The following is a 67,036-nucleotide window of genomic DNA, read 5'->3' on the forward strand; positions in this document are numbered from 1 at the left end:
TTTATTGCAGAAGGTATATCTGGATACAGAATTGTATCTTTCTGTTTACTGGAGAAACCTTTGGTATTTGTCATGCAGAAGTAACAGTCAGTATGGCGGTCTCTTTGTTCTCGCTGTTCCATCGGAATGGTGAATGGCATTCTACTCTTGCCTTTCAGTTTCCGTGTGAGATGAGAGTTACAGGACAAACAGATGATGTGCGGCGCCACTTCTTATCTTGGTCACCAAGCTTTATTCCGAAATACTTGTGATAGGCCTACTTTACCAAGGATGTTATTTTCCTCTGCTGCGTCTTTGTTGTAAACTGTCTGTAGACATAGCAGAAATTGTCTGGGTTGTTCAGACATCCGTGGCGCTCAGCCATATTGTTATTACATTTTTAAAAATAGTCCTAGTCTAACCAATGACCTGTAAAAACACAGTTCACCAATTACAACATACTAGTGGATGATTAGCAGTGTTTCCGCCATGTGGAAACATACCTATATGTTACATAAACCTACCCTTAGGGCTCCCGCACACCTGTGTTTTTCTTGCGCGTTTTTTTCACATGATATTGCTACGTTTTTTTAACGTGAATGTCAGAGGGATTTTCTAATGTGAAAAACGCATCACACAAAATTAACAAAGCACAAACTTGTGATTTTTGTGCACTGCGTTAATAACATTAGAAAATCCCATTGACTTCTGCGTGAAAAAAAAACGCACAAGAAAAACGCAAGTGTGAAAGAGCCCTTATAGTGTTCAGTAAGAGCGTGGTGTTTAACAGCGATTGCGAAATAGTTGCACAATCGCTTTTGTTATTCTTTTTATTAAGCAAGGTTAATGACGAGCCGACTGGATAATTGTATAGGCATATTGCCAAAAAATAAAGTACAGCGGCAATTGGATTACATTATTCCCCATAAGTGCAAAACCTTACGTGGCAGAAAAAAACCGGATATCATATTTGAATTCAGCGCACTGAAGTTACTATAAGCCACCTATCTGTTTAACTGTCACAAAAATTGTGTTGCACAGCATTATCGTTCAGAATCATTCAAATTCCTACGTGGAAAATCGTCCCATGAAAATGCATGCAGAAACTGAGTGAGAGTTGTTCAATAGAGATGAGCGAGCATACTCGTTAGGGGCAGATACTCGAGTGAGTATCGTGCTTTTCGAGTACCTGCCTGCTCGTCAGAAAAGATTCAGGTGCCGATGGGGAGGCGGCAGGGGAGAGCGGGGGGAACGGGAGAAAGATCTCTCCCCCCCCCCCTGCTCATTCCCGCAACCCACCACTCATCCACGCCGGCACCCGAATCTTTTCTGACGAGCAGGCAGGTACTCGAAAAGGACGATACTTGCTCGAGTATCTGCCCTTAACGAGTATGCTTGCTCATTTCTATTGTTCAGTGTAAACGGCAGTCATTCACTTCTGAACAACTGTCTGCTTACTATGGATGGAGGTGGACGGCCTCACTTCCGGCGGCGCTGTGAGCAATGCCAGTGATACTTTGTCCTGTGTAACAACACAGAAGCAAGCATCACTGGGATGATTTGTTGGACATCGTTTGCCTGACAGCTGCTCCCATGTAAATGGACCATAACTCACATGCTATGGAGATGTGGAGAGTGCCCTCTACAGTCAGGCCTGTTATCTCTGTCATTCACATAGAGATAACATGCACTTAGAGCACACTGACAACCCTGCTAAGTGTTTACTGAGCTGATGAGCAGAGAAGCTCTGCTGACCTCTATAGAAAGTCTTGTGAGCTACGGAGCATGACTTGAGGCCCTCCTATTGGGATGCATTGCAGAGCAGTGGCCAGGAGGTGGTCAGTGTCCTTGACTACCAGCTGTACACAGTGAGATTAGAAAGGATATCCAGGTTCGGACTGTCCCACAGGGTAACAGGTAAACCCTCCGGTGGGCCCCGAGTGGGCCCCCAGGACAAGCAGCACACGGCACAGTATACCCACTGCACTACATATGGAGAGGCAGCATGCAGCATCTCACACAAGTAATATTTGCATGTAGCTGTTCAGTGGGCCCCCAGAATTAGTTTAACTGGTGGGCTCTAAGCACCCCACTCCTTCACTAAAGATATCTGTGCAGTCTGCAATTGGACTCAGGCAACAAATTGGTAAAATGTTCCTTTTTACTTACTAGACTCAAAGAACATTGATTAATGAGATGGAAATACAGCTTTAATGTTTCCTACATCTGTTCAGTAAATTTTTAATCTACCTCTATGGCCACTGTGGGCAACCAGTTTTTTTCCTTCTGCAGGCGCAATGAACACAATGTGGCTGCTATCAGCTTCTTCTAGGTTCAGATGATAAGTATAGCCTTATTTATTTTGCACCATTCAATGGCTTGCAAAAAATGGCCGATCAGGCCATTCACTTGGAATGTCAACCATGTTGATCAGACATTTTCTGAGGTGATAGACCAGATTTTTGGCCATTGGCCCTCATAATGATCGCTCAAGTTAAAATGCCCAAAATTGCCTATCTAGGCAACTTTCATCTTAGAGGGGTTGCCCGAGTTAAGAAAACCCCTGTCACAGGGGTCCCACATGCCCCAAAGTAAGTAATCCACAGATACTCACCTCCTGGCTCCCCCTCTTGTCCTCCCCACCAGCTCCAGTCTCCCTGTTACGTCACTTTGCAGGCTGAACCCGTTTTCAAACAAGCTGCAGCAGCCAATGACAGCGCTCAGCAATCATGGCTGAGTGCTGTCATTGGCTGCTACAGCAGGTTTATGGGATGTCCCAGCAGCCTGTAAACAGAGACAGCAGAGAACAGAGTAGGCAGAGGGGGATGAGTGAGGAGTGGAGAGAGGTGGGTAACCTGTGATTTGTTATTTTAACGCATAGGGAACCCAGTGACAGGGGTTTTCTTAACTCAGGCAAACCTTTTAAGTGTATGCCTCAGGATAGGTCATCAATAGTTGATTGGCTGGGGTCCGCCGCTAGGGACTCCAACCAATCAGCTGATCTGGTGCCCACTATCAGCACCAGGATATACTGCTGCTCTGTCATGGCTGGCACTTGTCACTGCAGGCATAGCTCTCAATAAAATCTGTGGGAGCTGTGCTTGCAGTTACAAGCCCCAGCCACAGTACAAAGGTCAGAGCAGTTCTGTTCTCACCTTTGTGTATGATGGCGCCTGATCAGCTGTTCGGCTGGGGTCCTGAGAGGTGGACCCCAGCTGATCAACTATTGATAACCTATCCTAAGGATAGGTCATCAATAGTATTTTCTACATGCAGATCCCCTTTAAGGGTAGCTGCAACACAAACTTCAAGCAACTGCTCTGGCTGCAATAACGACCAGGCAAGCTAAGTCCTGCCCCTTTAGCTGAGCCCCACCCACTCATCCATTCCTCAGTTAAAATAGCTTGAATGGACCCCATTTTCTTGCAGAAAGTCTGATCATAGGTAAGTGGTTGTTCTTGTGTTTCTCACTCATTTCTAGTGTCCCTTTAAATGGGCTGACCATTATCCCAATATGTCCTGAATTAATACAATTATTCAGATTGAAGAGATTAAAGATCATTGTACAAAGGGAAAATTCTGTATAGCTATGACCGTGAATAACTGGACTGGGGAACACGCCAGGGAGTCAGCCCTGCCAGATACGATTATAGACTCCAATATCAGCCTCGTAATGATCTCACACAGGCTGTACATCAAATTTATGCAGCATAAAAGTCTTAAACCTCTCTGTAATGCGCAGCCTTTGTTCCCGCAATATGCAAATTGCACAAGTTAACAGAAAATGTTCCCTAAGGTCGGAACAGGCAGTGGTAGCTTGGTGCTTCAGATCATTTACAGCTACCTCCATAGCCTCATGCATGTGCTGGTCAATTGCTTAAATTCAATGGAGCCTGGATGCATATTTTTTTTATCTTACATTTTAATTTGTGCTCCATGTAGAAGAATCTCCTCCTGCTAAGATGAAAGTCAATCTGGCTGCATAACTCGCCATTATTTGAACATCCATTGTCCTTTTTCCGCAAATCACAATTCTTTGACTGTTCTGTAAAGGTGTGCAAATTCCTTTAGACAGCTATGGAGGGCAGGAGCTAGTAATTGCACTAGGGCCCTGGTGGCTGAGGGGCCCCATAACACATCATTAGTTATTTAAAGGGTAACTAACCTTTTTAAAAACCTCTGACATGTTCTAGTGACAGGTCAGAAGTTTTGACCAGTGGGGGTCCATTGCCCATTCAGCTGTTTCCATCACTGCTCGGACTGGAGAACAGGCTCCATAGAAAGTCATTTTAGCGATCGGTAGGGGTCTCAGCACCCAGACCCCCACCAATCAAAACGTCTAAAATGTCACTGTGACTGCAAAGAGTTAAAATGTAACTGTGAATACCATATAGTTCCCTTTGTGCATAATTAAAAGGATCTTGTGGTTTAACCCTTGTCTGATACTATGGGTTCTATTTCATTGCAGTCCTGCACTTCTAAACTAGTACCACAGGAGGGTTATCAGAGGCTCTCAGCTCCAGAGAACCACCAGTGCCCATTAAAGTCATTAGACCATTAGTGATTTCAATGATGTGATCCTTCATTTCACTGTACCTCCTCCAGGGATGTACATGAAAAGAGGAGGGCCCCATAGCAAAGATAAAAATGGCCCCTTATTAAGATGCTGGATTTTGGCACCCAGGACAGAAGGGTCTGGTACTTTCTTTACCCTGGGCTCCCTTTGCTTAACCCTTAAAGAGGTTTTCCGGGCACAAAATGAAAATTTTGAAAATGCTGAAATCTAGGAGGTGCAGCTAAGTAGCGGCAACCTGCACCTTTTATCTGCCGCTCTGGCCCCTCTTCTTCATCCCGTGCAGCTGCCATTCTGCCGCTGTGTTTGCATATATTACTTCCGCAGTAAACACAACAGACTTACCTACAAGTACAACTCCCAGCATGCCTAGAGCTTGTCTACCGGCCAGCACTGTAGCTCCGCCCACAGCTCACCGGTCCTACAACTTACCGGCACCAACCTCACTCTCAGAGTGCCTCCAGCACTCTGAACTGCACAGGAGCAGTACAGCACAGCGCTTTGTGTCCTCCCATCATGCACTGCTCACGGGATGTTGGAGGCTATGGACAGGGGAGGAAGTAGCAAATGTGGACAACATGTCAGAGGAAGTGGAAACATTTTCCAGGTGGAGAGCCATGTGACAGATTGGAAATGAAGAAAGTATCTAGATCAGGTACAGGGAACCTAATACAAGATGACTTATTGTGATGATGGGCATTAGACTTTAAAGTGTTTGTCTTTGCCCAGAATACCCATTAAAAGGGGTTATACCAATAATCCCCTATCCTCATTTCAATGTGACTGCTGGAGATAGCCAAGCTGCAAACACTCGGGTATTTCTGGCAGCCCCACTGAAATAAATAGAGCATCCACCATGCATGCCCGACCAGCGCTCCATTCATTCTGATGTCACTGCGAGGGAGAAGCAACCCCTGCAGTGACAGCAGAGGGGAATATAGGTCCCCCATTCTCAAGATAACCTGCAATTCTGGTACAACCCTTGTAAGGTCCTATTCACATCATCACCATTCAGACCCTCTGTTGCTGGTTTAATAGAGGATGAAAAAGTACTGCATGCAGGGCTACTTCATCCTGTAAAATGCTAGATGGAAACTGAATGCACCCCAAAATAGTCAAAGGGTCTGTTCTGCATCATGCATACAATCATCATTCATACAATGGATCCATTCAGCAAGTGATTTTTGTTTTCTTGCTCTCATAAAAGAAGCAACCAGACCCCCTGTATAATAGAAATTTAGTTTCTTTGGAGAGGGAAGTCTTACACTGGCAGAAAAGTGTCTGAGACCAAACTTTGCTGGCCGCCTCTGTCTCCATGGGCCCCATAGCAGCCTCATGGTCTGTCTCTGTGGTACATACGCCCTTGACGCCCTCCCCCACAATAACTGCTTATCAAGGAAGTTCTCAACAGCAGGACCCTAATGATAAACTTTTGGGGGACTTCTAGTTAGTTATTTGTCCAGAGCACCATAGTGTACATTCCTATATATACGCACTGTGTATAAGCCACAGCTTTCTGAGCATGCAGTAATATTCCTCATACTATACCACCACCTGCTGGTCATCTGATAGAAATGCAGAGAAATCCTCAACATGCAAAACAAGAAACAATAATATTTCCATATATTTCTCTCTTCCTCTGCTGGATCTCTTATTAATTATTAGAGAAATGGTTAAGTGTATTTATCATTTAAGCCCTTCCCGACATCTGGCGTACATGTACAGCGAATGCTGGGTGTCATTTTATAGAGCAGGCTCTAGCAGTGGACAGTGGAAAGCTCCGATCCCAGTACTTAGGCCTTTGGCTGCTGCTATCAGTTTTGAGATTTAAATGGACCGACAAAGGGAGACAGCTTAATAGGATGTCTGTAAAAGTATGATATGCTGCAATATTGAAGTATAGCAATATATTGTATATGCAATCAGAGAATCGTTAGTTCAGGTTCCCAATGGAACAAAATAAAAATAAGATTGCTAAAGATTTTTCTAATTATCAGTACATTTTAAAAAATAATAAAGATAAAACAAACATACGTTTCCAAGTCGTTGCATCTAAACAAACAAACAAAATAGTATTGCCGCATCCATAAAGGTGCAATTTATTAAAATATCACAAGATTAATCCTGCAAGTTGAATGGCTTGAGAAAAACTAACTATTCCATGCTAGTACTGCGCTTTTTTCTAGTCATTCCATCTAAAAAAAACTGAATAAAAAGTGATCAAAAAGTCATATGTGCCCCAACATGGTACTAATAAAAACAAAAGGTTGACTCACGCAAAACAAACCTCCTCAACACACAAAACGTATGCGATGAATGCACCCTCAGGGCTTAGTCAGACAGGCGTTTTCTCGCGCGATTTGCGCATGCGTCCGGCGATTTTATAAAACCATTGCTTTGCAATGGTATCAGACACATGAGCGCTTTTTATGCGCTCGTCCGATAAATTATAGAACAGAAATCGCAGATCGCACCTATCTGCGATCTGCAATTCCTGTTCTCTTCTCTATATGCGCTCAATGGGGCCAGTGGCAGCAGCGCCGACCCCAATGAGAACATATAGTAGACAAATCCTTCTTCTCTGCCACAGCTGTAACAGCTGTGGCAGAGAAGAATGATGTTTGCCCATTGAATTCAATGGAGCTGGCAATACAGCCGGCTCCATTGAAAGCAATGGGCTGCCGGCGAGCGCGGGATGAATTGTCGGGAAGGGCTTAAATATATAAGCCCTTCCCTGCAATTCATCCAGAAATGTGTAAAAATAAAAAAAAAATATATATATACTCACTTTGTCCCGGCAGACGGAGTTCAGCCGCGGCCGACGGCAGTTCTCCTGAACTGCTCTCTGTAGTATTCAGCAGCCGGGGATTTAAAATCCCCGCCTGCTGAATGAGCTGCCTCTGATTGGTCACAGCCTGACCAATCAGAGGCAGCTCTCACTCACACCCATTCATGAATTCATGAATGGGTGTGAGTGAGAGCTGCCTCTGATTGGCTCAGCGCAGGGACCAATCAGGGGCAGCTCTCACTCACACCCATCCATGAATTCATGAATGGGTGTGAGTGAGAGCTGCCTCTGATTGGTCAGGCTGTGACCAATCAGAGGCAGTTCATTCAGCAGGCGGGGATTTTAAATCCCCGGCTGCTGAATACTACAGAGAGCAGTTCAGGAGAACTGCCGGTGGCCGCGGCTGAACTCCATCTGCCGGGACCAGGTGAGTATATATATATATTTTTTTTTTTTACACATTTCTGGATGAATTGCCGGGAAGGGCTTATATATTTAAGCCCTTCCCGACAATTCATTGTGAGATCGCCCGCAGCGCATTGCTTTCAATGGAGCCGGCTGTATTGCCGGCTCCATTGAATTCAATGCGCTGGACAGCTCCGGCCCGTTTCTATTTAAACGCGGCTAGGAGCAGTCACGCCCGGTCACGCGATTTGCGGATGCGCATCCGTCATTCGATCCGCAAATCGCGGGAAAAAATGCCTGTGTGACTAAGGCCTAACTGAGGCCTTTAGAGTCTGAGATGTAGAAGTTGGATTTTTTGTAATTCCTTGGAGCATTGCATGTTCTAATCTTGGGGTGAATATGCTGAGATGTTCACTCCTGGGAAGACTGTCAACTGTCTGGAAAGTTTTCCACTTTTAAATAGTCTTTCTCACTGTACAATGATGAACTCCAAATTGTTTGGAAATGGCCTTATAACAAGAGATGAGCGAGCCTACTCACTAAGGCAAATTACTCGAGCGAGTATTGCCATTTTCGAGTACATGCCTGCTCGTGCCAAAAGATTCGGGGGCCGGCGGGGGAGAGCGGGGAGGAACAGGGGGGAGATCTCTCTGTCCCCACTCCCCCATGCTCACTCCGGAAACTCACCGCTCACCCCTGCCGACCCCGAATCTTTTGGCACAAGCAGGCATGTACTCGAAAATAGCAATACTCGCTCGAGTAACTTGCCTTAGCGAGTACGCTCGCTCATCTCTACTTAGAACCCTTCCAAGGGTGTTGGGCAGCAACAATTGCTTACTTAGGCTTCTTTCACACAGGCTACAAAATCATCACTAAAAAACGCATGGATGGGAAGCCCATGGTTTCCAATGGGTTCTTTCAGGCTACAAAACATCTTTCATGTGAAAGAACCCATTGGAAACCACAGGCTTCACATACATACAATTTGTAGCGATAATTTTGTAGCTCGTGTGAAATAGGCCTTAAGATAATTGCTGATATCATTCCTCCTTGGCATTGTGTTAACACATGCCTGAATGCTCCAGGCCAGCAAACTGCCAAAATGTCTGGTTTTTTTACAGTTGTTCACGCTTGCTGATGATCAATTAATCAAGGGCATTTGATTAGTATCATCTAGCTGCTATTTAATCTGTTAATTCCTATGGAAGGAGTAAGGCTGTATTTACTTTTTCACATACTGCTTCTGTATTTTGTCCTAGGTTTAGTTAAATTATGCCACAGTATAATTTGTCTTGTGTAGCTGTTCATCTGAGGTTGTATTTACATAATTTTGAGATCTTCTCAGACCAGATGTTTTTTTATCGAATGTTGCTAATGAAAAGAACCATTAAAGAAAAGACTCCAAGTCCAGAGACCAAATGCAACAGAGAAAAAAAGGGCAACAAGAAGAACCCCAAAACTCCACTCTTCCCTAACAACACAGTGAGACTCTTAAAAGAGAAGAACCGGCTTAAAAGACAGGTCGGGCGGGTGCCCCCGACTTATGTCGCCTCAAAAGATGGTATACCTAATTTTTCTCATGACTATATAAGTTTTTAATATATAAAAATGTAAAAATACAAAACAAGAGGGAATAAGGGTGGGAAAACACTGTCCAGTAGGGTTCATATAAAAAGAAAGAGAGATAAGCACAATGTTTAATAACACAGTTTCTTAGCTGGAGCAGCTCAATTGTAGTATACCTTTAATGCAATGGTACTGGTGTATCTTGTCTCCACCGGAAGTATGAGTGGAGACAAGGGTTAGCCTGCTTGACAGCCAGGTGATGCCTACAGTTGGTGTTTGGCTGCTAGAGGCTGACACGTTACCCAATGGGCTGCCATTCGCGCTCCTGACACTGTAGATTAGAGGCCCGAGCTGTGAGTGTCTGGCCGACCATCTTCCCTGACTGCGAAACTGCTGCTGTTACTGTCTCGCTCCTCTTCCGACATTGCATTTACTAGTGAAGAGCTGCATGTGTTACCCCTAAATGCCATTGTGGGCTGCCGCAGACAGCATGTAAGCATCAGGCTGTTCTTCGTCAGAGATGCTGCTCCTGCGGCCCTCTGCCTCCTCTGCCATCAGTTACCCTCTCGCCTCCTGTCACTCAGGCGGGCACCGTTGGCACTCCTGTGCTGTGAGTTTCCCCACTGCTGTGCTCCAGCGCTGTGCAGCGCCACTCTCCCTCCTATGGCGTCCTGTCTTGTCGTCTCCCAAAAAACAGGTGGGGCAACTTCAGCATCAGCCTCCCTGCATCCCGCTGCACCCAGTCATGCTGCTCCTCAGTCGGCTCCATCGTACCGCACACAGCAACCCTAGCCAATCAGGAGCTTGGGGGCATAAACAGGGCGGATACTGCCCTTCACTAGGTCTCCACCCATACTGCTGGTGGAGACAAGATACACTAGCAACTAATTCAGTCACCATATAATAGTTAGATGCGCCTCACAAAGTAATAGTGTCTGTTTTGTGCCCCAAACAATGTAATAGTGCCCCTTTGTGCCACTTTTGTGCCCCATGAGGTAATAGGGCCCCCTTAGTGCTTACCTCTCTTCCTTTTCCTATGGAACCCTACTAGGACTGGGTTATCCTTTTATGCAATGGACCTGAGGGGAAAGGAAATTGACCACGTCAATGGAGATGTGCGGGGGAGCGCAGGGAGAGAAATCTCTTGCAGCTGCCCCACTGTGAGACAGCGATACTAGTATGTTCGGGGACGAGTGTCAGGCATCGTTTGGCCGACATTTGTCCCGTCTAAATGGAGCTTAAGAGTCAAGCTAAAGAAAAATGCACCTGTAGAACACTAGAATAGAATGAGAAGGCGAAGGGAAATCACTCAGTCCTACATTTAGGTTCAAGGGCTTCGGGGACCCCTCATAGGTGATGGGCCCAGGGGCATAAATAGTAAAGGGTGGGACCTAGGACTGGGTGATTAATCAAATTAATTAGATTAATTTGCCTTTTAAGCCCTCCACGATTCTGCATTTAGTTAAAGTCTCAGAATCAAATTTACCCCCACCCCCACTGCATCGTCTTCTTATCTTTGTGTGGGAGAGGGAGTTCCAGGAAGATGCAACAGGCAGCAGGGCTGAAAGAGCAGGCAGAGGCTACAGACTGCCCCGAAAAGATGTGCTCAGTGAGATCCCTGACTGGGGGCTGCTGTGATGTACTTGGGGGTGGGGGGGTGGGGGGCTGTGCTGACTTGGAGGTTGCTGTGATGTTCTTGGGGGGCTGTGCTGACTGGGGGCTGCTGTGATGTACTTGGGGGCCATGCTGACTGGGGGAGCTGCCCTGATTATTTTGGGGGACTGTGCAGACTGGGGGCCTGTACTAATGTTCTTGGGGGACTGTGCTGACTGGGGGGCTGCTGTGATGTACTTTTGGACTATGCTGACTGGGGAAGCTACCCTGATGTTCTTGGGGGACTGTGCTGACTGGGGGCCTGAGCTGTCTTGGTGGTTGCTGTGATGTTCTTGTGGGGGCTGTGCTGACTGGGGGAGTGGAGCCCCATGTTTTATGTGTATATTATTTTGCCATTCATACCCACTCTTACGTAAGTCTAATGCATGCACAGCATTTCCTTAGGCCCTCTGCACACTGCAGAGTCAGATTTCACAAACAGAATCCAGCCCTGCCAGCAGTGGTGTCCGCACGTAGCTGCTCTGTCGGCAGAGAATCTGTACTGCGGATGGATCTGATGGCTCACCATCGCACATGCACAATACATAATTTTCTTAATTTTTTTTTTCCGCACCGTTACTATGCGACAAAGCAGAATCCACGACCTGCCCACAATGTTCATTGCGGACGGCCCGCAGATCGGACAGCTTCCATTGACTTTAATGGAAGCCGTCCATACGGAATCCGCACAAAAATGGAGCATGCTGCGATTTCTCCTCCACGAGCGGACATTGCAAGTGATTTCTGCTCGTGTGGTGTAAGCATCGGATCTCCATGTTAAGTAACGGCCAGTATTTGCTGTGGGTTTGCGGTGCGGACGCCGACCGCAGATTCCGCAGCAAATATCCGCCTGTGAGCAGGAGCCCTTAATCAGTACTGCTATCAGAATTGTCCAATATAATTCTGATAATCAGTATATATTCAGGAATTGCTGCATAAGCATTTGCTTTATGTAAGAAGAAAAAAAAAAGTGTCCTGTTATTCCTTTAGGCTCGGTTCACACCTGTGCTATTATTTCCATTGTTCAGTTCCATCATAGGAGGCAAACGACGTTCCAGCACATGAGCCCCAGGCACAGTGCCCCATGGACCCCATTGACTATAATGGGGTTCATTGGGTTTCTGTTATGCTGTACAGCATTCTTCTGGATGAAGAAGCATGGTATGCTGCTCCATTTTGTGCCAGAGACTTTGAATGGAGCCTTTGATGCGGATGAGAACAAAACCTTAGCTTGTTCAGCAATAAAAAAGAAAATTGAGAAATGTTCAGGGGGAAAAAAAATTGAGCTTTTAAGTTTAGCAAAATCAGACAGCTCTAGTGGGCCCCATAGCAAACTTTTCAGTAGGGTCTCCCACATAACCACCAAGATGCTGAAGTCTCTATTGATTGCGACACCTAGGTAAACAGGAATGCTTATACAGGGATCCATTGCAGCAGGGTGTTAGCTGTGCATTGCATGCAGAGCCCTTTTCTGATTGGCCGGTGCAGCTCCGATGACTGCCATCTACTAAATGTAATTGTACATCCATTTGTGGGAAGGGGTTAATGCGTCTTAAAGGGAATTTGTCCTGTTTATTTTGCCCTACTTAAGGGCAGCACAAAGTAGTAACAGAGACCCTAACTTCAGCATTATGTCCTATTATCCCTGAAAATACCACAAATGTATTAAAGGTGTTGTTTCAGAATGTCAAGTTATCCCCTATTCCCTGCAGTTTTGTCGCAATGAATGGATTGCTTGCGAGCATGCATGGTCAGCGCTCATTCATCTCAATGGGTCTGCTGCTTGGATACTCGGCAGTCCCACTGAAAGTGCATGGATCGATCGCTGAGCTCTGTTATTGGCTGCAGCTCCTGTGACGTCCCAGAAAGCGAGCAGGACTACAGCTGTAAACACAGAACGGAGCGGGGGACTGGGCACCGGCCTGGGACACAGTGGTAGTTGGGAGAGGTGAGGATATCCCTACTTGTTATTTTGCTGCATGGGGCAAGGGGTAGCCTGAACTCTTACAACTAGACAATCCCTTTAGCTTTTAATTGATAATGAAAATAAAAATGTGAAGTCAAAAATCCTATTAACAAAAAAAGAATCAACTGGAGTGGCTAAAACCTCTTCGTGGGAGCTCAGCAATGAGTATCAAAAACAGTGGAAAGGTTCCATCCAAGAGAAGATCCATCCAGCTAAGCTGGTCTATTCTTCGTAAGTCTAGGGGAGTCTTTCCCAAACTCCAGTCCTCATGACCTTGTAGCATGCCTGTTTACACAGACCGACAGTCGCTTGTTTTTTAGGCGAGCTGAAAACTGAGTGACTCCAACAAGTGAGCGATTACTTGAGCGAGTGTCGGCCGTGTAAAAGTACCCTAACTCTGGGGGGAAATGTGTTAAATCCTATTATTTCTGTTGTATAATAAAGCTCAGGTTAGATTACAGATGTAGAAATCCTGCTGCTTCATAGACCGCTCCCTGCATAGGATCTTACAATATTCATCATTAACATAAAACAAAGGTTTGTGACACACGGTGAAATATTTTAATCTGTAAGACTGCAAATGCTAAAAGAGATTTCTAAAAACAGATGAAGCAAAGACTTATAAATGACTGATAATAATGGTACTGTAGCCCCTGAGGTGCCAAAACAGTGAAAGACCTACTTGGAGACCAAGGACAATGATAATTTACTTTGGAGTCTTTTAGGTCCAGACCAGAATCCCTGGGGTCTAAGAACAATTATGGCTACATGGCAATGACACTTTGGGCCCAATACTTGGATGTTTGCAAGTCTTAGAATGAAAGTTTGGGTCACAGAAGACTAAAATTAACTACAGACATGTTAAATAGAACATGTAGGGATTTGAGGTCTGTGGCCCACCAAAATTAGCATGTATTTCTTTTTCATTGGTCAGCTTTATGGTTCCAAAATATGCCATGGGGTCTCAGATCAACAAGAGTGACAATCAGAAGAATGACAATGACAATGAGTTTCAGGAAAATACCTGCTGGTATTGCAGGACAACGACACTGAAAGATGCTAGATAATGGTGCAGTGGTACCTTGGGGTTCAATTTGATACTTGGGGTTCTAAAATAATTATATAATGACAAACACAAAGTTTACAAGATGTCACTTGGAGGTCTCAGAACAATCTGGGCTGAATCATCACATTGGTTTGGGACCCAAACCAATGGAAGTGACAGTGAAGTATTAAATGAAGGATGCAATGACACTTGAGGAACCAGAACAATGCTGATACTTGGAGTATCAGAAGGATGCAATGGTACTTATAATCCAAGAACCACAGTGTAATGTAGTGTGTCAAAGTAATCATAATGATGATTTCAAAATACCCAAGTTAGAGCATGGCCACATATTTGGGCCCTAGAAACTTCATGGTGCTTAAGGGAATCCTGGAGACTCCATAAGCTGATGGGACCACCACCCAACCATTCATTCCTCCACCCATCTCCCAAAGAGCATTTTAAAGTGCCGGGGAACCTCTTAACTGAAAATGAATCCTAAAAATATCCCACATACCAACCATTGTTGATCAGAGAAGCAGTAGTGTGAGCACGGAGAAACCCATCTCTGCACATTAGATTGGGGTGATGCTGCTGCATGCTGCCTATAGCTGTCAGATTGACTAGAGCTGCCCTGGCACTTACATGGTACTAGCTAATGGCCCTTGAGATACCCCTATATCTGTTTCTCATAGACACATATATAGTATGCTGCAATGTCTGGCCTGATAAATCTCCCGTGTAGCCCCAGCCTTGCGCCCATCACTTTATTAGTCCTCACAGAAACAGAAAGAACCAATCATGTGACACAGGCATAGCATTTCCATTAATCTTCCATTTCTAGCCTTCGATCGTCACGCTGCTGTTGGTCATCCGGACTCCAAACCAGCCCTTCCAGTAAACGGAGTCTTGTCCACTGTGTGTGAATTGGATAAAACGCACTCCTTGTCCGTAGTCCGAGAAGGTATGACTGATCTGCAGGATAATCAATTAGTCAGTGACCACAGTGTCTGGCCATGTGTGAGAGATAGCTAAAGTTCGACTGATATTCCTCCTTCCCTCTCCCAACATGCATCTCAAAGGCAGAGAGAAAAATTCAGCTGCATCCCCCTCCTCCCAGTCTTATCAGTGTCTAGTATATACTGTTATAGTCTAGATCAGTGTTTCTCAACCTAAGTCTTCAGGAACCCCAACAGGTCATGTTTTCAGGATCTCCTGTAGTAAGAACACCTGTGGCAATGTCTGAGGCACCGACAATAATTACATCACCTGTGCAATACTGAGGAGATCCACAAAACATGACCTGTTGGGGTCCCTGAGGACTGCAGTTGGGAAACACTGGTCTAGATGGATTTCTTAGTGATTGGGGAGGTTTTTGAATACTTACAGAGATCTTGCAGATAGTAAAAAGGGGACTACATTCTGCTGGAAGGTGGGGAGGATGTCATTTTTCCTAACGACACATGTTACAAAGTTTTATGTAGTCACAAAATGTTGTTACGATAGGTATGCTCTTCACAGATTATACACAATTAGAAAAAGATGGCTGCCTTCTTCCAAAAACAGCGCCACCCCTGTGCACAGATCTTGTGTGATATTGCAGTACAGCCCCATTTATTCAATCGATCTCAAATGCAATACAGCCACAACCCATGAACATGTGTAACACTGTTCTCCTGCTGGAAGAAAGCAGCCATGTTTATCCAGTAATGTACAACCCTTTTAAAAAGGGTTGTGGGGGTTAAAAGTTCTTTTACAAATAGTGCCCCACGGTGGAACACAACAAAGGGGCTGATACCACTTCCCGTGTGTCCTCCACTGCCAATCCGGGTCTCCGCTGTGCTTTTTTGTCTACAGGCTGCAGTCAGTTTGTCATGTCCCATAAACCTGCTGCTGCAGCCAATGACAGAGCTCTGCGATCATCACTGACCTCTGTCATTGGCTGCAGCAGCCTACTTATAGGACGTCACAGCCTGGAAACATGACGCCAGTGAGGAGAGCCAAAGCCACCGGCAGGGGACATGTGGGGAGAGGTGTGAATCAGCTCCTTTTTATGCTCCGCCATGGGGAACTGTTTGTAAAAGGATATTTTATCTCAGCCAACCCCTTTAAGCAGTATATAATGTTCTGCACATTTCTAAGATATATTATGCTTCAATTTCTCAACATTTTAAAGATCTCTGCTTGCTGTTAATTAGGTTGTTTGAAGACTGCCAATGCTGCCATGAAGGCTATAGGGGGCTATTAGTTTGCTGGGAATGTCACATTTGGTATAACAATAGCTGCACAGTCATAAAACACCATAAATAATATACAGGGCATGAATATTTTATCCACCTGAGCAGGATGCTGCACCCCCCAGGCTAACTCTTCTCTGCTCTGTGCCTCCTCAGACCCCATGGACTCTGGTAACCCGCTATCAATTCTGTGGCTGTCACGCAGACCAGGTCTGAGGTTGCTACAAGTGGCAATATCCGAGATCTCAGGTGCTCAGAGTATCTCATTCCAGTGTAATACTGTCTGCTAAGCCAGTGTATCTAAATATATAATGGGTGATGCTCTGCTAAACCAGTATATCTAAGCCTATGTGTGATACTGATTGCTGCCCCAATATAGCTAGGTTCTGAGTTAACCCCTTAAAGGGGTTGTCTCACGAAAGCAAGTGGGGTTATACACTTCTGTATGGCCATATTAATGAACTTTGTAATATACATCGTGCATTAAATATGAGCCATACAGAAGTTATTCACTTACCCCCTCCAGTGCTGGTGTCCTCGTCTCCACGGATCCGTCTAATTTCGGTGTCTTCTTGCTTCTTTAGACGCGCTTGCGCAGTCCGGTCTTCTGCTGTGTGCTCACGCCGGAGAGCTGGTCTGCGCGTCGTCATCGTAGCTCTGCCCCGTCACGTGGTGCTGATCAGCCAATTAGGTGGCTGTAATCGGCAGTGGAACGCAAGGAAGGAGAAGACAATCCATGGTGCACCATGGGAGAAGACCCGCGGTGCACCATGGGAGAAAACCGCGGTGCACCATGGGAAAGGACCGGCGGCCATCTTTAAAAGAAGATGCTGCGCGAACGGGGATGCAGGTAAGTGATTTTTTTTTTAAATAACTAACGGAATTGATTTTAACGGGGCAGAATGCGGGGGTAAGTTAAAAAAAAAATTTGGATTTCGCCGCAGGACAACCCGGACCTTTTTTTTTTCTTTTTTAGTTTTTCCTCCCCACTTTTAAAAATTAGAACTCTTATTTATCCATCAGCGTAGCTGTACGAGGGCTTGTTTTTTGCAGGACGAGTTGTATTTTTCACTGGTACTATGTAATGTAGCATATAATGTACTGAGGAACATTTAAGTGGAGTGAAATGGAAAAAAAATGAAATTCCACCATCTTTAGGTGCGTCTTGTTTCTGCGGCGTACACACTGCATCAAAAATGACCTGATAACATTATTCTATGAGACAGTACGATGACTACCATACCAAGTTTATGTAGCTTTCTTTTGCTGTACTACTTTAAAAAAATAAAATATCTTTGAAAAAAAAGAAAATTATTTCCTGCCGCCAGTTGTGTGAGGGCTCATTTTTTGTGGGACATCCTTTAGTTACTATTGACACTATTTTGGAGTACATAAGACTTTTTAGTCGCTTTCTATAACATTTTTGGTTGGACAGGGTGACCAAAAAAGCGCAATTATGACATTGTGTATTTTATTTTTCTAACGCTGTTCACTGTGCGGGATAAATAATGCGTTACTTTGATAGATCAGACTTTTATAGACTCAGTGATACCACATATGTTATTTTATTTAGATTATTTCATTATTAGTATGGCAAAAGTTTTTCTTTTACTTTTATTACCTTTTATTTTTTTTTACTCATTATTAACACTTTTTAAAAATAATTTTTAATTTTTTTTTTTAGTTCCCAGAGGGGGACAAGAATTTACGATGGATTGATTGTTTGCCCTGCAGTACAATGTAATACTATGGTATTACATTATACTGTGATCTAACAGGCAATCTATCAGGCTTGATAGGTAATGGCAGCCATGGGGGCTTTCAGAAGGCTTCAGCTACCATGACAACCAAACAGCATCCCGCGATCTCATCGCATGGGGGGTGGGTTGTTCAGGACCACCAAACTCTGATTGGGGCATTTAAATGCTGCTGTCAGAATTGACAGTGGCATTTAAAGGTTTAACAGCTGCTAATCGCAGCTGTTATTGGCGGGTGTCAGCTGTAAGAAACAGCCGATACCCGCATTGTATGACACAGAATTAAACCCCGATCCTCGGACCCTCACAAATCGTAACGTTATCCCCTAGCCACACTTTAGATTTTAGTATAACCCGTATAAGTCTTCTGAGCTACCTACACATAGGCGAGCGCGATATCGGCCTGGTAGATGTTTCTTTTCACGCTTTAGCTTGCAAAAACGCCTCCCATCACTTCTGTGAAGTATCGATCCTCCCGTGCGATGTGTTTTCCTGTCCCATTAAAAACAATGAGCAATGTATTCCTGAGACTATGCTGTCATGCACAGTGCAAAATCACTGCCCTACGCAGCAATATCTCTGCTCACACAGTGGTAAAACGTTGCGTTCTACATGCAGCGTTTTATGCATATGCTCATGTGAGCCGGCCCTTAATGTGTTTGTTTCCCACGCAGTTTCTCTGTGCGATGCTGTTACATAGGACCTGCCTGTAGGGAACACAGACACTCCTGTCACAGTCACTAATGATGATCACACAGCTATAATAGAGAAGATCACAGCTCATCAGCCTGACTGTATACTTATGGTTTTTAGCTTATTTTGAAAAAAATATAGTTGTTAATAATAATTAAACAGATGTCCCTGTCCCCCGCAGAAAGAAATGGTATAGCTGTGGGATAGATGTAAAAGTGAAAACAAAATATTTCAGCATCAAGGTGGTGGCAGATAAGAGGGCTGCACTGCAGGGAAGTAACTGGAATACGTAGAGAAGACAGGCTATCAGGTGAGGAGGCAAAGATGGAAAAATGTGTTTTGTCCAGAGTGGCCCTTTACCTTGAAGGCTAGCTGCATAAGGGTGCCTACACACTCGCGTTCGCAATATCACTGCGTTTTTTTAACGCAAATGTCAATGAGACTTTCTAATGTTAAAAAAGCATTGCACCCTTACTCAAATACCACCAAGCCTTACACAATACATGTCAGCCTCTTCTGCTGCTTCTGCAGGGTCAGCGCTTTTCTCACCTCCTGCCAGGCGCCATCTGTGTTCCCAGGGATAGTGATGTTCTCACTGGTGTATTCACTGATGACTTCACGACAATCAGACAGAAGTTGCACTTTCAGCTCATACAAACATCCGGCATCAGTACGGGCTGCATACCTACAACCCAAAGAACTTCTGATAAATGGCCACTATTACAGCCCAAATGCCACTCAGCTTTTCCAAACTCCTGAAAGGCAAATCTATCTAGTTCTACAGTAGCCCATCCCCCGGCTGCCCATAAGAGCTGTAATGGCTGCCATATGGAATGTGACCCGTTTTTCCTAAACGCAAATTATCTTACCAGTCGCTGACTACAATTTTGGGTTGAGCATCCAGCATTTCGGCAGTATATTCTTCCTTAAGGAGATCAATCACTTGGGTTTTACTGCAACATCTGAAAAGAGATCATATTTGTGAAAGTTATATGCACATTGTTTACACTCCCCATCTACATTAAAGGGGCTGTGCGAAGAGTGCCACAGCTGTCCATAAGTTGAGTGTGACATTGCAGCTCAGTCCTATTCACAGTACTGGAGCTGTACTGCAATACCAGACATAGCCTGTGGATAGTTGTGGCGCTGTTTCTGGAAAGAAGCCATGTTTTTCTATTCCTGTACAATGCTTTTAATTCTTGACCAAGACCCGAGCACCGTTTTACGTACTGTGGTTGTTGCACTTTGCGATTACTGTAGATAATAAGGAATTACCGCTGATTTTATTACCTTACGGGGGTGATATGTAACAGTACGTACATCTGCTGTTTTTTATGAGATCCTAAGCTAATATTAGCCGTGACTATCCACAAAATGACACTCCGATTTACAGTAATCACAGTAAGTGCAATGTCTTCTATTCCTACAGTACATCAGACACTTACTCAAAGGATGTAGCAAAGTACTTGCAGATCCCATCAGATGGAAACGCAGCTCCGCAATCTCCTGGGACCTCCTCCACTTTCCACCCATCTCCTCCATGCTCAACATCTTCCCAATGTTCTAGTTCCTCTACACCAAAGAATACACAATATAAAGTTTAGTGAGTATAGCAGGTATAAGTCCACCAAAAGAACCCAAATTCACTCACAAGGGCCAGGAAGCTGAGATATGGGATTTGGCCATTAATAATCCTTACTGTATGGCCACCGGTAGGATCCTGCATACAGCTTCTTATATCTAAGCTCCTGGATTTCTGTTAGACCAGGTCCCAACGTGGTGGACTTGCTGCAGATCTGATGTGCGAATGCGGCACCACAAATCTGCAGCACTTTACAGTACAGTCCGAGCGGATGCAGTTTTTAAAACCATATATATATATATATATATATATATATATATATATATATATAGTGAAAAAAGTCACACAGAAACCAGAACATACTGCTGATTTGTTGGTCTACAATAGGCTCATTCAGTTTCAGAAGGATTCTTCTGATGGGAGCATGTGCTAATACGCTCGCCGCTACAGAGCGTATCAGTGCAGGAATCTGTCAAAAATCAGTTTTTTTGACAGTTCAAACTCTGCGATGTTGTGCAAGCAAAAAAAAAAAAGCAGAAAGATAGATCCTGCCCTATCTTTTCTGGCACGTAGAAAAACTACATGTGAGAAAGGCAGGACAAGGCCTATTTTTTCTCGTGCGCAGTAATATCACACGGGAAACACGGCCGTAAAAACAAAACCTTTTAAATAAATTTTTTCATTTCGTTACATTTTGCGGGCATGTATTTAAGCCCCTAGGCTAGCTTCACGTGGCCGAGAAAATCGCTTGAGATTTGTGCATTGTGAGATACGCAAATCTTGCACAAATATGAACTCCATTCATTTGAATAGTGTCATACACTTGAGCGATGTTTTCTTGCATGGCACCACGATGTAGGAAACAAATCGCAGCATGTTCTACCTTCCTGCGATATCGCCCATTGTTTTTAAAGGGGCTGGTGGCAGCAGCTCTGGCTCCATTGAAAGCAATGGGAGAACTCTGTGATCCTCTGCAGCGGCTGTGACAGCCGTTTCAGGGGATTCCTTCATCCCCGCAGTGAAGCCAGGCTGTTTTCACATAAAACACCTCGCATCCACGGGGCTTTCATGGATGGCAAGGGTGATATTGGGCTGTGATTCACGGCCCGTATCATCCTCGCCAATGTGAAACTAGCCTTAGTGTGCCATGGGAATGGGTAATTGAGAGCAACTGCAGTCACAGCTGGACTTGTAGGTTATGAAACATGTTATGTTCGAAAATAATTTAATATTTTTTCAAGATTTCTTTTGTTCTTACCTTCACCGCAGGGGTTTTTGATAAGATTTTTCATCATTTTTCAGGATTTCTTGATGTAGCGTCCACTAATGCTCTGTATGAATGGAACAATTAGAAAGGGTTAACATTCTAACAGCTTGAGTTTTTTGAATAAAAAAAAAGGCTGAAAAAGTGCATGTGGTTTTGACTGATGCCTTTGTTTTTGTTTTCATACTGGCATACTTAAAGGGGTTGTCCCGCGCCGAAACGGGTTTTTTTTTTTTTACCCCCCCCCGTTCGGCGCGAGACAACCCCGATGCAGGGGTTAAAAAAACAAACCGGAGAGTGCTTACCTGAATCCTGGCGGTCCGGCGTCTTCATACTCACCTGCTGAAGATGGCCGCCGGGGTCTGCTCCCTCCGTGGACCGCAGCTCTTCTGTGCGGTCCATTGCCGATTCCAGCCTCCTGATTGGCTGGAATCGGCACGTGACGGGGCAGAGCTACACGGAGCCGGCATTCTGCACGAGCGGCCCCATTGAAGACAGCAGAAGACCCGGACTGCGCAAGCGCGGCTAATTTGGCCATCGGAGGCCGAAAATTAGTCGGCACCATGGAGACGAGGACGCCAGCAACGGAGCAGGTAAGTATAAAACTTTTGATAACTTCTGTATGGCTCATAATTAATGCACAATGTACATTACAAAGTGCATTAATATGGCCATACAGAAGTGTATAGACCCACTTGCTTTCGCGGGACAACCCCTTTAAGTCATACTGTTTTTTCTTTGCTACTTTTTTTTCTATAGAGATGTTTATGGAAAAGTGCCAGAAAAAATGCTATACCCACGCCATGCTGAAATTTGATCCAAAAAACGCAAAAAAAAAAGTCAGAAGAAACACCACTATAAAAATGCAGTTTGTAGTGATTTTTATAATTTACTACTGATTTTTAACAGCATGTGGATATGGCATTTTTTGCATTAAAAAAAACTGCATGAAAATGCAAAAAAAGTAGCATTTTTACATAAAAGACTATTTAAAACCAGTCCAAGGCTACATTAACACGGATGAAAATCTGGCGCGAGTTTTGTGCATTGTAAGACACGCAAAAGCCGCACAAATATGAACTCTTTTGAATGAACATTCACATGAGTGATTTGTTTTCTTGCAGAGATGATTTGAAGATAAATATCTTTTGGCATTCTCTAGAAATGCCTGGCCAATCCCTCACCCATTGTTTCCAATGGAACCTTAAAAGATATAGAACGACTCTCACATGCTTTGCCATGTCCATGCGAGTGCGATGTCATGTTCCCCATTAATAAAGAACGCCTCCTAATGGCGTGAAAAATGCATGCTGGCAAGCACGATATTGGACCGAGTTTCTCAGGCTGATATCAATTTGCCCATGTAAATGTTAAAAGGCTGAGAGGAGACATAATAGCTGCAAATATCTACAAAAATCTGAAGGCCTGTCACAGTGCAGAGGGATCAGCCCTATTCTCATTTGCACAAGGAAAGACTAGAAGCAAAGGGATGAAACTGAAAGGGAGGAGACACAGATTAGATATTAGAAAAAAATTTCTGACAGTGAGGGTGAACAATGAGTGGAACAGGTTACCACAGGAGGTGGCGAGTTCTCCTTCAATGGAAGTCTTCAAACAGAGGCTGGAAAGACATCTGTTAGGGAACATTTAGTAATCCTGCACCGAGCAGGGGGTTGGACCCAATGACCCTGGAGGCCCATTCCAACTCTACCATTATACGATTCTATGAATGTCGCCTCAGGTGTTTTTTTTTTCTGAGATTTTCAAAAAATTGGCTAACAGTAGGAAATGAAGCAAAACAACTATGCAGCACTTATTAGTTAGATGTCCAATTAGTCACTGGCCTCATTGGCCACATGCCATTCTTGTAGATGTGACCACTTGGTTGCAGCAGTCATGGTATAACTCTGCAGCATCTTTGGACTGTCTAGTCTTAGTCTATACCACCTATTAGTTAGTTTAGCTTTACACCAGTTTTTACACATTTAGGCCACGTCCCTTTCCTGCTCAGCCACACGCCTGACTGTAAAGCCGCGCTGCTATTGTGGTGTAGCAAAAAAGTGTCTAAGGGTACGTTCACACATAGTGGAATTGGTGCACATTTTCCTAAGCGGAAAATCTGCACCGAAGTCTGCAGCAAAAACAATCTCAAAATCCATACCATTAATGCTGATTTGCTGTGGAATTTGCAGCAAACTTCACCCCCTCAATTGAAAGGATAAAATCTGCAGCTGCAGATTTTGATGCAGATCCACACCAAAGTACAATATGTGTGAACGCACCCTGAAACACGTCAGAAATGTGGTGCAAAGCATGTAAGACATTTTTCTGCAATTTGCAAAACAAAACTATCGTATTTTCAGAAGGAAATCTGCCCATATGTGTAAAATCACACCAAAAGAGTTTCCTAGTGTTCTGTTGATGGAGCCTAATCATTGTAGAATTAGGAGTTCTACAGCTATCTAATACAGTATACTGTACATTGTGTCTTCATTCATCACTATTTATAAATCTCTGCTTCATTTCATTCCCTAGGAAGTTTCTTGTTTACAAATACAGACTGAAAAGTTATACAAACATCCTTCTTCTTATACCGTAGTGAGAATTTGGAACAATTGTAATCACTGCACAAATCATTCTGTTGTCTTGTTTGTTATAAGGTATCAGTGCAGGTAGAAGCTTACATCATTCTGTTATAATGTATCAGTGCAGGTAGAAGCTTACATCATTCTGTTATAAGGTATCAGTGCAGGTAGAAGCTTACATCATTCTGTTATAATGTATCAGTGCAGGTAGAAGCTTACATCATTCTGTTATAATGTATTAGTGCAGGTAGAAGCTTATATCATTCTGTTATAAGGTATCAGTGCAGGTAGAAGCTTACATCATTCTGTTATAATGTATCAGTGCAGGTAGAAGCTTACATCATTCTGTTATAAGGTATCAGTGCAGGTAGAAGCTTACATCATTCTGTTATAATGTATTAGTGCAGGTATGTAGAAGCTGTCAGCCCAAAGTCCAGGGCAGGAAGAAAGATTATGCTGCTGATGTACTTAGCTCACAGAGGATTGCATAAACACTGGATACAAATTGTGAAAAGCAGTCAGGTCAGGTTTTAAGCCTTTGGATATCAACAAGAATATTTCCATCCACTTATAGCAACCAGAGATTTTGAAAGTGATGAGTTATAATCCCCTACCACCACCTGCATTAACTTCAAGGATGAATAGATGGTAAATGCCTCCTGGTCCAACATTCAAGCAAAGTCAGAATTGCCACCACACTTGCACAATCAGATCATGTAGCAGAGCTGAAATTGTTTAAAAGGCTGAGTTCTTTGTGCATTGTGGTGAGTAACTTCCTGGTTAAAGTTATTCCAGTTAGCAGACTACTTTTTACAGCGGATGTTCTGTAGTTAAGCTAAGGTTGTGAACACAGCTGGGATGATTCTGTCATTTCAAACAATGTGCTGTAATATTATGTGGCTTTATTAGCTGTGGGACTTCAGCTAGACTTACCACATTATCTTAACTCATGTACAAGAAACATGAAATGACAAACTCAGTCCTGCTACATTCTGTACATACAGTCAATTCCATTTCTAATCCCATCCAAGCTGCAAGCGGTACTCACTGGTGTAAGAAGCGGAATAAATATAGAAGAGCCGAGATGAAGGGCGTTAGGAGTCACTCCCTGCAGTAACTTCATGCCACTGTATTTTATACTCTACAGTCTGGCTGCATTCCCGTAAAATGACACTGTAAGCAGCCAGTCTCCTCCCTGCATCATCCTGCAGACAGTTATCTGCAAAGGCGAGGCTCTAGGCTGCAAATAAGCAAAAAACAGGGGCACTCACCAGCTGCTGAGCTCCAGGGGCTTCAACTGGCATATACTGTCACTTCCCAGAGCGGAGGAACCGGTTTGTCCAGAACTAGGCGGAACTATGGAATGCAAAATTTGTGCGGCCTAGGAACTTCTTCCGCCACGATTCATCCCTACTTGTACAACAATGCGTTCTGTCAAGTCGTTCAAATTCAGTTTCTGGGAAAGCTGGGTGACAAGCCTTTACAGTTGCCATAGGGGGTAGAGCTATCCTAGAGTGCTGAACAACTGATCTGACTAGTGACGAAGCAATAAAGGAAACAGGTTTGGCCATTAGATGGCAGCATAACAAAATATATTAGAAAAGGCTAAAAAGTAATAGAATTCTTCATATGGCAAGGCAACGTGAATTATCAGATTTCAAACAAGGCATAACAGTGGGTGGTGGACAAATGGGGAATTTTGAAGTTGTTTGAGCATTTAACATTCCCAGATCCACAGTGTTATGTGTGTACCCACAAAACATAATAGAAGGCATTACCTCCCACAGTGAACAGCACGGTCACTGCCTACAGGTGCTTAATGATTTCGACTGGCAGTGTCTGGATACAATTGTCTGTGCGAACAGACAAGTGACTCCAGCAGAAATCACATCCACATTCAATGCAGGAGACCCACACATCCCACAGATTAGTGCAGAAGAAAAGTCAAAGATGCTATAGGATATTAACAGCATGAAAATGGGGGATCAGTTAAAAATGCTGTTGAGGAGATCAAACTTTTAAAATCTTATTTTGCATCTGTTTTCTCTCAGAAAGTAGATGCAACATCAACTGATCTTCCCTGTGCTATTGGGGGAATAAAAGAATGCAGGCTATATATAAACAGAGAGATGGTGAGGGAAAACGTAGCTAACTTACGCAAATTCAAGTCTCTAGGCCCAGGTGAATTACATCCTAGGATACTGAAGAAAGCAGCAGAGGTAATAGCCGAACCACTCGCCATAATCTTTGAAAATTCCTGGAGAACAGGAGAAGTTCCAGAAGATTGGAAAAGGGCAAATGTTGTCCCTATCTTCAAAAAAGGCAAGAAGGTGGATCCAGGAAACTACTGGCCTGTGAGCCTGACTTCTATACCGGGAAAGATCTCTGAACAAATTATTAAACAGTATATATGCAAGTACTTGGATAAGAATGGAGTAATTAACCAGAGCCAGCATGGGTTTGTAACAAACAAGTCATGTCAGACTAATCTAATTTTGTTATATGACAGAATCACTGACTGGGTTGATCAGGGAAATGCAGTAAATATAGAATATCTTAAATTCAGCAAAGCATTTGACAAACTGTCTCATACCATATTTATTTTAAAAAATTACCAAATATTGGATCGACCAGGCAACTGTTCGGTGGATTCACAGCTGGCTAAGTGATCATATTCAAAGAGTGGTCATAAATGGCTGCATATCCAAGTGGAAGAATGCATCAAGTGGGGTACCACAAGGCTCTGTCCTAGGCCCAGTGTTGTTTAACATTTATATAAATGATCTAGGGGAGGTAATTGAGAGAAACTGATCAGGTTTGCTGATGACAAAAGCTAGGAAGGATGGCTACGACTAAAGATGAGAGAGAAGATTCAAAAAGATCTAGACAAACTCGAATAGTCGGCGGCGACTAACAGAATGGTATTTAACAAGGAGAAATGCAAAGTCCTACATCTGGCCAAGACAAATGAAAAACATACATACAAAATGAGAGGAATTGGGCTAAGCAGCAGCACATGTGAAAAAAACTTGGGTATACTAATAGATCATAGACCGAACATGACTCTGAGTGAACAATGTCATGCAGAAGCCAAAAAGGAAAACACAATTCTGGGATGTATTAAGAGAAGCATATGGTCTAGATTACGTGAGGTCATTATTCCCCTTTACTCCTTCAGTCAGACCTCATCTGGAATACTGTGTCCAGTTCTGGGCACCCCAATTTAAAAAAGACAGACAAACTTGGGCGAATTCAGAGAAGAGTTACCAAGATGCTGAGCAGTCTGTAAATCGTGTCCTGTGAGGAATGGTTAAAGGAATGTTTAGCTTGCAAAAAACAAAACAGCATACAGACCTAATAGCTGTCTACAAATATCTGAAGGGCTGTCACAGTGCAGAGGGATCAGCTCTATTCTCATTTGTACAAGGAAAGACTAGAAGCAATGGGATGAAACTGAAATGGAGGAGAAACAGATTAAATATTAGAAGACACTTTCCGACAGTGAGGGTGATCAATGAGTGGAACAGGTTACCACAGGAGGTGGTGAGTTCTCCTTCAATGAAAGTGTTCAAACAGAGACTGGACAGACATCTGCCTGGGATGATTTAGTGATCCTGCATTGAGCAGGGGGTTGAACCCGATGACCCTGGAGGTCCCTTTCAACTCTACCATTCTATGATTCATTATTTAGCTTCCATGGGATATGGGAGCAGAAGATCCACCAGAGTGCCTCCATAAGGTCGGTAGCCCACTATGACTCCCCTCTGGGTCCTTCCGGGCTCTTCATTCTACAACCCCCACAGGGGCTGGTCAATGATAACTCTGACACAATCCTTTTTTTGGACAGCTGTGGTGGATAACCATATTTTATTATATAATACAGACACTGAGGGAAGTCCATTGCTAAATTTGACACTGCAAAGTTTTTCCAGAGACCAATGGGCCGACCTTAACCTGTCACCCACCTCCTTAAGGCTTGTCAGCCATGCACCCCTCCCTGTTCCCCAGGCACCATTAGACTTAGCCTCCTTTACAGCGCTGCTGCCTACAGTAGTACCACTAGGTGCTGAGAGGCCACATGGCTTTTACTTCAGAATGGATAGGGACCCTTCTATCCCCTAGCTCTGATGCACACAACAATGCTACTAAGCTTCGTGAGTCCTTTGCTACCTCTTGCCCAATCCAGAGCTGCAATTCCGCCACAGTAAAGTAGGGTCTTCTGCTGGTGCCCTACATTTCCATCACCTGTATCTCACTTCTGATGGACTGCCACAATGTTAACAGGCTGTCCTTAAGGGTATTGTTAAAAATATCTAACCATGTGTCAGATGGGTATACCCCATGTCTGTAGAGAACATGACATTTAACCCCTTAACAACCATCCATATGTCTTTTGATGGCAGCCATTAAGGGGCTTTATTCTGATGCGCCGTCTTTTGACGCCACAGCATCAGAAGTCTGTCACGGATCTACAATGCCAGGGAGCGGGTGTTCAGCTGTCGGATGACAGCCTGGCACCTGCCCTAACAGGATCAAAGTAACCATGAATCCCTACTGTTTAACCCTTTACATGCTGTGGTCAGTGCGACCACGGCATGCAAAATGCTGCCAGAAGGAGGGGGCTTCCGCTCTCCCCCATTGGACTGTAAAAAGCGCAGTGTTTTACCTGCATTTGGAATTGCGTATGTGTGTGTTTCTGCGCATGTATGTCTGCGTATGTATAGGGTATTTTACGTGTGCAGATACTAACGCAAGCAGGGAATGATCCACTGCTCTCTGTACATCTGGGATGCCAGCTCATTCCATGCCCGGTCTTTTGGCGTTCCTCTCCTAGTAATCTGAACGATTGATATCCCAAATTACAGGAAAGTCCTGCATTAGAGTCTGCCCATATCAAAAGTAGCCATGATATTTATGTGGCCTCCAATCTCCACAGACTACAGCTTGGATGGGTCGGTGGTCCCTAGAGGCTCCTGCACGGTCTGCCTACAACCTCCTGGTTTCTTTCTTTAACTTCCTTTACATGCCTCCTAGCAACATGCGTAATGTAATTGCATATGCACTGCGTTCAGAATGCACCCATGGAAAACTATAGGGCTCTTATGCACGTAATACTCGGAAAAATAGGACAAGCTGCATTTTTTTATGTGCGTAACATCTGCAATAAATATAAGCAAGTGTGAGTGGAACAATGAAAATCAATGAACTTTCATTGTTACCATTTGCTGCGTGTTATACGCTCGTACATTGCGCGCATTATACGCAATGTCTACGTTCGCGTGAGCCCGGCCTTACTGCAAAGGACATAGAGGGATCCTCAATTTTGTAGATCCTAGAGAAAAAAAAGCCACATCTGTGGTCGCGGCATTACCTTTTCCTGCACCTTACCTAAGGCTCAAAAGTCTCTACATAACTTTAGTCATTTTCTTCTCGATTGCTGTGTTTGGAAATGGGTCCAGCTGTCCCGGGGTCTTGTAGGTGTTCCAGGTATTGTGGGCTAAGGCATTTCTGACGAGTTGGTATAATAAGGGCTCACCACCTGCCAAACTTGATTAGGACATTTCTATTTTTATGCATTGGGTAAAAGTTTACAAAAATCCATCAGCTCTTCCCCTGAATAATGTGTCCGCTATACTGTTATTGTTGCCTGGTATATGCTGTGCTGTGAACCCTATATTAACCTGCATGCATGGAAGGATGTAGAAATCCCGCTAAACTGGTAACAGAGTGTGACTTTGGTAATCCTCTTGTTGACAGTGTCTACAACGCTTTTATTGTCTGTCCAGAAGACTGTGTTGTTGTTTTTTTGAGTCTGTCAACCCACAGTTCTACTGCTATGACAATGGGAAACTGCTTTAATAGCGTGAGATTATGTACTAAGCTAGTCTCCTCTCCGGAATCTGAGCACCTTCCTGCTCACCACTGTCGAGACTAAAATGCCTCAAACCCTAGGAGCCTGACGTGTCCATAAACAGGCGCATTTCCTAAATTGATTTGAGGTTTTCTGGCCATACTGCAACCCCGTTGAAATCACGAAAAAAGGTTTTCAACACTCTGAGGTCCTCTTTTAACTGTCTAGTAATTCAGATTTTATGGAATGGCCTCTGTGCTTCTCTCTAGTCTTAGCAAAAGATCTTACCCATGGGTGTGACACCATTAGGGATTGCACTTGTCCTAGTGTAGGTTTTTTATTATTCACTGCTACTGCATCGTATTTCTCAAGCTTCTGACCTTGAGTTTGATAGTCTATATCAGTGTTTCTCAACTCCAGTCTTTGGGGACTACCAACAGGTCATGTTTTCAGGATCTCCTATAGTACGAGCACCTGTGGCAATGTCTGAGGCACCGACAATAATTACATCACCTGTGCAATACTGAGGAAATCCTGAAAACATGACCTGTTGGGGTCTCTGAGGACTGGAGTTGAGATACACTGGTCTACATAACTGTTCCGCAGAGTCTCTTCAATGTCCAGGTAAACTAGCTTCATTGTGGACTCAACTGTTTTGCCATGTGCCAAAGGAACTATGAAGTCCTCCATGAACACATCAAATTGTCGCTTTAATGACTCGCACCTCGGGGGCCCGACTGGGCCCATAAGGAGGAAACCGTCCAAGTAATGAGCAATGTACTTCCAGCCCGATACTCTTTCAAGGCACCAATGTAGGAAACACCTGAATGTTTCAAACAACTGGCACAAAACAGCACATCCCATAGGAAGGCACTGGTCTCTTAAAAGTAACAGCCTATGTACTTAAAGGGGTTGTCCCGCGCCGAAACGGGTTTTTTTTTTTTCAACCCCCCCCCCCCCCCCCCGTTCGGCGCGAGACAACCCCGATGCAGGGACGTACAGAAAGCTTACCGGAGCGCTTACCTTAATCCCCGCGCTCCGGTGACTTCTATACTTACCTGTGAAGATGGCCGCCGGAATCCTCTTCCTCCGTGGACCGCAGCTCTTCTGTGCGGTCCATTGCCGATTCCAGCCTCCTGATTGGCTGGAATCGGCACGTGACGGGGCGGAGCTACATGGAGCCGGCATCCTGCACGAAAGGCTCCATAGAAGAAAGCAGAAGACCCGGACTGCGCAAGCGCGGCTAATTTGGCCATCGGAGGGCGAAAATTAGTCGGCACCATGGAGACGAGGACGCCAGCAACGGAGCAGGTAAGTAAAAAACTTTTTATAACTTCTGTATGGCTCATAATTAATGCACAATGTATATTACAAAGTGCATTAATATGGCCATACAGAAGTGTATAGACCCACTTGCTGCCGCGGGACAACCCCTTTAAGGCTGTCTTGGTGCAAATGATAGGCATAGGAAAGTGGGTTCTATGTCCATTTTTGCAGTCAATGCCTCTTTTAGAAGGCACCTAACTAGAGTGACTGGCTCTTCAAAGGACTGATAGTGTGCTGTGTCCTTGACCGACTTGCCCTGCGGATATGCAGCTTTATTTGCATGTATTTAGAGAACAGCAGGTGGTCTCTCCTCTAAATACATCACTATTGTTCTCCAGTGGGACAGCAACTGAAAGAATGTTATCAGCACTGCCTGCAAAGAACTCAGTGTGCAGTACCTCTTATCCGTCCCCATGGATTTTAAGTTGAGCTGAACTTGGCGATGGACGAAAAGTGCACAGTAAGTACATGATGGGCACACATTTACAAGCAAGGATTATCACTCAAAAGATGGCTTTTGAGTGCATTTTGAGCAATAATCGTTGTGTGTAAAAAGGCCTTAAAGGGGTTGTCCCGCGCCGAAACGGGTTTTTTTTTTTTCAACCCCCCCCCCCCCCCCGGTCGGCGTGAGACAACCCCGATGCAGGGAGGTAAAGAAAGCTTACCGGAGCGCTTACCTGATTCCCCGCGCTCTGGTGACTTCTATACTTACCGGTGAAGATGGCCGCCGGGATCCTCTTCCTCCGTGGACCGCAGCTCTTCTGTGCGGTCCATTGCCGATTCCAGCCTCCTGATTGGCTGGAATCGGCACGTGACGGGGCGGAGCTACACGGAGCCTGCATTCTGCACGAGCGGCTCCATAGAAGACTGCAGAAGACCCGGACTGCGCAAGCGCGGCTAATTTGGCCATCGGAGGGCGAAAATTAGTCGGCACCATGGGAACGAGGACGCTAGCAACGGAGCAGGTAAGTAAAAAACTTTTTATAACTTCTGTATGGCTCATAATTAATGCACAATGTATATTACAAAGTGCATTATTATGGCCATACAGAAGTGTATAGACCCACTTGCTGCCGCGGGACAACCCCTTTAAGATACTACATGCTTCTCTGATTGGCCAGGACTGATTAATCAAAGCTAGTGTGGACTAATGATGCATACTTGTACACAATGTGTATCAGGTAGTCAACGAAGTGGTACGGACATCTTTGTTCCTCTAAGTCCGGAGGGTTGAATAGATAATAATGCCCCTTGTGGCCTAAAATAAATTATAATGCCCATTGTGGCCTCAAATCAATAATAATGCTCCTCAAACGCTTAATTTAATAATGCTTCTTGTGGCGTCCAGTTAATAATAATGTCCTTCATCGCCTTCAATTAATAATAATAAATAATACGAAAACGCTCCAGAATACTGCCCTGTCCTGTGGAGTAACCAACCAATCACCCATCTACATCTTCTCAGTCCCGCGGTTTCTGCTGTTCTGAGCGTGCAGGGAATCTAGTTCCTGCCTCAGCCCAGCCTGCCATGCGGTCTCTTCCTGCCAATAGCAAATCTCTCCACTGAGCAGTAATCAGTACTTCAATGCAAACAATAACTACAAGATGGCATCAACCATCAAGATATATTGCGATATCTCTGCATTACGGAACTCGACTCAGGTCTGTAAACTAAACACGGCAAATTTGTCATTTAACGCACATATCATCCAGGGACATTCCCAACTATGGGTTCCCCTCTACATAAGTGTGCAGCAGTAGTTTTGCATGTGATGAAAGGGAACTATAAGGGGATGACAGAAAAGTACTGAGAGGCAGGGTCAGATTAACAATTGCGTCAATGGAGCACTGGCTCCAGGCCCCACCTTTCCATATGCTAAGGGGGGTCCGACTGATTCCGCAGATCCGGTGAGAAGCACTCGGCCCATAGTTGTTTCAAAAATCAAACAGCTCTATACTCGCCTCCCTGCACAGCGACCCCATGCCACTCGGGACCGATCCTCTGATCTTCCGGGATCAGCGCAGTCACATGATAGGTGCCATGACAAGTTACTGGCCTATCCTGAGGCCAGGGATAGGCTAGCGCTGGGCATATGTTACAGCACATATCACGTTACTGCGCTGATCCTGAAAAATCAGAGAATCATCATGAGGGCGCTGTGCATGGAGGTTAGTATAGACCTATTTTTTGTTTTTGAAACCAGCAGAAAAGGCAGGGGGCAGAAGGGACAGCGTTATCTAATAAGGGGGCAGAAAAGGTGGCATTATTATTAATATGAACAGAAATTGACGCATTAATAATTTATGGAGGCAGAAAAAGGCGCCATTATTAATAACGGGGGCATTAATAATAATCCTGTTAGATCAGTGACCCAAACTACCGTAATTTAGCCGTGTGAAGACCCCAGTTGCTTATTCAAATCAGTAAAAAGTGTCCATCTGCCCACTTTACTGCCAACTTTTTTCCCAGAATCACTTTGAGCCAGGATGAACTCAATGAAATTTAATGCCCGTCCCTCTGTGTGTTGGCAGTGTGACAACAGTAGCCAAAATTCATGTAACCCTCTGAGAACCGCGCTCAAAATAACTAATTTATTCCAATGAGTAAACATGGCCTTCCGCCCACTTGTCTGATTCACACAAGTCCACGTGTTGCTTGATTTACAGAAAGGCAGCACATTGACATGCCCTTGTATGTCCTGTCTCTGTTTCATGACACTGAGGCTTTATTCCCACGAGCGCATATATGGCGTGTTTTCACACCCAGGCGTATATACGGTACCCATGTGAAGCATTTGTTTTCAATGAAGCCGTTCACACGGGTGAATATACTGTGCGTAAATAAGCCGGCAGCGTGAAACATAGTACATATGACCTGCATATGGGCTCAGCCAAAAGATAGTTCTGGAACTAGGTTTTGGCTAATATACGCCCGCGAGTCCTAAAGACGACTATGGAAGCAGGAAAAAAGAAGGGAGGGAGGGGCATTTTTCCAGCATCCAACGCTGCGAAAAGCTTAGAGGTGTCTCTATATAGACATTGGAAGGCATCCTAAGGTTTTTTGGGAGTGAGGGTTCTCCGGGGTGCGGCGTATTTTTTCACTAAAAACGACGCTCATGGTCGAGTGAATGGACGAGAAAACGCCCATTCACGCACTTATACGGAGCAGGTGTGAAAACGTAAAAACGCTGTTGCTGTTTATGCGCTCGTGGAAAAGAGCCCTGAGAGGAATAGAACATACTAAGGTCTCTTTCACACGAGCGTCGTTTTGATGCTGAGTAGGTGCGTCAAAAAAAGAAATAAATAAAAATCGCATCTAAAAGAACATATGGTTTCCTATGGGTTCTTTCAGATAAACGATTTTTTTGATGCGCTGAAAAAAAAAAATCGCACATCAAAAGATAGCGCAAAAGGCACTTTTTTTTACTTTCTCTCCGTCAAAAAAAACATGTCCTTTCTTCTGACGGCACATCGCTGGCAGCTCCCATAGACTCCTATGGGAGCCGGACGGAAAAAGGGAGGGGGTGCGTCATACTCGCTCACTCATTCGTTCACCCGATTTAACACTTATTTAGCCGCACTGTTTTAGCACATATGTATTGCGGCTATTTGTGCATTAAAACGACACTTGTGTGAAAGAGCCCTTAGAATGTTTTCATCCTTACATGCCTCTAATGTACTGCTGAAGACCATGTAGGGACTGAGGCCTCATGGACCCTGAGCGGAGAATGGGGTTAAAGCCATTTTGGCTTATTAGGTATGGGCGGGGGGGGGGGGGGGGGGGGGGATTTTAACTATGTTGTTTGAGTGCACAGGGTCAAGCTGGAAAATGCTAGAAGTCACTGGGGAGATTTGGAAGCCCTGGTGATGAGCCATGATTGGTCTGGTGAAAATGGCGGGAAGGAGCCTGGAAGAGATGCTAGTGAGCTTGGAGCCCAGCAACAGAATCTGATTGGTGGGAGGAGAGAGTTAATAAAAGAAGGTGCTGACATGATGGCAGCTTCAGTTCTTTCACAGCACCACATATTTTGTCCCTCCCGCCCGCCCCTTTTGTTAGGTTTCTGAACTGTCACTGCATGTTTAAATGGGGGAATGCCGCCCGCCTCCTGCGGATGGGTATAAAGATGGTTTTACATTGGTTATTGGTGGAGACGTGAGGGGTTAGGACTGAGCCTACCTGTTATATATAAGGTTATGGTTTTGTTATTAAACGTTATGGTAACCTTGTTTAAAAAATAAATGCCGCGGCCCTAAAATGCCACCGCCATGTCTGTCTATTTATTTCAGGTATATGGTAAGTAGGGATGAGCGAGTATACTCGCTAAGGCACTACTCGCTTGAGTAATGTGCCTTAGCCGAGTATCTCCCTGCTCGTCCCTGAAGATTCGGGGGCCGCCGCAGCTGACAGGTGAGTTGCAGCGGGGAGCGGGGCAGAGCGGGTGGGAGAGAGGGAGAGAGAGATCTCCCCTCCGTTCCTCCCTGCTCTCCCCCGCAGCTCCCCGCCCAGCGGCGGCACCCGAATCTTTCGGGACGAGCGGGGAGATACTCGGCTAAGGCACATTACTCGAGCGAGTAGTGCCTTAGCGAGTATACTCGCTCATCCCTAATGGTAAGTAATGTTATAGAGCATAAGATTCCATGGCCTATGTGGATTAACACAGACAGCATGTGGCTCAAAATCCGCTAGTATGGGGGGCTTCATCACAACCCACTACAGGAAACGTGTCATGTGACCCTATTCACACAATCAAGGGTATTCCAGGTGGGAAGCTTACTCACGCCAAACAACATAGTTCCACTAACGTCTCTTGTTAGCGAGGAGTGTAATACATGAACTAGGCTTGCTAAACATTGTTGCCTCCACTGGCCTTTAGGCTGGGTTCCCATGGGATGGAAATCTCGTGGAATGTCTGCAGTGGGACCGCACAGACATTCTGCGAGATTTCCACAGATCGCCTAGTGATGGTGTGGGAAAATCATTACTGTGCCGACGGCTCGCTGGCTGGACCAACCACAGTACAGAAGAATTCAAGATGTGACAGGTACGGGGGTCACCGGCCAGGCACAGGGTCAGATACCTCTGCGGAATCCGACCTAGTCGTGTGCAGCCAGCTTTAGTTTATGGCTGTGAATCTTTTCTGACACCTGGTTTATGCCTTTCTGGATGCAAGGCCTCTTTCATCACACGAGCGATGTGTTTTCACGCCAGCCGCATCGCTACAGAAAGACGTGTGAGAAGGGAAAAGCTGTGTTCAAGTTGCGGTCAAAATTTGCTTTTTCTATTCCATTCACATGAGCATCTACGACGTATTAGCAAAAATATACGGCGCAGCCCGGAAATCCCTCAGTCAGCCTAAATCCTTGGAATGACTTCTAATGCCTAAATAGAGGCACCTGTAAGCTTTTCCCTGCGTTGGACGCAGTTACACTCCCTCCCCCCCCCCCTTCCTTTTTTGCAGCTCCCATAGGAGTCTATGGGAGCCGTCAGTATATATTGGTCGAAAGATACAGTAAGACCTATCATTTCTGGCAGCATATAAAATCGCCCGCCGTATTCGGTTCCCTATCCCATCTTTTCCAGAAAGATGTTTTCACGCAGCTAAGAATTGCTCATCTAAATGAATACATTGGAATCCAATGCTTCAGATGGTCACGATCTTTTTATGTGGCTAAATTAGCCATGTATAAATGCACCTAAGGGCTCCTTCACACGAACAATAAGATTTTCGGCCTCACGCATCGCGGGCAAAAATCGGATAAACGAGAGGCAGCCGCGACCAAGTCGTGACTGCATCTCTTGTTTTGTCACCTATTCAGACAGCTGGGGCTGCGGTGTATATACGCCACAGCCCAGAATACCGCCGGGTGTGGCGAGAGAGTTTAGCTCTGCTAAACTCCCTCCCCTTCTCTGTGCCTTACCGTCTGCTGGGAAAGGGAGGGGGCGGGAGCTAGTGTGTTAAACTCCACCCTGTGCTGTTTCCTCCCTGTAGGTAGCTTGCAAGGGGCGAAGAAGGGGAGAAAGTTTAGCAGAGCCACTGCTAAACTCCCTCCCACCTCCCTTTGCCAACAACTCTCGTAGGCTCCCATAACAGTCTATAGGACCCGTCTGAACAAGTGCATTGGTATCAAATGCTTCAGATGGTCACAATTTTCAGGCAGCGTTTTATAAAGCGCTTGTGTGAAGGCAGCCTAAGGGCTTATTCAGATGTGCGTATATCGGCCTAAGGGTGGATTCAGACGACCGTATATCGGCCGGGTTTTCACGCCCAGCCGATATACGGCGTCTCTCTCTGCAGGGGGGGGGAGGCTGGAAGAGCCGGGAGCAGTGCTCTGAGCTCCCGCCCCCTCTCTGCCTCCTTTCTGCTCCTCTGCACTATTTGCAATGAGGAGAGCCAGAACGGGGGCGGAGCTAATTCACAAAACTTAGCCCCGCCCCCCCTCCTCTCATTGCACCAGAAGCCTGGTGCTGCCCCTATTGCTGATGCTCATTTATATCCAAAGAATAAAACCAGTACATATCTAAGTGCGCCTGCACACGGGCGGGTCAGACCCCTGCGTACCTGTCTGGCATCTTTTTTCTGCACTGCGGATGTGCTGGCCAGCGCTACGTCACGCATGTGCAGTAGGCGCATTAGGTGATGATGTGGATCCCATGACACTTCTGCAGTGCTCACTGCAGAAGTGCCATGGGACGGACAGGTTCCATTGACTTCAATGAAAGCTGTCTGTGCGCAGCCCGCACAGAATCGCAGCATGCCACGATTTCTCCTCTGTGAGCTTAAAATCGCAGTTTACGCTCATGGAGATGAAATCCCGTATTTCCATAGTATGCTATAGGACACCCACCGTGGAAACCTAAAACTTCCCACTGCTGAGGGTTTGCTACAGTTGTACCTAGTGTAGGCAATCTTCTATAAGTAAAACAAATCAGCAACACTAACTTCTCTCCGGATCTGATAGTTTGTTACAATGCATCAGTTCAGAAATGTATCATCCTGGAGTCTATACTGGTTAGCTCACAGTGGATTGTTTAGAATAGATACAAATGAGAGATTTACTAGGTCTGTAGAGGGTTTCCAGCCTCTGGATGTAACAAGAATATCTCTATTCATTGACAGCAAGCAGAGGTCTTGCATGATGTATGGCATTTATACTCAATGTATCTTAAATATTTGCAGAACTTTTCATCATACAACGATTAGGCTTAATATACAGGAAAGTACTAAGTATCAGGAAATAGTTATCCACCTCTGCAGTTGGACTCTTTCCCTTTAAATGCAGTGACCATGAGTAACCGCTAATGTGGTGAAACAGGAAGCAATCTGACTAAGCAAGCTGATCCTATAGAAGGTAAGGAAATGCAGCAGAGTTGTTTACTCTTTCTGGCTATCGGGACAAAGGGGGGTTGCACTTCTCCTCTCCAGCTTCCTGGTTTGCAGATCTGTCTGATTGCGCAGCCATAAACTCTCCACTCCCTGATGGTTTTTAACTTGCAAATGAAAAGGAGGGCCCAGAAAGCTGGTTAACAACTGCAACTTATACAACTCTTTGGATGACTGTTCTGCAAATAGGACCACAAGGAGGTGGTCCTTGTATATATTTATGTAAAAGCTGTGTTTCTGGGGCGGCTCAAAACTTCCCCAAGAAAATGTTGTAAGTTGACTCACCAGCTTTCTCAAAAAACAGATCTAGCTAGAATAGAAGCTTAAGGCCTCATGTCCACGGGGAAAATCAAATCTGCTCCGGATTTGTAACGCGGATTTGGGCCGCGGATGCAGTGCGGATGAGCTTAAAATAGTATTTTATTGCATGCGGATGACACGCGGATGCGTTTTTTTTCACGCGTGTATGCACGCGGATGGCATTTTTGCATCTGCGCGTGAAAAAAAATGCAAGGCCACTGAAAAAGAAGCCAAACTTGTAATCCGCATGCAGATTTCACGCACCCAAATAAATGGCATTTAACACCCGCAGCGGATTTCCCGCACCCCATAGAGATCAATGGGGCCATCCGGAGCGTGATCCGCACCTAAATGGAGCATGTCCATTTTTTTTCATGCTCCATGAATTTTCTAATTCACATTTATTGACCATCCGCGGGTATTTAGCTACCCGCGGGTGGTCAATGCATTCCTATGGGGCGCGGATCCGCGCGCGGGTGATCCGCTGCGGATTTTAATTATTATTTTCCCCGTGGACATGAGGCCTAAAGGGGTGGTCTCGCGAAACAAAGTGGGGTTATACACTTCCGTATGGCCATATTAATGCACTTTGTAATATACATCGTGCATTAAATATGAGCCATACAGAAGTTATTCCACTTACCTGTTCCGTTGCTAGCGTCCTCGTCTCCATGGTTCCGTCTAAATTCGCCGGCAGCTTGCTTTTTTAGACGCGCTTGCGCAGTCCGGTCTTCTCCATTCAGCACGAGCCGCTTCAGTGTGCTCCCCGCTACAGCTCTTCTGCGCATGCGCAGACGAGCTGTCACTGCTCGGGAGCGCGCTGGAGCGGCCATTCTGTACCTTCCTCTGTTAGAGGAAGGTGCAGAGCTGCCGAGCTGTCCGGAGAAGCCGCCCAGCTGTCCCGCCGTCCAGCTGTCCCGGTAAGTGATGGGCCGGGGGGCTGCCGCTGCGCCGGGCTGCGCCGGGGGGGGGGGCTGCCGCTGCGCCGGGGGAACTAGCGCTGGGCCGGGGGGGGGCTGTCGCTGGGCCGGGGGGGCTGCCGCTGTGATGGGGGAACTAGCGCTGGGCCGGGGGGGGCTGTCGCTGGGCCGAGGGGGCTGCCGCTGTGATGGGGGGGGGGGGCTGCGCCGGTTACCTGCTGCCTGGCGGTGGGTGACAGGTCGGCCGTGTTCACTCCAGGGGTCCGGTCGGCAGCTGCGGGGCGTCTGGTTGCCATGGAGACACAGCTGGTAGCGTTTCGGGAGCGCGCACGTCGGGCTACAGCAAGCGATGCGAAAAGAGCTGGCGGCCATCTTGGGAAAAAGTTTTATAAGTTGCTGGAACGGTAAGTAGAAACCAGCTAGGAAAGTAATTTACAGGGGTAATTAGTAATGTATGTTTAATTAGGGGGACTGGGCAAAAAAAAAAATTCACTGCTTCCTCGAGACATCTCCTTTAAGGCTGGGTTCACACAGGGCGGATTCCAGTTGGAAATCTCGCGATTTGGCCGCAGCAAAAACCGTGAGATTGCCGCCGGGAGAACCACCGCGGTTTAAGCAGCGGCGACTTTGAAGCGGCCCGGCCGCTTGCCTTTCCGTTGCGGCCGTGACATAAATAAACAAAAAAGAAAATGTAAATAGACATGCTGCATCTTTTGAAACTGCGGCGGCCGCAGCCGCGGTTTCAGCCGGATTTACCGCAGCGGATTGGCCGTCCCGTGTGGACAAGGTTTCTGAGAAATCTCGTCCACATGGCTGGCTAATCCCGAGATTAGTGGCCGCGGGCGGATCTGCTGCGGCAAAACTGCACCAAATCCGCCATGTGTGAACCCAGCCTAAGGCTGGGTTCACACAGGGCACGTTTGCCGCGGTTTTGCCACGGTTTTTCAGTTGTGGTTTTGCCGCAGAAGAACTGCTTCTGCGGCAAAACCGCTTCAAAGGTTAATTTGGGCTTGCGGATTTTGCTGCGGATTTTCGTGCGGAAAAATCCACAAGCTTTTTTTTCCGCAGCGCTTTTTTACTTTTTGTCGTGTATTTGTCACGTATTTGGTGCGGTTTTGGCTGCACCATAGAGGTCTATGGACAAAAAAGCGCTGCGGAAAAGACCAAAGAATGAACATGCTGCATCTTTTAAAACCGCGGCGCAGTTGCATTTCCGCACTGCGGCTGTGCGGAAAAAATCCGTCCTGTGAGAACAGCTTTTTGGCAAATCTCATTTGTGCTGCATTGCACTGCAAACGCAGCGGTTTTGCCGCAGTGCAGATATGCAACGGCAATCCGCGGCAAACCTGCAGCAAATCCGCCCTGTGTGAACCCAGCCTTAATATCCTGAGAGAAGATCTACATTACAGGTCCAAAAGGGGTTGTCACACAGCTTTATATCATACGCTGCTCTATCTCTACATCAGCAGACACACATGCTGCTCAGGATTGTAGAAAAGCTGGGAAATGGCAATCAAACTAGTGTATTTTGTCATTTACAGGGTAGGGGATGAGTGACATGAACAGGATTCCAGAAGGAGTCCTGCTGGAAATCCTGTCGGCCGTCCCTGCGCCTGAGCTGATCCGCTGCTGCCGGCCGGTCTGTTCCCTCTGGAGAGATATTATTGACTCGCCTGCTTTATGGAAGTTAAAATGTCAATATGACGGATTTACATCAAATCGCCTCAAACGGAACCCGACGGACTGGAGGATGTTCTACTTTCTACACCGGCAGAAGAGGAATTTACTAAAGAACCCGAGCGCTGCGGGTCAGTTTGTTTTTGGGGGAGTGAGCGCAGTCCTTGTGTGCCGATTCATCTGCAAACTGCCTTGGTGGTTGTGCCTTTTGAGAAACCTAACAAGACTCTGAATGCATTGGGCGGACTACTTAGTGCTGGGCGTAGAGTGGGCGGACTACTTAGTGCTGGGCGTAGAGTGGGCGGACTACTTAGCGCATAACTTAGTAGTCTACTCATTGCATTCACCGGCAGGTTTGACAGCTAACAGCGGAACGGCGAAGAAGGTACGGTAAGTATAAAACTTACATCCCCGGACTCAGCATGTCACTGCTTTGAGCCCATAAGCTTAGCTTATAGTGCTCAAGGTTCTATCCTGTACGTTCGCTGTCTGTATGGAGGGGGATTGGGAGCCGACCCCACTCCATACAATGTGGGTTCTCACTGCTTCTGATAGCTGTCACCCACCGGCAACAGTCACAATTAGCATTAATGCTGATTGTGACTGTAAATGCTGCTATAGGTTTTGACAGCGGTATTTAATTTCCTCGATCGATTTTACGGGGTACAGAAATTATGAGGTGCCATTCAGTTGCCATGGGGCAGCCATAGACCTTCTGAAAGTACCCAGAGCTGCCTTGGCTGATTGCCTTGAAAGAATGCCTGTCAGATCGCGATATAATGTAATACCATGATATTACTATGTAAAGTTAAAAGAAAAAAAAAAAACATATTTATAACAGGTAAAATTAAAAATGTACTTAGTATCGCTACATTCGTAAAAGTCTGATCTGTAAAAGAAACCCATTATTTATCTCGCACAGTAAACGTTGTCACCCCATCTAAAAAAAAACTTTATTAAAAAAACTTAGCAAAATCATATGCACCCCAACATGGTATCAATAAAAATTACAGGCCCTCCTGCAAAAAACGAGACCTCGCACAACTATGTAGATGGAAAAATAAAAAAGTTATGGCTGTGAGAACGTCAGGAAAAAATAATTTTGTTTTTTCACAGATATTCTATTTGTTGAATAGAAGTACAGCAAAAAAAAAAAAACTATAGAAATTTGTTATTGCAGTAATTGTACCGTCCCATAGAATGAACTCAAATTTGGAGATGGAGAAGCAGCACGCCAGGGGATGTCTTCAAAGCAGTGTTACTTTATTATGCCCACACAGACAACGTTTCGACCGAAAATACAACAGGTCTTTGTCAAGTCCTAAATAACATACACCAAAGTGCAACCTTAAAAACAAGAAGCTCCACCCCAACACCAATCCTGTGCAACAACACACATAGCGGAACCTCCCAGAAAGAGGAACCCTTACCTTCATTGGACAGATCACGGATTGAACACAGGAATCTGGCAGATATATTTAATTGCTATGTTTGATTGCATAATCATGCGGCCTGCATCATAGGTAATCGCCGGTATAATCAAGGATCTCGTCTACGTGCGTCCAGCTGACGTAAAACTGTCGCGCCGGCCAGCCCAATACCATGGGCATCTGCGCACAAATTGTTGCGATCTGTAGGTTTCGAAAATAAGTCAAGAAATTGGACAGAGGTTTCCGAAGATACCAAAGTAAACTTCAATTCTGGTAGAAACCCATTGAGTTCACTGTGGAAGACCTTCAGCTGTTCAGAGGAGCCCTTCCAAATGACAAAAACGTCATCAATGTACCTGCACCAAACCTGGACAAAGGTCCAGGAAGGAGAGGTACAAAGAAGAGTTTCCTCACAATGGCGCATAAAGATGTTAGCGTAGGACGGATCCATATTTGACCCCATTGCCGTTCCTTGTATTTGTCGGTAGTACTGGTCACCATACAGAAAAACGTTATTAGACAAAACCAATGTAAGTAAACTCATGACAAAAACCACGCACCTGTTGGATAAATTGGAACTGGACAAATAATGTCCAACGGCCAAAAGGCCATTCTCATGCTTGATAATAGTATACAAAGATGAGACGTCAAACAACGCCGAAATGGCATCCTCGTCAATAGTAACTTGTTTCAATTTATCCAAAAAATCGGAGGTATCCTTGATATAGGAAACCGCTTCAACGGCATGCTGGCGCAATACTCTGTCCAGAAAGCGTGACACATTATTATATACAGAACCTCTCCCTGAGACTATAGGACGCCCCGCGGGGCGTTGCTGGTTTTTATGTATTTTAGGCTTCGCCATTATCGGAGATACAGGTAAAAGAAACTCAAATAGTTGTTTGTCAATCAAACCCGAATACAATGCATCATCCAAAACACTTCTTAATTCTGCAAGAGAATGGTTAGTGGGATCATGTGGCAAGCATTCATATACGGACGCGTCCGCCAATTGTGACATTAACTCCTCATGATAGTAGCTAGAGTCCAGAATCACTATGGCTCCTCCTTTGTCAGCTGAGCGAATTGTCAAATCCTTGTCCCGACTAAGCGACAGGATTTCACGCCAGTCTGCATTGCTGATGTTAGACTGTTTCGTAAAACCAAAGCTCCGGGCCCGTAGATTGGTGATGTCACGCTTCACAAGCTTCACAAAAGTCTCCATCGCATGGTTCGTACTCGGTGGCTAAAACCTGCTAGGGTTGCGTAGCCCCACCCCCTGCGATGAACCCCCCCCCCCCCTGTATTGGAGGTGGTATCCCCAAAGGGATATCAGCGGCCGTGGAACTCGCAAAATGAGTCCGGAGTTTTAAACGTCTAAAAAAATGACCTCATGTCAATATCAAGCCTAAACCAATCTCTGGTTGGCACTGGTACAAACGAGAGACCCCGAGACAGGGCCCTCATCTGAGCCCTAGAAAGTACCTTAGAAGATATGTTCACAATAAAGGCCTCAATCATCTCCTCGTTCTTGTCCTCGAGCGAGTCTGGACCCTCTGGTGATCTCTTTCGGATGCGATGGTGCTTCCTTCCCCCTCGTCGCCTTCTCTGGCCTGGCGAAGAGTGTTTGGATTCATGGGGGGGTCGATATCCTAAAAAAGACTCACCAACCGTGGGCACAGGACCTACCTCCTCAGCGGAATCAGAGCCTGCCGAGGACCAGCCAAAGCAGGTCTTATCCCAGCGTGGTCTCCTCTGTTTAGGATGTCTCCTTGCCAACCTTGGACCATGTTGAATACTTGTACTTTTTTGCCAATTAAACACCACACCCGAAGTGTAGTCCTTTTCGTCATGGACCCACTTGTTACGTTTGGTGTGTTCCACCTCACCCTTGTACCTCTGTGTGGCCGACTTGACTCTATCAATAGAGGTTCTCATTTCTTGTTCAGGAAGCAGAGACTGGATTTCTTGTTCCAACGTTGTCATGTTGGTCGCTACTTTCGCAATCTCATCCTGTAGAAACTCCAAATTGAGCAACATCAAGTCAAAAGCAAATTTGTTAGAAATGCAGACAAATTTCTGTAGAAAAACTTCATTGTCAGAGAATAACGTAGGGCGAATGTGAGGACATAAGCTTCTAGGAATTCTTTACGCCACATAGTACTCTCGCAACGTGATTGAATGTAATTTCAAGGAAACCAAATGCTTGCTCATATTCTCATACTTGCGTAATTGGACCTTGACATCTGGTGTACTGAAAAAAGTGTCATCTCTTTCTGAGCTCGCAATAATGCGAGCTGCATCATGCTCTGTGTATGTAAATACCCTGGGCTGACCGGACTCTCCCGTCACCGGTCTAGAAAGCGTATTAAGTCCTTCATGCAGTGCCAGCAGTCCTAGATCCATTTACGCGTACAATACTGGAATACTGGTTGATCACAGCACTCGCAATACCTCTTGATCTCAAGGGAGGAAATATCTTGAAATGTTGGTGCCCGCTCCTAAACCAATCCTGGATCAGTGTAATATGCACTCAATTGAAAGATGGAGAAGCAGCACGCCAGGAGATGTCTTCAAAGCAGTGTTACATTATTATGCCCACACAGACAACGTTTCGACCGAAAATACAACAGGTCTTTGTCAAGTCCTAAATAACATACATCAAAGTGCAACCTTAAAAACAAGAAGCTCCACCCCAACACCAATGCTGTGCAACAACACACATAGAGTCTTTATAGCTTTATATTAGTGGATTGCGAATGTTCTTTATGATAATCACTGTTGTGAGATGGGTATGAGCTCAGTTTATTCTATGCGCTGGTTTGTGAGGATCTAGTATGCACGCGCCGTTACTTTGGTTCCCCAGAGGTATGGCCTGGGACTGCGACAGAGGTGGGACCGTGTTGGCGCTTGCGCATTGGGTGCCGCTTGTGCAGCGGCCGCTAGATGAACATCTTGGGTCCAACACAGGAGGTATTGTGGGAATAATCTTCGCCCGCGTCTGCGCTATAGATTGAAGTGTGTACTTAGAGCATTGACGCCGCTAGAGCATCATATGTCACCGCAGGAAGTATCGCGGGATTAACTTTTACCCGCGCCTGCGCTGTGGATTAAAGTGTCTACTTAGGGCAGTACCGTCACAACATCGCTGGAAATCTCGCAAGAGTTCGCGCACGCGCAGATGCCCATGGTATTGGACTGGCCGGCGCGACAGTTTTACGTCAGCGGGACGCACGTAGACGAGATCCTTGATTATGCCGGCGATTACCTATGATGCAGGCCGCATGATTATGCAATCAAATATATCTGCCAGATTCCTGTGTTCAATCCGTGATCTGTCCAATGAAGGTAAGGGTTCCTCTTTCTGGGAGGTTCCACTATGTGTGTTGTTGCACAGCATTGGTGTTGGGGGTGGAGCTTCTTGTTTTTAAGGTTGCACTTTGGTGTATGTTATTTAGGACTTGACAAAGACCTGTTGTATTTTCGGTCGAAACGTTGTCTGTGTGGGCATAATAAAGTAACACTGCTTTGAAGACATCCCCTGGCGTGCTGCTTCTCCATCTTTCAATTGAGTGCATATTACACTGATCCAGGATCGGTTTAGGAGCGGGCACCAACATTTCAAGATATTTCCTCCCTTGAGATCAAGAGTTATTGCGAGTGCTGTGATCAACCAGTATTCCAGTCCCATAGAATGAAGTTATCACATCATTTCTGCCGCAGTTTGTATGCCATAAAAACAAGACACCCCCAAGAATGCAGAATTTGGGTTTTCTTCCACCCCACTTAGAAGTTTTTAAAAGTTGTTTTTTCCAGTACATTTATATGGTACATTAAAAAGTAGAATTGAAAAGTGCAACTAGCCCCACAAAAAACAAGCCCTCCGACATCTACGTTGAAGGAATTAAGAGTTGTGCTTTTATTTTAATTTGGGAGGAAAAGACAAAAATGAAAAAAGCTGTGGTCCTTAAGGGGTTTAAGCATCATGAAGAGAGCACCTAGGAGGTGAGTCAGGAGACTTAGGCCTCATGTCCACTAGGAAATTCAGGCCCGAGTGGATCCTCCATGAAGAATTCCGCAGCGGGACCCTGCTTTCCCGGGGACATGAGGCCTGAAAATAGACTTTTCTTACCCGTCACGGCTGGATCTTCTTTCTCTCTGCCCAGCTGATTTTTGAACTCCTGCTCTCCCTCGCCGGAGAGCAGAAATTCAGCTGCGGGTGTACCACGGGACCGGACGGCTTCCATAGGCTTCTATGGAAGCCTGCGGGAGACCCGCAGAAAATGGAGCATGCTGCGTTTTCTCTCACATGCGGGAGAAAACGCAAATCCATTAAAATGCCATCCTCGGGTGAAAATTTCAATTTAATTGCCCGTGAATGACCAATGGATCCCTTTGGGTAAAATTGGATGCGGATTCCGCAGCGGAATGCACAATTCAATTTTGGTAGTGGACATGAGGCCTTATCACTGGCGCAACTATAGAGGATGCGGTTGCACCCGGGCCCAGGAGCCTAAGGCCTCATGTTCACAGGGAAAATCAGGTCCGCTGCAGATATGTAACGCAGATTTCTGCTGCGGATGAGCTTAAATTCCTTTTTTTTTTCATGCGGGAGATCAATTAAACTTTGAGCTCTATGAGCTCCCGCACGTATGATCCACACTTAAATGGAGCATGTCGCGTTTTTTTTCACGCGCATGAAATTTTTAAATCACTATAAAATGCCATCTGCGCCTATTTATCTACCCGTGGGTGGTCAATGCATTCAAATGGGAAATTTTAGGTGTGGATCACGCACGCGGGTGATCCGCTGCGGATTTTAAATTTTATTTTCCCCGTGGACATGAGGCCCTAGGGGGCCCATAAGGCCTCTCTTCTCCATATAGGGAACCCAGTACTATGAATAAAACATTACAGTTAGGGGCCCTATTACAGGTTTTGCATCGGGGCCCAGGAGCTTCAAGTTACGCCTCTGGGCCTTATGGCATAAGACCACTCACCTCCTAGGTGCTCTCCTCAAGGAGAGGCAATACTCCTCCCGAGTTAACAGATTGATACATATCAATTGATAAAAAGGTCTCAAAGAAAAATAAGGTCTATTAGCGCAGATTTAAGAGCAGAATGCGATGTGGGGAAGACACAAGTCCAATCTTAAGTGTCCCAATGCGCCCAGTTATATACTAATGCCCCCTATGTATAGCTGCATAACTAATCACATTTACCCTTCAGGAGTCTGGAAAAGCTGGCTGACAATCTAAAATATATATTTAAAAAAGGGCTCTAGAGGGCTGAATTACCAGGGATTTTTTTTATAATGGGTGGCCATGTTCTGTCAGGAAATTGCTAATTTCCCTTCATTTTCACACGTTCCTAGCACACAGTCAATTCGAAACCAAAACATCACAAACAGAAACTGAAGATCTCATATTTCTAGTTTGTTTTGAGGTCATTATCAGTATTTTTCCAGTGTGGCGAACCCTGTTATCAGTTTTGCTTTAGTTTCCCCCATTCACTATGGAAGAATGTAGCATTCCTGGGTACTGGTCCTTTAAAAAAAATGAGGCATTGAATAATTTTGGTCACAGCATTCTTCCTGTCACAGTCCACGGAGCTTGAAAGTTTGTATCTATGCGGAACAGTTCTATGAAGTACATTGAAATTCCAGAATCTAATGATCAGGAATATTTGTTAATCCGGCACAGGTCTTGTTAATGCTGAATTAAAGGGCAGAATGGCCCTGTGTGACCCTGGCATAGCAGCCACTTGTAATGTTTGGCCTGTAGTCCCATCTCTGTGTGCTTTCTTGTAGAAGACTTCAAGTACTGGGATAAAACTAAAGATGGAGGAGACGAGTGGAAGGTAGAAGTTCTTCCTGGAGAGCATGGCCAACCCTTCCCAGATGCAGTAGTAAAGGAGTACTTTGTCACTTCATATCAGTACGTTTATTGGACATCCTTGTTCTCCTTTCTGACCTGTCGGTGAGGGACACTTCACCAGGAGAGAGCGCTTTACATGTGTATATATGAAGGTTCCCTAATAAGGGTGAAGTAATTTCAAAATGCCCATCAGAGAAAGAAAATACCCTATTGATATACCTGCCCCTTGTCTGCCCACACTCTCTTCACCAAGAAGAGTCCTTGTCACCATCCCCAGAACCCAAACGCCTATAAAGTGAAGCCCAGTCCAGGGATGACCACAAGGCAGGGTGGCATATGAGGAACAACAAGAGATGCGAGTCCCTGTAGCACCTTGGTAGTGACCTAGCCGGTGGCAGCTAGCGAACACCCAGTTACATGGATTTCCCTCATAGGGTACATACAAGGATGAGGTAATGGGTCTTGACCACACCATACAGAGGTATAGTTGCTTGAAAACAGAGCCCTAATGCAAACTGTAATACTTCCTCTCACCATCAATCGTATCAGTAGAACGTGAGACAGAGCGCATCAGTGCACCCTCCTTAAAGAGACTCAGTCACCATCTTTTTGCACCCCACTCTGAGGGCAGCACAAGGTAGTGACCGTCACAATGATTGCAGTGTAGATCCGTTCCGTTTGTGTTGCCATGCCATTTAAGTGTGAGATTTGTATTTGGTGAAGTCCCCTGGTGCAACCACAGGGTCATGACTGACTCCTCGGGTGATGCCACATCGTGACGTTTTCTTGGCAGACTGTTTTTGCGGGATGGTTTGCCATCTAATAACTATGGGTGCCTTTTAGTCACTAATTACTTCAGAAAGGTTGTTGATCCAGGAATTATTCTGGTTACTGGATTTGGAGACAGGAAGGATTTCCCTTCCCCACCCCCACCCTTAAATGATGAAAATTGGTTTTATCTCATTGGTGGTGGTGTTGTTTTTTCTCTCTTTTTCCTTCCTCTGGATCAACACTGGGTGGGGGTTAATAGGTTAAATTATATGGACAGACATACAGTGGATATAAAAAATCTACACACCCGTTAATATGCAGTATTTTTATCATGTTAAAAAATCCGACAAAGATGAATCGTATCAGATTTATTTCCACCTTTTAGAGTGCATTGAGACGACCGTATATCGGCCCGGTTTTCACACCCAGCCGATATACGGCATCTCTCTCTGCAGGGGGAGGAGACTGGAAGAGCCAGGAGCAGTGCTTTGAGCTCCCGCCCCCTCTCTGCCTCCTCTCCACCCCCCTGCATTATTTTCAATGAGGAGAGACGAGACAGGGCGGAGCTAATTCCCACAACTTAGCCCCGCCCCACCCCCTCTCACTGCAAATAGTGCAGAGGGGTGGAGAGGAGGCAGAGAGGGGGCGGGAGCTTAGAGCACTGCTCCCGACTCTTCCAGCCTCCACCCCCTGCAGAGAGAAACGCCGTATATCGGCCGGCGTGAATACCTGGCCGATATACGGTCGTCTGAATGCGCCCTTAGGGCGCCCACCCACTAGCGTTTTTTTACTGCGAAATTCGCAGCGTTTTTTTTCTGCAGGGGTCTTTGGGCTATGGGACATGCAAAGCTAAAATCGCGATCGCGCAAAATCGCGATATCGCGGTAAATCGCGATTTTGCGCGATCGCGATTTTTACATTACAAGTCCCATAGACCCCCTGCAGAAAAAAAAAACCTGCGAATTTCGCAGTGAAAAAAAACGCCAGTGGGTGGGCGCCCTTAATGTGACACATCTGTACAATTCCACTGAAATGTTTTACGGTGGAAAACCTGCTCATGTGTAGTGACCACAGACAAGATACAAACCCCCAACACACAGCAGGACTATAAGATCTCTTTCACATGTTCCACACCCGATGTTGTGTACCTGATCCGGTGCAGTAAATGTTCTGTTGCATATTAAAATGCAACTTCAAATCTCAGCGTCATAGAAAAATGTTGGATTATGAATGTATAACCATCTTAGACACTCTTAACACAGGCCTAAACCTTTCCAAAGGCTTCATGCTAGAATGGAGCATATGAGCAATCTGGAGCAGAGAACCCACAGGCCTGGTGGCCCGCTAACCCCAGTTTAGAGACCATAAAACTGTTATATTCTTAAAAGTTTTTCAATACATTATATGGTACATTAACCCTTTCCAATCCACTGTCTGACGTCTAAAGACATTATAATTTAAGGCTGTACAGCTCCGATGTTGGAAGACGTTCATCGGGGTTCTCTTACTGAATATTGCCAGCCTATCCAACGTGTCACCTCATGCAGTACTGGCTTTAGCCAGCAGATAGCGCTGTTGTATAACGGCAGAAAAATAGTAAGCCCCCTAGGAAAACCAAGATACAAATTGGATTGGAAAGGGTTAACTAGTACCATTGACAAATACAACTCATCCCACAAAAAAAGCCCTCATTCAGCTACGTCAATGGATAAATAAAGGAGTTACAATTTTTAAAAGGGGGGAGGGAAAAACGAAAATGGAAAAACAAAAAAAAGCTTGGTCACTAAGGGGTTAAAGAAACTGAAACATAATTACGAATACAATAACAATGTCAATAGTAATATAACCTTTGAAACCTCAAAATCCTCCATAGGTAGTTATCAGTACTCCCCTACAAAGGCACCAAGGGACTTTATTCTAAGGTGTCAAGCAGGGAAGCTCCACAGACTTTGTGGAGCTAATTAGTAGAAATGGGGACACCCATAACCTAAGCCTTGATCAGGCATGACATAGTGGCTGTAGTAGTTGCCCCTCTTTCCTTTTGTACCATTGAATGATTGACCTGACCAAAGAGCGGTCTAGATATATTCTTACCCAAGACTTAGTCGTTTTTTTTTCTGAAACCAAGAATTGCTAGCATCTACCTGTTGAAGCTATGGAACTGTCATTTAGTTACCCCTCCTTCATCGAAATACACTGTCACTTCTTTCTCCTCCCCTTCTCATCTGCCTCTCTGGCTCCTACCTTATTACCCCGATTGTAATGCAGGACTTTATTGTCTACAGATTGTGTTTAAAGTCCCAGACTATCAACTTGAAGGAGGAAGGATACCCCGATGAGTTCATGGATGTACTTCAACCTGATATAGTCATCAAGGATTGGCAAGTATTCATTAAGGGGAGACTTTATTATGAGCTTTGTACCATAATTGTGGCATGAAGAACAAAAAAGTTGCAAACTATGGTGCATGCACAATAACTTGCGAGTTTTTGCTAAAAGTGGGCGGTGCTTAGTCCGAGTGGGTGTGGCTACCTGCAGCCTGACACATTTACAAAAATTTATGCCAGGTGTAATTTGACAAGTGTAGATTTGCATTTTCTAGTGCATTCAAAGGCATGTATCTCTTAATAAATCTGTGGCATCTTTCCCCGCCTCACTGCTGCTATAAATTGGCGTAAGATCGCTAGTAGAGATGAGCGAGCATACTCGCTAAGGGCAATTACTCCATCGAGCATTGCCCTTAGCGAGTACCTGCCCGCTCGGAAGAAAAGGTTCGGCTGCCGGCAGCGGGCGGGGAGCGGCGGGGGAGATCTCCCTCTCTCTCCCCCCCCCCCACTCCCCCCTGCTCACTGCCGCAACTCACCTCTCACCCGCGGTGGCAGCCGAACCTTTTCTTCCGAGCGGGCAGGTACTCGCTAAGGACAATGCTCGATCGAGTAATTGTCCTTAGCGAGTATGCTCTCTCATCTCTAATCGCTAGGCTTTAGTAAATTCTCCCTACATATCTGCTGCTGTGATGTTACTGTCCAATTTTTCAGTTCCCTTAACTTGTTAGAAACTCATTTCATCTATTTCTACTAATTCCTTGGAAAGCTGGATGGTAACTGAAGTGGTCTCTACTACAGCTCCCCCTATATGCCATCACTCAGCTTTTCCAGACTCCTGAATTACAAACCTGCTAGATGATGCTGAGCTACATAACAGTCTGCTTGGCCGCATAAACACAGATTTGCCATGCAAGGATCTGAGAAAGTTGGGTGGTAGACTCTATGCATGTTTTAACCCCTCCCTGCCCCATGACATAACCTTATTTCAAGGGAACTATACATTTTATGCAAATTGACTTAATTGTACATTATAGTGATGGCTGAGCCAGTACCAGCACTATGCAGCTGTCAAGCCACTTTAGATAACTCATATCCCACATATTTAACCCTTTAAATGGCAATGCTGACCATGGCATATAAGTAGTTAGATAGTGGATTTAGGCTTCCTCTGTAACCTCACCCCCACAATGCAATCGTGGTGTTCCAAAGGGTTGACATGGCAGCCAGGACCTAATAAAGGTGCCCACTGCCCAGGTCTGCCATCTTAGCACACCTATTAGGCTTTGCAGCTGAATTATTGCAGTCCCCTAAGGGCTCTAAAGAAAAAATATTTTTTTAAAAGTGAAGTGAAATGTTTAAAGGGCTTTCTGGAGTTCTGAATTCACCCTTCCCCTTGCAAAAAAGTACATATAGTTGGTATTCCACATCCATAACGACCTGAACCATAATATTATTGAAGTTAAAGCCGCAGAGTGAATTTCTGAAAGGAAAATGCTTTAATTTCCATTTTTCTTTATCCTGCCTAAAAAACAAAAAAAAATTGAGTAAATGCGTTAAAAGTCATTTGTACGCCAAAATGCAGCCTTCAAAACATTATTTCTTACTACAAAACAAGGCAGATTTTCTTTTAGACAGCTTTGATAAGTGTGTGGTGCTGGGCTACTTTTCCATGGCCCACCCAGTACCAATACACCTTTTTACTACAGAAGGGAATTGCATACACAACAATTCCTTAAAGGGGTTGTCTGAGAAATTAAAATTGTAAAGAAAAAAAAAATCCTAGTGTGTTCAGTAAGGTAAATAAATGTCTGAATTCCTTTATTTATTTCTAACCGTTCGTTTTGTCTAGGGGATGATCATTAGGGAATAAAATGGCTGCTAGGACGGGTAACGTCAGGACAGCGCCTGTCACTAATGATTCCATGCACTAATAACCATTGTAGAAGAGGACAAACTACAGTAGTGTATGTGGTTAGCACTGATAGATAAGATCCTAGCTGTGTGAGCAGAACTGAGCTCTGTACCCCACATGTGAAGAGGCAGAGAGCACAGAGGAGACCAGCTGCTGTGGGGAAGATGTCCACTAGAGGCAGCAGAGCTGGTATCCAAGGTTGTGAGGTAAGTTTATTTTTGGTTTTGCTCACACAGCGATCTTGTCTTAGCAGTTTTAAATACATACTGTAATTCGTCCTCTTTCACAGGGGATCTTTGTGCAGGGAATCGCTACTGACAGGCATAAATGATCTAGATGAGGGGAAACTGATCAAATTTGCAGATGATGCCAAGCTAGGAGGGATAGCTAACACTAGAGAAGAGAGAGAGGATTCAAAAGGATCTAAACAAGCTTGAACAGTGGGCAGCGCCTAACACAATGGTATTTAACAGCGAGAAATGCAAGCAAAAAGCACATACAGAATAGGAGGAATTGGGCTAAGCAGCAGCACATGTAAAAAAGACTTGGGTATACTAATAGATCATAGACTGAACATGAGTCAACAATGTGATGCAGCTGCCAAAAAGGCGAACACAACTCTGGGATGTATTAAGAGAAGCATAGAGTCTAGATCATGTGAGGTAATTATCCCCCTCTACTCTTCCTTAACCCCTTCCCGCTGCAGGCCGTAAGTTTACGTCCTGGCAGCCTGGTACTTCCCGCAACAGGACGTAAACTTACGTCCTGGAGATAGCGCGGGATCATATGTGATCCCGCGCTATCCCGCAGCGGGAGCCGGCTGTCAGTCACAGCCGGCGTCCCGCTGCAACAGCGGGGGGACATCGGAGATGGGCCCCCCGCTGTTAACCCCTTCCCTGCCGCGATCTAAGTAGATCGTGGCAGGGAAAGAGTTCACAGAGGGAGCGGACTCCCTCTGTGTCTCCGTCCGGAACTCGCGATGTCATCGCGAGAACCCGGCCTGTCACCATGGCAACAGGACGCCAGACACCGGCGTCCTGTATTGCCTATGTCTATGATCGCTGTATAAGCGATAAGGCATGGCAGAGCAGTAGCTCTGCCATGCCTTATGACAGCGATCATAGGCACAGTGCTGCAAGTCCCTCAGAGGGACACAAATTATGTAAAAAAAAGAAAAGAAAAATGTAAAAAAAAGAAAAATGTAAAAAAAAAAATGTAAAAAAAACCCTTTTTTATGCTTTTTTTCAGATTAGCATAAAAAAAGGTAAAAAAAAAATTTAACCCCACATATTTGGTATTGTCGCGTCTGTAACGACGCGTACAATAAGTTGCACATGCTTCTGACTGTGCACACAAAAAAACGCTAAAACAAAAGCTAAAAAACTGAGGCAAAATGCTAATTTTTAGCATTTTGCCTCACTAAAAACGCAATAAAAGTGATCAAAAAAGCCGTATGTACCCCAAAATGGTATCAGTAAAAACTACAGCTCGTCTCGCAAAAAATAAGCCCTCATAGAGCTCCATACATCGAAAAATAAAAAAGTTATAGGACTTTGAATGCAGCAATTTAGAATAGAAAAAAGATTTCCAAAAAAAGGGTTTTTATTGCAGAAAAGTGGGAAAACCTAAAAAAAATGTAAGAATTTTGGTATCGTTGTAACCGTACCGACTCGCAGAAAAAAATGGAAAGTCTCATTTATGCTGCATGATTAATGCTGTAAAAAAAATAAATAAAAAATCTATGGCAGAATTGATGCGTTTTCTCTCCCTGCTATCATAAAAAAAAAATAAAAGTTTTACAATATAGTCTATGTACCCAAAAGTGGCACCGATAAAAACTACAGTTCGCCATGCAAAAAACAAGCCCTCACACGGCCGCGTCGACGGAAAAATAAAAAAGTTATGACTTTTGATAAATGGAGAAGAAAATCCACCAAAAATTGTTGCGTCCTTAAGCCCAAAATAGGCCATGTCATGAAGGGGTTAATCAGACCTCATCTGGAATACTGTGTCCATCTATGGGCACCTCACTTTAAAAAATCCATAGACAAACTGGAGCAAGTTCAGAGAAGAGTTACCAAGATGGTAAGCGGTCTGCAAATCATGTCCTATGAGGAACGGTTAAAGGATCTGGGAATGTTTAGCTTGCAAAAAAGAAGTCTGAGAGGAGACGTAATAGCTGTCTACAAATATCTGAAGGGCTATCACAGTGCAGAGGGATCAGCCCTATTCTCATTTGTACAAGGAAATACTAGAAGCAATGGGATGAAACTGAAAGGGAGGAGACACAAATTAGATATTAGAAAAAAACTTCCTGGCAGTGAGGGTGATCAGTGAGTGGAACAGGTTACCATGGGAGGTGGTAAGTTCTCCTTCAATGGAAGTCTTCAAACAAAGGCTGGACAAATACTGAGTAGAGGGTTGGACCCGATGACCCTGAAAGTCCCTTTCTACTGACTTTCAGAATTGAATGAGACAATTCTGATAATCAGTACTTATAAAGGGAATTGCTATGTATGTGGTATGAACTTTAGTAATATACACATGAAGGATGGGGTTTTTACATCCCACATTCATCCTAGCCCCCCATGTACTATGCACGCACACCATCACCACCTCCATATACTGTTCTCTTCACCCCCCCCAACACTCATCACAGCCCCTCTCTCCAGTGTCCTGTAACCCCCCCCCCCCAGCCTACTAGCCCCACCCACAGGGGGCAGGGCTTATCTCAATTTCATAGTTCCGATAAAAGGGTGCTTTTATACGTAACGTTTTATTATTCGAACAAGTGAACGATGTCAGAGTTCTCTCATGCAGGTTGTGTATACAGGCAGATAAATCGCTTGCTATATCGTTCTGTCGTTCACATTCGCTGTACCAGTGAATGAGAACAACTGAATGATCGGTATTTAACCCAAATGGTTAGCCAGCAAACCAGCAATGATTCTTAGGCTTGCATAAAATGAACGATATGCGAACAAATTATAGTTCATGTTTTTCTTGTTGGCGATTTTTACACTGACGATAATCGTTCAAATTCGAACAGTCTAGTGTTTTGTTTTTCCACGATAATCGTTCATCTAAAACGCACCTTTAGAATTGTTCCTCAGGAAATTAGGATTAATCATATTAATTAGATTCATTACACAGCCCCAATTACAAACATGCCTAGTTATGCAACTACAGTGGTGCCTTGGGTTAAGAGTTTAATTCGTTCTGTGATGGAGCTCTTAACCCAAAACACTCGTAAGTCAAATCAATTTTCCCCATTGAAATGAATGGAAAAGCCATTAATCCATTCCGAATCGTGAAGCTCTCCCACTGATTTCAATGAGGATGGGGATGGCGTTGCCCCATTGAAAGCAGTAGTACGCTGGCATCCCTGCAGTGATTTTTGGGGAAGGGCTTTAAATCATAGAATCATAGAATGGTAGAGTTGGAAGGGACCTCCAGGGTCATCGGGTCCAACTCCCTGCTCAGTGCAGGATTTACTAAATTATGCCAGAAAAATAAGCAATACTCAGCCACTGAATAGCCCCCTGGCCCAGCACAGCTATCCCAGTCCATGCCACTCTGCAGCAGTCACATGCTGATCAATGTTTATGTGACCACTGCAGCCAATCACTGCATTCAGTAATCATGTGCCATTCACATTAGATAGCAATTGGCTGAATGTTTGGTCCGGTCAACAGTTATTGTTGGGGCTCAAACCCCGGGGCTCAGGCACGTCTAGCCGCCGCTTATTCTCCCTGCACTGCTTTGAATCTTTTCAGCAGCCGGGGATTAAAAATGCAGGGAGAACAAGCGGCGGCTAGACACTCCTGACCCCGGCAGCAGCGGACAGGTGAGTATATTTTTTTTTACTACAGCTAGGGATGATTTTCAGGGAAGGCCTTATATTTAAAGCCCTTCCCCGAAAATCACCGCAGGGATTGCCGGAAGGCCATTGCTTTCAATGGGGCCACCGGCAGCAGCAGCCCCATTGAGAGCAAGGCTCTTAACCCAAGTTTTTGCTCTTAAGTCAAAGCAAAAATTAGGGAGAGAGCCTGCTCTTAAGTCAAAAAGCTTGTAAGTTGAGGCACTCTTAACCCAAGGTATCACTGTATACAAATTTGTGAATGTATCGCTTTACACTCAAGTGAAGATGCCAGGCAGGAGTCTAGAAAGGTTGGGTAACATGATCATAAACAACTGAATGGAGTGGTACAATTACATGTAATCTGTGGGGGAATTTGGTGAGGAAGTGCAGTACAATGAATGCCTCTCATTCTGTCACATCAGGTACGCTGCCAGACATGACTGTGGGTGCAAGTACCAGATTCTCGTACGACTGCTGTCACAAAACAAGACCGTAATGAAGGAGTTTCAGCCAAAGCCGGTGATTATAGAGCAGTGGAGTGCAGCGCAGTGGTCCCAGGTATTCATATGATACATTGTAGGAGATTTATCAAAACTAGAGTATAGGAAAAGTGGAGCAATTGCCTAGACCAACTTATCCAAGTCCTGCTTCTATTTTCCAAAGACCCTCTGAGAAATGAGAGCTGGACGCTATGTACAATAACTCCACTGTTTTGGTAAACCTCGTCTCCTTTTAAAGGGAATCTGTCACCATATTTATGCTGCCCTGTCTGAGAACAGGATAAACTAGTGACAGAGACCCAAAGTGCAGCTCCAGGTCACTTATGTTTTTAGGTGCTGTGCTTTTCATAAAATCGGAGTTCTGTGTTTGCGCGGTGTGGTCCATAATATTCATAAGCTGCAGCTGCCCCCCAGTATGGTTGACAGCTTTCCTCCAATACTGTGTATAGAAAGAAGGCTGTCAATCAGCTGCTAGTGGGTGATCAGGTTGTAATACAGTAGGATACCTGTCAGCATTGCTGGTGTATTGCAGTGTATTATTCTCTGAATGGTCACTTTGCTGGGGGTTAATAAATAAATTACCCGAAAGCACTGAGGAATAAGTTGTTGCTCTATAAATAACAAGTTCCTTTCCCCCCTTTCACAATTGGAGCTTCCCTATATGGAAATTAGACATGTGATGGGAAAATCAAGTGATTACGCAGAGGCGTAACTTAAAGCTCCTGGGCCCAAATGCAAAATTTGTAACGGCACCCCCAACTATAATGCTTTATTTATACTACTAGGCTTACTATATGGAGAAGAGAGGCCTCATGGGCCCATTAAGGGTCCTGGGCCCAGGAGCAACCGCATCCCCTATAGTTACGCCTCTGGTAACCGGTGCTAGACTAACGGGAGAGGATTTCAGGTGTTTTTTTTATGTTTTTGTGCAAAGTATACTGCCCCATTCTCAGAGTATACTGAGAATGGTGTGAATGAAATGGAATGAAGACGGAAAGAATCACTGAAAGGGGATCTTGTGGGTGTAAATAACTCGTCAATGATCAGCGTTAGATGTCAAGATATCTGACAAACGGGTGGTGCATAGTCAAAGTGCATTAGTCAGCTGGTGCTCTGACTAATGTGTCCCAAATACAGAGTCTATTATTCCTTAGCATGGGTAGGCTATAAACAGCAGATAACCAGTTCAAATGGCAGCGGAAAGGCTTCTGCATCCAGACTCTGCTCGGAGAGCCCGGCTGTTATACTGCAGAGCGCTCCGAGCGGGGTATGCAGAACACAGCTGGACCACTCACTTCTTCATACCCCGGCTGTTCACGGAATGCTCCTCTAGTATACAGCTGTGCGCTCTGTACGGAGTATGAAGAACACAGCTGGACTGCTGTGTTCTTCATACCCCGCCTGTGTTCATGGAGCGGGATACAGCTGAAACAAGAGTATCAGCTGTATCCCACTGTAAATTCCTGATAAGGCTCATCGTTGTCTTTCAGCATGCTGAAGGAGAACGATCAGCGACTCGTTATGCTGTGGAACAAGACCAGTGTGCTCTCTTGTTCCGATGTCTACCTTGGACGGAGTATAGATTGAGAAAGTCTCTATTGGTTGTCTTTAGGGCTTCCAGGCATTGACTGTGTGAAAGGCGTGCATTCTGGCATACCTGTCACACCCAGTAAGTCCTACCCTTGTTTTTATTGAACAAGGCTGCAGATTTTGCAGTTAGAGTGCTGTCCTTTAAGTTATTAGATGTGATGTAAGGCCTGATGTAGTATTAAAGTTTTTCTCCTTTTGTTCTTCCTCACAGATTGAATACACATTCAGAGATTATGGTCCTGGGGTTCGTTACATATACTTTGAACATGGTGGAAGGGACATCCAGTTTTGGGCTGGCTGGTATGGTATAAGGGTGACAAACAGCAGCGTGACCATTGACCCCGGGGACCTCAGCAAGTAAATCTGTGGACATTTTTCATCATTTACTGGAAGCTTCTCCTTTTTTATCCAGTCTCCTTAAAAATCTACAACTGCACTTACCTGGGAAGAGACTAATCTAATACCACTGATTTAAATCCCTTAAAGGGACAGAAGCCCTGAAGTCTTACCTTTTCTCTGTTTGCTGTACAACAGAATAAAATCTATTTTTCCCAGTTATCACCCATTTCAGATTGATGAGAGGCTGACTATAGCGTGACAAGTGATAGGAAAAGTCCGGAAAGCTCCTTGCCTCCCACGATCACTGCTTTGTCACACATCTCCAGTGTTAGGAACCTTATTTACACCCATATGTGTCATCGTATGTTCATCTTAGAACTGCTGCGCTATCATACATTTCTGAACTAACGATTACTATGCCTTTAAGAGTGCAACTAATGCACGGAAACAGCCAAATATTATACACTGTAACAGTGACAACCTGTACCATACGAGATTCCGAGTATGTGTCTGTCCTTTATTGTCCTGTTGACATTCCTTTAATAAATTTTCAATTTTCTTCTGAATGGTTTTAATTTTTGTGAGATATATATATATATATATATATATAGGAACATTTTCTCCCAAAGGGAAAAAAAGTGAACTTCAGTCAGCTTATTAAAGGGAACCTGTCCCCAGGTTCATAACCCTGGGACCAGTATGTACACTGCATCAGTTTTATGCCTTATTCTATCACAAGTGCTGGTCTCTCCCAGCCCATCGTCTAGAGTTACTTTGTTCTCCCTGCTTGTATATAGGGAAAAGGCTATCATTCTAGGCAGTCCACTGAAGGAGAGGCCGTCGCTGTCACACCTAGCAGCGCTCCGAGTCACAGAGGCATCAAACTTTAAAGTATGTCTGTTCTGAAACGCCATAGCACTTCGGAAACTGGCGCAGTGTTTATTTCAGTCCCGGATTCCTGCTGCCTGTTGTTCGTACAGCATAAATGTGGTGATAGGTTCCCTAATGCATATTAATATATAGTTCTAGCAAAACTGAGCGCCATGTTACTGCAATGACTACTCCTGTGGATTCCTACCCAGCTTTTCCAGAATCCTAACTGGCAGTTCTGCAGTCACAGAAGATGTAGAGTGACGTGTGTGAGATTACCCATTAACCCCTTCAGTGGCCGGTTTCTTACCACCCTTTCAGACCTACCGTTTTCTAAATAGGCTAGTCATTTAGTTTCAACTAATTCTCCAGTCGCGTTCCAAGAGCCATAACTTTTTCATTTTTCCATTGACCAGGCCATATGAGGGCTTGTTTTTGCGGGACAAGTTATAGTTTTTGATGGCATCATTTTTGGGTATATATAATGCATTGTATAACTTTTGTGGAAAAAAAGAGTGCCATTTTGTTTTTTGGATTTCATTTTTACGGCGTTCAGCGTGCAGAATAAATAGTGTGATAACATTATTCCCTGAGTCAGCACGATTCCGGCGATACCAAGTTTATACAGTGTTTTGTTTTGTTTTTTTATGTTTTGCCATGTTTGTACATTTAAAACATTTTTTTTTTTCTTAAAGGTTTGCTTTTGTGTCGCCACATTCCAAGAGCCGTATTAATTTTATTTTCCTATTGCCAGAGCTCTAGAAGGCCTTGTTTTTTGCGGGATGAATTCTAGTCGTCATTTGTCAATTTTTTAGGAACATGGAAAATTTTGATCGCTTTCTATTCCATTTTTTTCTAGGGGCAAAATTAACAAAATCTGTAATTCAGGCATGTTTTTTATTTTTATTTTTCACTGCGTTCTCTGAGCAGTATAAATAATATATTAAAGTAATTCTACAGGCCAGCACGATTATGCCAATACCAAATTGTAAGAGTTTTTTTCTTTATCGCGACTTTTTCACAGTTAAAAAAAAGTAATAAAAGTTTAAATCGCCCCCCCCCCCCCTTTTGCCATATCTATAATAAAAAAATCAAAATCATAAAAGAAAAATTCATATTTGGTATCACTGCGTCCCGTAAAAGTCCAATCTATCAAAGTAGCGCATTATTTACCCCGCACAGTGAACATAGTCTGAAAATAAATAAAGAACGCCAGAAATGCACTTTTTCTGTCACCCTGTCTCCCAGAAAAAATGCAACAAAAAGCAATCAAAAAGTCGTACGTATTCCGAATTGCTACTAACGTAAACTACATGACATCCTGCAAAAAATGAGCCCTTGCTCAAGTACATCGACAGAAAAATAAAGTTATTGCGCGCAGAAGATGCAGCAGAAAATATAAAAAGTTAAATGTCTTTAAAAGTACTACAGCAAAAAAAAAAATACAAGTTAGGTATCGAAGTAATCGTACCGACCCATAGAATAAAGGTATTATGTCATTTTGTTGCACTTTATGTGCTGTAGAAACAAAACGCACTAAAAGATGGTGGAATGTCTTTTTTTTTCATTTTACTCCACTTAGAATGTTGTAAACGTTTTTCAGTACATTATATGGTAAATTAAATAGCACCAGTGAAAAATACAACTCGTTCTGCAAAAATCAAGCCCTCATGCAGCGACGTCAATGAATAAGTAAAGGAGTTATGACTTTTTAAACAGGGGGGGGGGGGTAAATTAAAAAAAAAAAAAAAAAAAAAGGTCCACGTCATTAAGGGGTTAAATAACGTAGTAACTTCCTTCTCTGGGTCATTACGGACACAGGGATACCACGTGTAATTTTGTTTTTAATTTTTCACAAAGAAAAGGGAGAGAGGTGTTTTATTTTTTATAATTTTTTTTACTTTTAAAAATGTTTTTGTCCCTTTAGGGGACTTCAACAGAGACCCAATCAGGCCCCCCTGATCCCATTCCAGGGGTCCAATGGTGACGGCCCTTTACATGCTGCAATCACATAGACTCCGGCATGTAAAGGGTTAACACAGCAGAGATCAGAGGTTTTCTCCATTCACTGCTGTGTAAGAGCTGCTGCCTGGCTATCCTCTGACAGCTGAACACCAGCTCTCTTCTGACAAGCTGATGGTCTCCGTGGCAATCTGTAAACCAAGCAGTGCAGGGGTTTAAAAATTCTATTTGTTGCTGGCAGTTCAGTAATATCTTCTGCTTCTTTTTGCACTGTTCTGTGTGGGTCTGTGCAGGCAGAGCACACTGTCACAGCTTGTGGCATTGTGCTCTGCAGCTCCCATAGTGACACATAGCCTGGAAATGTTCCGGGCTATATCACTATGGGCAGTGGAGCTCGTCCCGCAAAATGTCAGGGCGTGCCACTCAAGGGGTTAATAAAAGTAAAAACTAATTCATACAAAGCATTCTGTGTGAGCAGGTTGAGATGCGAGTCTACTACTATGTCAGTGATGTAACAATGCCGCAGTAGCGCCACTTATTAGATGGTTCATTTCTTACAAGCTAATGCATGACATTTAACAAGCTTTGTAAACTGACTGGGGATAAAAGTGAAAATCGGAGTCTCCCCCATCTTTTCCTTTTAGAAAAGACTGGCTTAAGGCCCATTTACACGCACATATCTTCTGGCAACTGGGGTACTCTTGTGCGTGCGTTTTGGAAGCTTATGTCTGCACGGCAAGGATGACTATCTAGGCTCTCATGGGAGGTAGTGGGAATCTCGCGAATGCGTAGTATGGAGGAATACACACTGTGGAGCATTAGGATCTGTTTCCATGTGCACTATGTATATCACTCAGGTGTCGTCCCTCTGGATTGGTATGTACACACCTGTGTGGGTGTGTTTGTTTAACTGCTGATGAAGTACTATTGGTGGTGGGTGGATATTTATACATGTGATGTGGCTGATCCCTGTATGCTTGAAAAAGACTGAGACGAACAGTCAAAACATCGCAAGATATGCAGTGGCTGTGTCTTTAACTAATAAATGATTCTTCACTTGAAGATGGAGATGTGAGTACTCCTCCTTGATACAAGTGCACCTAAGTTGCTGCTCTTACTTTGACTTTTCTGGGATAATGTAGCTTGTAGATCACAGTCCAGATCCACCCTTCGAGCGTGCAGCAGATTATATTGTGTGGCTCTCCCGGTGGGATTGTCTGTTGTGCTGCTGTGACACAATTTTAGGAAAAATACATGCGATTATAGCAAGCTTTCCAACCTGCTCAGGGTCCTTCCTCAGGCATGATGAAATAGATCCGAAGAGGCATGCATATATACACACACACACATTACTTTTTTTAAAACTTCATTTTATTAACAGATAAGTCAAATATTACATACATTTTTGTATACATATATTTCTCACATTTATTCTTTCTCTTATAGCAAAACTATTATAATGTAGCATTTTTTTTATTATAAACAAGAAAATGAAAAAACCCTTTAATATGTTTGGTTCGTTGTGTATTTATTTTCATTCTCTTTCTTTTTGCTATATTTATTCAATCTATAAGGTGGAGTGCGAGTTTATCAATAAGCCCCAGACTTATGAGGGCGGTCTCATTGCCATCCATCTCATAGCCACCGTTTTCCTGGCCACGAACAGTACCTCTCTAATAAATATCCTGTCATGATAACTCCATGCCTCCTCATCCAGCAGCCCAAATAGTGCTACTTTTGGGTCTAGAACCAGAGGCTCTGGCAGAAGCGCGGATAAGAAAGTGAAGACTTCTTCCAAAAATTTCCAATATGGAAACATTCCCAAATTAAGTGCCAAAAATCGGCGTTTGACCGGTGACATCTATGACAGGATGTTGTATTAATTCTCCCATCCCACACAGTCTGACTGGTGTAAGATATGACTGATGTACTATATAATTGTATAAGTTTATTATTAATTGCCGGTGACACTTGTAGATGTGATTCCATTACTTCCCGCCAGTCCTCCGGTGTCAATGTGGGAATGATCGTTTTCCATTTATCATAAATGGAAAGTGGATCGTGATCCATCTTGGCCGACAACAAATGTGTGTAAAGTATTGATAGAAGTCCCCTAGGTCCCTGTATTTTTAGAATATACACTATTAGATATTTAGAAATTTTGTTAGAATTCGGTAGAAAGTAGGCATTTAGAGCATGTTTTAGCTGAAAATATCTAAAAAGCTGTAGTTCAGGCATCTGCAAACTCTCACATAATTGCATATAAGACAGCAATGCATTATCCTCATATATGTCCCCTAGTGTATGTTTTCCCCAGACACCCCAATATCCAACCTCCTGCAGTAATTGCAATGAGGTAGAGTGGGATTTTCCCACAGAGGAGTATCTGTCATTATGTCACTGAACTGCTGGATATTCTTGGCCGTACGCCACACTGACGGGGCCAATTTATGTAAGTCTAGAAGATTGAGTATATTCTGGGTATTACAGAAAGCCAACTAAATTTCGTCCTGCTACCCTGACTAAGTAGTAATCAGTTATTGGCATCTCCTTCCCATCAAACTAGTATCAAAGATTGCGCAATTGTCCTGCCAGAAAATATAATTTAAAATCAGATAATGCCATACCGGCCTGACTCTTAGATCTTTGTAAAGTAGTGAGTTTAAGCTTGGATCTAGATGGACCCCAAATAAATCTGATAATAAGGGAGTTCAACGTTTGGAATGTACACACATACTTATGACAAGGCACAGACATAGATGTAAATAATTTGTACTTAAAAGAATACTACAACGGGACGAGTAGAGAAATAAATATTTAAAGATAAAGACGTGACATTTCATGGTCTCTGAATTAGTGTTAGGGGGTCACCAGGCCAGAGTTCTATTACGAAATCTGTTAAAAGTTCTGACACTAGCTTGTCAGAAAGCTACCTTCTCATTGGTGGCGCAGCTGAGGAATAGGAACATCTTCAATTTGCATACCAAATTTCCCGGAGGAGCGCTGTAGGGCCTTCCAACTGTCTAGATACTCATTAAGTATATATCATTGATAACATCGCTGTGCTGCCTTGACAGAGTATTATTTACCACGGACGTCAGTGCCCACCTTGACAGGATTCATGATGTAACGTGATTCTAGGCATTATCCTGTGCAGACAATCTGGTTAATGTGGTGCACTAATTAAAGGCCTATTTGGGGGGCGTGGCCAGCGACCGGCATGGACAGTTGCCTTTGAGGAGAGCTCCCCAGGGGAAAATCCAAAATCCTGCAAAATCCTGGCCAAACTTAAAAATTTGAAACCTCAAATACAGCCTATAGACTCCTGGAACCTGAGGGGACGATCGGACCGCGACCGAAAATAATTAAAACCCCCTGGAGACCTGCTGCGGGGCTGTGGGCCGGGAGAGGGGGGAGAGCGGCGCCGTCGCCCTGCTACTTTCCCGCGCTCACCCCGACGCTGACCCCCTCAACTCTCTGCCTGCGGGCCAAGTAAGAACCCGAGGACCTGCCCTTGCCTGCCTGAACGCGGTCTGCCCGGCGAGCTTCCCCGGGACACGATCACCATACCCGGGCTGACCCTCCCCCTCCCTGCCGCCGCTGCCTGGACGAGACCCGAGGGGTCGCGGGAAAAAGAAAAAAACCCCGAGCCAGACCCCAGGATGGAGTGACCTGCCCCAGAAAGAAGCGGCTGTGTCAAACCTGAAGGCGGACCATGACTTGCAAGCCGCTTCGGCCGCCCCGCCGCTCCGACACCCCTGCCGCCGCCGGCTGGAGCCGACACGCGGCCGTAGGAGATCTATCCTCCCGTTTGACGGCCCCCCCGGTGCAGAGTACCTCCTGCGGGATCCCGGCCGGGACCGCGATTCGCTCCGGCGTCCGTCCCCGCGCATCCGGAGTTTCTCCGCGGCCAACGAGACACTGATCCTTCCTGGGCGGGAGGGGCTACTTGACTCACAGCCTCCGGTCTCCTCTCCTTGCCGCAGAAGCCGCGCGGATCCTGCGGCTCACCCGGCCGGTCGGCCGCCCTGCATTACCCTGCCACCGC

At 44.8% G+C, this 67,036-nt stretch overlaps 2 protein-coding genes across 4 annotated transcripts; one reads left to right on the forward strand and one right to left on the reverse strand.

The window, feature by feature from the left end:
• Positions 1–13,468: 13,468 nt before the first annotated feature.
• Positions 13,469–25,601, reverse strand: FBXO2 (F-box protein 2). Of its 2 annotated transcripts, none has more exons than XM_066607460.1 (6): positions 25,365–25,601; positions 21,503–21,575; positions 20,108–20,234; positions 19,532–19,624; positions 19,212–19,347; positions 13,469–14,950 (listed from the first exon to the last, which is right to left on the reverse strand). In XM_066607460.1, the coding sequence occupies exons 2-6, from the start codon at positions 21,537–21,539 to the stop codon at positions 14,816–14,818; spliced, it is 528 nt and encodes a 175-aa protein (XP_066463557.1). In that variant the 5' UTR covers positions 21,540–21,575; positions 25,365–25,601; the 3' UTR covers positions 13,469–14,815. The 2 variants fall into 2 exon arrangements, with proteins under 2 accessions (XP_066463557.1, XP_066463558.1); XM_066607461.1 differs by lacking the exon at positions 25,365–25,601 and adding an exon at positions 25,142–25,277.
• A 12,954-nt stretch (positions 25,602–38,555) lies between these two features.
• Positions 38,556–60,722, forward strand: FBXO44 (F-box protein 44). Of its 2 annotated transcripts, none has more exons than XM_066607454.1 (6): positions 38,556–38,620; positions 41,414–41,680; positions 48,789–48,915; positions 51,912–52,007; positions 58,150–58,285; positions 60,029–60,722. In XM_066607454.1, the coding sequence occupies exons 2-6, from the start codon at positions 41,422–41,424 to the stop codon at positions 60,176–60,178; spliced, it is 768 nt and encodes a 255-aa protein (XP_066463551.1). In that variant the 5' UTR covers positions 38,556–38,620; positions 41,414–41,421; the 3' UTR covers positions 60,179–60,722. The 2 variants fall into 2 exon arrangements, with proteins under 2 accessions (XP_066463551.1, XP_066463552.1); XM_066607455.1 differs by lacking the exon at positions 38,556–38,620 and adding an exon at positions 38,840–38,923.
• Positions 60,723–67,036: the final 6,314 nt, after the last annotated feature.

This window comes from Eleutherodactylus coqui, chromosome 6 (genome assembly GCF_035609145.1).
Source record: "Eleutherodactylus coqui strain aEleCoq1 chromosome 6, aEleCoq1.hap1, whole genome shotgun sequence".
Taxonomy (NCBI): Eukaryota; Metazoa; Chordata; class Amphibia; order Anura; family Eleutherodactylidae; genus Eleutherodactylus; species Eleutherodactylus coqui.

What these genes read in the sequence shown, in the direction of transcription:
- FBXO2 (XM_066607460.1), bottom strand. Translation starts at nt 21,539, where the DNA reads ATGATGAAAAATCTTATCAAAAACCCCTGCGGTGAAG. An exon ending in CAAAAACCCCTGCGGTGAAG is followed by an intron (nt 20,235 to 21,502) that starts GTAAGAACAAAA and finishes TCTTTGGTGTAG; the next exon opens with AGGAACTAGAACATTGGGAA. An exon ending in CAGATGGCGCCTGGCAGGAG is followed by an intron (nt 14,951 to 19,211) that starts GTGAGAAAAGCG and finishes ATTATCCTGCAG; the next exon opens with ATCAGTCATACCTTCTCGGA.
- FBXO44 (XM_066607454.1), top strand. Translation starts at nt 41,422, where the DNA reads ATGAGTGACATGAACAGGATTCCAGAAGGAGTCCTGCTGGAAATCCTG. An exon ending in TACTTTGTCACTTCATATCA is followed by an intron (nt 48,916 to 51,911) that starts GTACGTTTATTG and finishes TATTGTCTACAG; the next exon opens with ATTGTGTTTAAAGTCCCAGA. An exon ending in GATATAGTCATCAAGGATTG is followed by an intron (nt 52,008 to 58,149) that starts GCAAGTATTCAT and finishes CTGTCACATCAG; the next exon opens with GTACGCTGCCAGACATGACT.